The sequence below is a fragment of the Oryctolagus cuniculus genome, chromosome 17, assembly GCF_051225735.1.
Source record: "Oryctolagus cuniculus isolate XC-2025 breed Fujian yellow rabbit chromosome 17, ASM5122573v1, whole genome shotgun sequence".
Lineage (NCBI taxonomy): Eukaryota > Metazoa > Chordata > Mammalia > Lagomorpha > Leporidae > Oryctolagus > Oryctolagus cuniculus.
This window is the reverse complement of record NC_142883.1, coordinates 24,052,382-24,118,345: the sequence shown is the minus strand read 5'-3', so window position 1 is coordinate 24,118,345 and position 65,964 is coordinate 24,052,382. Positions and strand designations below refer to the sequence as shown.

Here is a 65,964-nt window from a genome sequence, read left to right as displayed (position 1 = left end):
CCTCTCCCGGCCCTGCCCTCTGCTCACCTCCTCCCTGTCTCCCTCCCAGCCACTTGTCAGTGGGGCAGTTGTTCTCGGTCTTGCTCCTGTCCTGCTCTTTGCCAAGCCTCCAGTGGGCACCTAAGGAACCCTGGATGGACATAAGGATGAATTTGGGGGGGGCTGTTGAAAACTAGGGAATGGAGCAGACGGCATGTCCTGGCTCCCAGACTGCCGGCGGAGGGGCTGGGAGGACCAGGAAGGTTGTGCGTGGTGCTGGGGTCTCCCAACTCCTTCCCAGGTGTCCCCGCCCCCTCCCCACCTGGGCCCATCTTTCATCTTTGCCTCCAAGATTTCGGTGCCAAACACATCGCATGTCCTCCTTTGCCTCCCTTCTCCAGGAAGCCCCCTGAGATCCCTCGCCCACCCTCACCCCTCTTCTCCTCCCCTGCCCCATCTCTTCCCTGGGAACGTCCACTTCTCTCCAGCCAGAGCCCGCCATGGTCCCTCCTGGGTGTGTCTGGTCTTGCTCAGGGAGGTCAGGACTTCTGTGATGACGTGGCCTGTGTCTCTCCCCAAGGAAAAGAAACTTTGCATTTCCATTGCTGGCCAGAAAGGTCTAAGGAGGGCAGGCTGGAAGAAGTGAGGGAAGAGGTGAGGAGAAAGAGGAGTTGAAATATGAAGTGGTGTTTTCCCCTGCGCCCTGGCCCAGGAGGTAGGGTAGGAGAGGAAGAAAAAAGAGAAAGTTCACGACCGTTCCCCTGGTGGGTCTGGAGGGGCTTCCCTGGATGGCTGGAGAGGAAGTCCCTCCTTCGAGGGCAGAGTGGAGGCTGCCACGGAGGCCTGATGGTTGGGGATGGAGGGAGCCTGCTCCCAGCTCCTCTTCCAGGGTTTCTACCTGACCGGCAATAGTCCTGGGCCCCCTAGAGTAGCCAGAGCACTAAGGAAAGCCCCCAGGTGTCCTCTGAGCTCGACCTGGAAGAGAACCCATGGGGTTGCACACCCAGCTCTGCCCCGATGAATGAGTCTGCTGAGTGATCTCTGGCGAGTCCCTCCACTTCTCCAGGTCTCCCGTGCCTCTGCCTGCTCGTCCACACCATGAACAGGTGCCCGGGGGAGGAGGTGGTGCCGCCTCCGGGCCGGCTCTGAGACAGGAGGATGGATGGGATAACTCCCAGGGTCCCTTTCGGTCCTGGGGGTCGGGCCCAGGTAGCTTGGGGTTCCCAGCAGGGGAGGCTGGCGAGGGGAGCCAGCGCTGCTTCGCCCGAGGTGCACAGTCACCCCTCTCCCTGCCCCTCCTGGGGGTGGCTCCCTGTGAACCCCCTCCCAGGCCCCGTTTCCTTCTCCTGATGCTCCCTATCCTGCCGCCCACCGGGCCCCGCGAGGAGCAGGCGCAAACACTCGGGAGAGAGACCAGCCCAGCGCTCCTGATGAGCAATAATTTGTTTTATGACAGAAAAGGAAATTGTCTTCAGTTTCACAAGAGCGAAACGAATTCGTTTGAAGTAGTTTGCCCTGCGGCAGGCAGGAGGAGAAGGTTTCTCTCCAGAGCCTGCCTTCCGTCTCCTCCTCTCCCCTCTCTCCCTCTCCCCTTCTAATTACCGCAGCTTCCAAGCTGTTGGCATGAGTCGATGCCAGGCTGTCAGATGCCAACTGCCCCAGGATCTCACCTCTTGGGTGTGGATGGGGGGAATGGAGCCGCAGGAACAAGGTGGGGTGGCTTCTGGTTCAGCTTCTGCCGTGCCCGAAGCCTCACCTGGCACCGGCAGCCGGGAAGGAGCAGGGCCAGGGCAGAGGGCAGCACGCCAGGCCCAGGAGGGCAGCCAGCTCCAGGGCCTCCGGAGACCACGAGCCCTTCCAGGTCTTAGGAGGGACTGGTGTGGCCCCGGGGGCTTCCCCGCGTGGACGGCTCACGTGTCCTGGTCATCCCAAGTCCCTGGGGGACATCTGGACAACAGTTAGGACCATGACCACTTACAGGTGTCAAGACTGAAATAACCATTTGGGAGTGGACAGGATGGGAAGGACACTGGTGGATGAGCAGTACCCTGGTGCAGAGTGGGCTGAAACAGCAGGGAACTCCCCATGCCCACCGTAAGGACTCCACTTCCCACTTCTGCCCTCCATCCAGGCTCCCACCCATCCACCCCGCCAGCCTAGAAAGCACCCCGGGAGCGCCAGGAGGCACCACTCCAAGCCTTGGGCATAGAGCAACGAACCAAACCCCTGGTTCCACGAGGCGAAGCTCCTAGAGAGGGCATTGCTACCGCAGGGGTCGGGGTTGTGCCTAGCACGTGCCTGGAACAGAGTAGGCACCTGCAATAGCTGTGGAATGAGTGCCGGATGCCCAGCCTGAGTCTCAGGTGACACCACAGAAGCTCAGCTGGTGGGGAAAGGGGAACCACTGGCCCAGGCCCTCCCCCGACACGCTCCCCCTGCCCCTACCCCCGCCTTCTTCTCCAGGGAGCTCTCCTGCCCTGGTCCTGCCAGAGGGGTGAAGGGGCAGCTGGCTGCACGGTGAGCAGGCAGACGCCAGCTCCAGGGCTGCCAACCTGGCACCGCTTCTTGGCGCTGGGCGCCCACTAAAACAACACGCTTTGTGTCTCTAATTCAGCACTTCCTGTTTGTACTGATGTTATCGCCTGTCCTTGACGCCCAGGGGCCCAGAGGTGGACTAGGCAAAGCGAGGGCGGGGAGGGGGGGGTGAGGTGCCCTCCCCGACAGCTTCCAGGCTGAGCTCAGGGGCAGCGGGCAAAGCTCTGAGGTCTGATGCTCCAGGGCGCCAGCCGAGGGGCGCAGTCCCCTGTGCACCACACTTTGGGGAGTTCCTAGATGTTGGGATCGAGTAGTCCCCAGGTCCGTAGACCAACGCCACTCCTCCCCCTCGATGACTGCTGGTTTTCAGAACGCCGCAGCCCCAGCAGGACTTGGAGTGGGAATCACCAGGCTTCACTGCCCTCTTTCTCCTTGCCCACGTGGCTGGGAAGTTCCTGACATCTGACTGCTGCACCTTTCACCAGCCTCAGAAGGGCGGCTGGTCTTCCAGCATTTTACTACCCAGCCCGTCTCCAGTGCCATAGATACTCCTTCTGGACCATGACGTCCCCCTGGGACCGACTGTCTCCCACCAAGATGGCTGCCCTGTGGGTGGCTGGATCAGTGCAGATTCCAGACAGGCCCCCACCCCGGCCAGAGGGGCAGCCTCTGCCACCCCCAGAGCTCCAGGTAATAACCTAGGGGCCACGCCAGGCTCGCCAGCACCTGAGCCACCGGCAGCAGATAATGACGGGGGAGCTGGGCAGGCAGAGCCAACCCCTCAATCAGGAAGCAAATTAAAAAGGGGAGGAATCTCCCAGACAGACCACAACAATGAGACCGGCCCCCTTTCCAGGGCACTGCCCGCCCTCCCTTCCCTGGCCGATTCTGCCTGCCAGGTCCTGATGCCCAAGCCTCCTCTCTGATTCCCCCCCGCTCATGGGGTCCAGTTGGAGGGTCTCTGGATGACCCTGGCTGCAGGGTGGTGGCCGTGCCTGGGTTGGCCAGGTCACAAGGCCTCGTTGTGCCAGCCCTGACATTGGATTCTAACAGCGCACTGGGCACAGGGAGCATTAGGGGCACAATACCTTGAAGCCCAGAAGGCAAACTGCAGAGGTGGCAACAAAGAGATTGTGCAGAACCTCTGTCCAGGCAGCCCCGTCCCCGCCAAGGGTGCAGTCCAGTCTGCGTCCCTGCACGGAGTGCTGGGGTGGGGGTTACAAGCAGAGAACGTTCCGGTCCCTCCAGAAGCTCAGAGTCCGACACACACGCAGCTCATCGTACCGCCCATGGGACAGCATTGATCCCGCTGTAGTTTCAGGCTCTGAGAGCACAGGAAGGTGTGACTCAGAGAGGCAGAGAAGGCTCCCTATAGGAAGGGATGTTTGAACTGGGCGTCAGAAGATCAATGAGGCTCATCAGCCAGAGAAATGAAGAAAAGCATTTCACTGCGAGACCAGATGGGCGCTGAAAGCACCCGGACCTGAGAGGCAGAGTCCAGAGACCCTGTGTTGGAACCTGGGCTGTGCAGCAGACGTGGCTGGCAAAGCAGGCAGAGACGGGACGGGAAATAGGACTGAAACCTCCGGGGCAGAGAGTATGGATTTTCTCTCATAGGTGAGGGGGACCATCAGCTGTTTTTGAACTGAGGCATGACATGGTCAGGGTCGGAAGAATTTTAAGTTCTCACGGAGGGACAACGGTGATGCCGCTTTTTCTGCCTTTGCTTTCTTCACCCAGCCTCCCCCGAGCTCCCACTCGCTGCCCCTGCTCCTTTTGTCCCAAACCTCTAACTCTTTGTTGCAAGCAGTGTCAGGGGCTCCACCCTGCCTCAGCCATCACCCCTCAACCTCACAGGTCCCGACACCCCGCTGCACCCTCCTACCTCCATCACACAGCCAGCGCCTGCTGGGGGCATCGCAGGGCATCACAGGGCATCTGTGCTCGCTGCTCCTCATGGATCTCCGAGGTTCAAGGGCCCTGCAGTGTCCTCCTGTGAGACCCAGCCTTCTGCCTTCACGAAGGCCGTCTCCAACCTAGTAACCCCTGGAAGCATGGATGCCAGGGAAACATTTCTCTAATTCGCTCAGCCATGGCTTAGCCATCCCTTTCCCAAAGAAAGCCATCAGGCTGAGGACTGCGCAGTATGAAAAGGACCCAGCCTTGCCCTCAAGGAGCCTATCACTAGGAAGGGGGGATAAGATACCAACCTCTGGGGCTGGCGTTGTGTTGCAGGGGCTACACCGGCATCCCATATGAGCAACACCGGTTCCAGTCCGGGCTGCTCCGCTTCTGATTCAGCTCCCTGCTAATGCGCCTGGGAAGGCAGTAGACGATGACCCAAGTGCTTGAGCCCCTGCCACTCATGTGGGAGACTGGGATGAAGCTCCTGGCTCTTGGCTCCAACCTGGCCCAGACGTGGCTGTTGGCAGGCATTCGGGCTGAGAACCCATAGATGGAAATCTTTCTCTCTCTCTCTCTCTCTCCCTCCCTCCCTCTCTCTCTCTCTGAGTGTGTGTGTGTGTGTGTGTGTGTGTGTGTGTGTATCTCCCTCTCTGTCACCTTACCTTTCAAATAAATAAATACATCTTTACAAAAGAAAACCACCCCATGGAAGCAGGCGTGAGGCAATAAGTGCTAAGGAAATTCTGAGGACAACCCGTGACCAGCTGATAAGAGGAGACTTCCTAGGGAAAGCACCTTGCAGGGCTGGGAGCTTGGAGGACGCTGCTGTGCTTTCCCGGGGCAGGGATGGGGCGGCAGGGGTGGAAAGAGTTGCAGCAAAAGTAGGAAGGTCAGGTGCGTCTGACAAGCATCAAGTCTCCCGGGCTGGGCGGGGCTGGGCTGCAGGGTTTGGAAGCGAAGTCTGCTAAAGCGGTGGAGAGTCGGAGGCTCTCGGCTGTCACGGTCAGCACTGAGGGGCACTCAGTGTGTTGGAGATGGGCAGAGCCAAGACAGGGGGCATTTAGGTTAGCTAATCATCACTGCTCTGCAGGACAGCTCGGGTGGGTGGGCACAGATACCGCAGAGAGCCCACGGGAAACCTCAAAACTAATCCAGACAAGAAGTGATTCCTGGGGCTGGCATTGTGCTGAGTGGGTTAAGTTGCTGCTTGGGATATCTGGGACCAGTTCCTGTCCCCATTCCTCTGATTCTGGCAGAGACTCAAGTGTTTGGGCCCCTGCCACCCATGTGGGAGACCAGATGGAGCTCCTGGCTCCTGGCTTTGGCCTGACCCAGCCCTGGTTGTTGCAGGGATTTGAGGAGTGAACCAGCAGATGGAAGATGTCTCCCTCCCTCCCTCCCTCCCTCTGTGTGTGTGTGTATGTGTGTGTGATTCTTTCAAGTAGATAAATCAACTTTTTAAAAAGAGATTTATTTGATTTATTTGAAAGATAGAGTTACAGAGAGAGGTAGAGACAGAGAGAGAGCGGTCTTCCATCTGCTGGTTCATTCCCCAGATGGCCGCAATGGCTGGAGCTGCGCTGATCCGAAGCCAGGAGCCAGGAGCTTCCTCTAGGTCTCCCACGTGGGTGCAGGGACCCAAGGACTTGGGTCATCTTCTACTGCTTTCCTAGGCCATAGCAGAGAGCTGAATCGGAAGAGGTGCAGCCAGGACTAGAATCAGAACCCATATGGGATGCCAGCGCTTCAGGCCAGGGTTTTAACCCACTGCGCCACAGTGCTGGCCCTGATAAATCAACTTTAAAAAAAAAGATTTATTTATTTATTTGACAGGTAGAGTTACAGACACAGAGAGGGAGAGACAGAGAGAGAGGTCTTCCATCCGCTGGTTCTCTCCCCAAATGGCTGCAGTGGCCAGAACTGGGCCGATCTGAAGCCAGGAGCCAGGAGCTTCTTCTGGGTCTCCCACATGGGTGCAGGGGCCCAAGGAATGGGGAGCACAAACCGGCACCCACATGGGATGCTGGCACCACAGGCAGAGGCCTAACCTGCTATGTCACTGCGCCAACCCCATAAATCAACTTTTTAAAAACGAAGTGATTCCTGGGGCAGAATTTGGTGCAGCAACCAAGGTGCCAATTGGGACACCTGCGTCCCATGCGAAGAATCCCGTTCCCAATTCTTGCTAATGACACTCTGGGAAGCCGATGGTGGCCCAAATACTTGGGTCTCTGTCATCCACATGGAAGACCCAAATTGACCTGGCTTTGGCCTGGCCTACCCCTGGCTGTTTTAGGCATTTGAGAAGTAAGTGAACCAATGGATGGAGGATCTCCCTCTCTCTGTCATTCATTAAAAAAAAAAAAAAAAAAAAAAAAAAAAGGAGCCCAGCATGTAGCATAGCAGGTAAAGCTGTGCCTGCAACACCCGCATCCCACATGGGCCCCAGTTTCTGTCCGGGCTGCTCCACTTCTGATCCAGCTCCCTGCTAATGGCCTGGGAAAAGCAGCAGCAAATGGCCCAAGTTTCTGGGTCCCTGCCCCCTATGTGGGAAACTCAGATGAAGCTCCTGGCTCCTGGCTTCTGCCTATAACTCTGACTTTCAAACAAATAAATAAATTTTTCTTGAAAAAGGGAAAATGGGGGACTAAAATATTTTTAAGGTTTATTTTATTCATTTGAAATCATAGTGACAAAGACGGGGAGAAACAGAGAGAAGTAGATCTTCCATCTGCAGTTTCACTCCCTAAATGGCCCCAAGGCCAGGGCTAGTTAGGCAAAAACTAAGAGCCAGGAATTCCATCTGAGTCTCTCATGTGGGTGGCAGGGACCCAAGGACTTGGGCCATCTTCTGCTGCTTTCCCAGGTGCATTAGCAGGGAGCTGGATCAGAAGCAGAGCAGCTGGGACTTGAACTGGTGCTCTGATATGAGATGCCGCCATTATGGGCAACAGCTTAACCCACTGTGCCATGATGCTGGCCCCAAAATACTTTAATAAAAAGTATTATAAAAAGTAATTCCTGACAAGCTGGCACTTGCCTAGGATTTTCTTAAAAAAAATAAAAAAAGATTTATTTGTTTGAAAGGCAGAGTTACAGAGAGAGAGGGAGAGAGGGAGAGAGACTGAGAGAGAGAGATCTTACATCAACTGGTTCACTCCCCAGATGGCTGCAATAGCCAGGACTGGGCCTATCTGAGCCAGGAGCCAGAAGCTTCCTCCCGGTCTCCCATGTAGATGCAGGGGCCCAAGGACTAGGGCCATCTTCTGCTGATTTCCCAGGTGCATTAGCAGGGAGCTGGGTGGGATGGGGAGCAGCCGGGATTCCAACTGGCGCCCTTATGGGATGACAGTGTTACAGGCAGCGGCCTTACCTGCTGTGCCACAGCACCAGCCCCTTCCCTAGAATTTTCACAGATCAATGTCCATTTCCATTCATTCATTAAACAAGCATTTATAAAATTCTAAGTAGCAGGCACTGTTTTAGGCTCTTTCCTCATCCCCCACCCCTCTGGATTCTAGGATGAGAAGACAGACAGAGGTGAACTCTTACCCATTCACACCTGGGGGACCATGCCCCAGCCCTGCCTCCCTACCCAAGCTGATCCAGGGGCTCCTGCCTTTGGAGCAGGGTTATGGAGAAGATGAGGGAACTATATATACTCCGTGAGGATTTGGGGCTGGAAGACGGTCAGAAAGTAAAAACGGGCAGCTGAGTGTGGGGGAGACCTGGGATCTTGGGGGAGCAGGGGGAGGAAGGGGAAGGGGAGGAGGAGGGGGAGGGAGAAGACTGGGAGGACGCAGGCCTCTGGGGCTGAGGATGGGGCAGGAGGGAGGGAGGGACAAATTAGAGAGCTGGAGAAGGAAGCAGAGTCTTAGCAGCCAGCGTGGGGGAGGAGGCGGGGGCCTGGGAGGCGAGGGCAGAGGAAATGGGCCCAGGCACTGGAGACAAGAGTCTGGGAGTCTGAGCCGCCCCGGAGCCACCTGGAAGGTGCAGGCAGCGGCAACATCAAACCCGGGATCCCAGGGCTGGCTCCGGGAGTGAGCCCAGGTGGGGGGCGGCGGCTCCGGGGGAGCAGGGAGCCAGCGAGTGGGACCGAGTCCACCCTGAAGCTCAAGGGGTCCCTGGCTTGTGCCAGCCCCCTCCCCCGTCCTGCTGGAAGCCGAGAAGCTGGGATGCTGCTACCTCATCCCTTCCCGCCCAGCCTCAGAGGTGGGAAAGCACAATGCAGGGAGGTGCGAATAGAAGAGGAAAGGGGGTCTCCTGGTGCTCACCCTCCACGTGAGCCTGGCGGGGTCTGCAGGACCCTCTGCTGATCCCAAGGAAAGAAAGGGATGCGGGCCTGCGGCTAGGGGCCCAGAGCCCAGGCGTTTTCCTCTCCCAAGCTGCCCCCCACCCCAAGATTCGCCCATCTTTTGGACTGGACCTGCTACCTAAGCATATGGAACCGATTGAAAGAATTTGTATGCTCACCTTATAATTTATGCAAATCAACTCTGTAATTAACTATAATTTGGAGGCATCCTTTGGTATTTGAGACATTTATCCATGAGGAAATGCCCTGGTGATAATGCTCCCGTATTAACATTATTTACTCCACCTGTGTGGTCTCCGGGGCTGCTTCCCCCTCACTCTGCTTTTCTGGGCTGGAAGGTGGGGTGGGACAGGGCAGCCCCTCCCTGGAGCCTACCTCATCCCTGACGCCTGGGTCCCCCCGGGGGGAGCGGAGCTGGCCCTGTCCTCGCGAGCGAAGGAAGGGGCGCAGCTCTGCCTCCAAGCCCCCACTACCAAGTTCTCTCCTGCTTGATGGGTGGCTTTCTGCTAAGCTTTTACCTCTTATGGGCCTCAATGTTCTCATCTCTGAAATGGGAAGAAAGACCTGTCGGGGCCTTTACAAGATAATTACTGAAAAGCTAATGAAGAAACTGGGAATCCCCAGTCTAGAGATTGCTGAGGGTGTAGGGGGAGGAGCAAGAAAAGAGTTTGGGGTGAAGATTCCCTGGCTCATCCTGTGGGAGGGAGGTGTCGTTCAAGCTGGGCACCAGGTTCAGTGTGTGTGTGTGCAGGGGCTTGCATAGCAAGGCCCAGCCTCAGTGCCAGGTGTTGAGTGGTAGCCAAGGCTATGGTGCCCCCTGTGAACAGTCCCCAGGCCACTCTCCTATGGGGGTCAGAATTCCCAGTGGCAGAGGGCTTTGGGAAACCAATCCTATTCTGTTCCATCTCCTTTCTCCTTCCTGGCCTTTGTCCCTCTTTGCCCCAAGACATGCATCTGTTAGCCAGCCTGCCTAAACTGAGAGCCACCCCCAAGGTAGGGTCCTGTACACAGTGGGGGATGTGGCAGGACCACCTAAATCCACCTCCAGGGCCCTTCTCCCTTTCCCAGGCCATCTTTCTGGCCTCTTCAAGTTCCTGTAGTCCCAGGCACCCTGAAGTAGCTCCAAGTTCTTGGCTGGGCTCTGCCTCCGCTTTTAGATGAACTCTTGTCCATTTCAAGCTCTGCACCCCAGCCAAAGTCAGGGAGAGGGACCTCCCTCCTCATGTGGCAGATTACACTGGATCCTCCTGGGGGATCCAAGTTGGAAGTGGGTGTGTGAGAAAGGGAGGAAGTGGAGCAGGAGATGCTGAGCCATCCTCAGCTCTGGGGGGGGGGGGCAGGGTTCTGCAGGGGAGGACTGACTTGACCCTGCTGTGTGTGTGCACGTGTATGCGTGCGTGTGGGTTCTTAAAAGTGGACCTTCTTTTCTCTCCCACCAAGTCCATGGTGAAGCCATGGTGAGGAAGGAGGATGGAGGGTGGCGAGTTCTCCCACCCTGGCTCTCTTCCCTAGCAAGGCTCTCATTTCTTCTGTCCAGTCTCCCAGAGCCACTTAGTCCTGCTGCTGCCCACCCGACTCGGGAGGAGTCGGGTCCTGCCCGCCACCCCACCCCCACCCCAGATGCCTCCTGCAGTTGAAATCCTCTTTTCCTGGCAGACCTCAGAGGCTCCGCTCTCACCCCCTACCACTCCCCCAGGAGAGCCGGGGGCCACTGTTTCCTGGATTATCCTAAAAGCTTCCGAGGCCGTGAGGACTTGGCAGCATCCCTGCTCCCGGCTCTCGCCTCCCCCTCTGGCTCTGACTGTCGCCTCCTTTATAAAGCCTGGTTCTCCATCACCCCCACTTGCCCCTCACTGCTGCTGCCAGCTCTGGGCTCCATGGACGGGTAAGAGAGACTGTTCCCTGTCCAGGACAGGGGACCTCCACACAGCATTAGGACCCTATTCTCGGGGTGGGGGGGCACAGAGATCTGGACGGCTTGGATCTCTCTTAACTAGGGAGGGAGGGATAAGAGGGACATCTTGGTGGGGTCTTTGGGGAGGACCAAACAGAGCTCCTGGAGGTGTTTGGACTGAGCTGGGCTGAGATCTGGGGGAGGGCGGGGGAGGGACTCGAGCCTGGGACTTCTTTCTGAGACAAAGGCTGGGCGAATATTAGCAGATGTAGAGGGTGTCCTGGATGGCAGGACACCCACAGAGGTAGCAAGGGGGCTCCCTGTATGATGGAAGAGAGATGACAGGTGCCACAGTCCACAGGCGCACGCGTGCACACACACACACACATGTGACATGCACACACGTTTGTAGACAGCCACATGCACACATATGTACAATCCACAGCTGGGTTCATCTTCTAGACTGAAAGGCAATGGCAGACACTCATGATAGGGGGGTTATAACAGAATTAGTGCCCAGCACAGGGCTTGGCCCTAGACAGACCCTCTGTGTTTGCTGAATGAAGACAGGATGAATGAAAGAAAACACTATGACCCCGGCTCTGGACTCTGCCTTTTTCTCCAGGAAGCAGGAGAATGAGGCGGGGAGAAGAGGGGACAGAGGAACGTGTTTGTCCAGGGCCACCAGCTTGAGTCTGTCTAAGTGCCTCCTGGAGGTGGAGGAGAAGGGCTAGCAACCAAGAAGCCGGGAATTAGGAGATGGGGCTTCTGGTCGTCGCTCTGCTGCTGACTTGCTCTGTGCCTGTCCTGGGATTCAGTCCCCACCAGGAAAATGAGGGCCTGGGCTTAGACTGTTTTTCCTGGCAGACCAGCTCTGATGTTCCCATGGTGCCAACGCTAAGCACAGCTGAGGCTTAGAAGCCACAGCCGAGTGCTGTGCGACCAGTCCCGGCAGTGCACGATGCCACCAGAGGGTCCTGTTAGGTGCAGGATGATGGGTGGCTCTGATCAGAGGTGACTCTAGGAATGCTGTCCCTTCACCTGAGGATCTAGGGGCGCTTGGACTCCCAGGGCCATCACCTCTGCAGTAGTGAAACAGGACAGAATAGCAGGCAGAACCTGGGCTTCGGAGACCGACAGTTCCCTCCTGCAATCTTGGGAGACTCATTTAACTTCTTTCATCTGTGGCTTCCTCTTCTGTACCATGGGAACAATAACAGTTACTCTGTCACGTGCTCGAGAGTGCTCGTGAGTGGCGCTATCTGTGTGTGGGACCCGGGACATAGTAGGTGCTTTAGAAATCAACGATGGTTAGGATTAACACAACCTAGTGAGGCTGCTCCAGGCACAGAACAGGTCCTGACCAAAGGACAGTTGGGAAGAGGAGGGGTGGCAGGGATGGGAGGTGGACACTTGTGGGCAAAATCTTCCCATTCATGCCTTTGAGGGAATGAGGGAGAGCAGCAGAGATGGCCCAAGGGCTGGGCAGATCCTGGTGTGGGGGGCAGCCTTGTTCAATTCTGAGTCGAGACATGAATTTGGGCAACGGGCTATGGTGACCTCAGCAGTCACATCAACATCCGGCCATAGCCATCACTCGGCTGGAAAACATCTAGCAAGTGGGAAACCCACGGACTGGAAGCAAAGGACCACAAGCTGAGAGGGATCTGAAAGAACCACAGTGACACTATGCTAAGTCAGAGGCAGAAACCTGGGCAGGGCAGGAAGTCAGCAGGGTTGAGTTCCCAGAGATGACTTCCTTTTGGTTGAATTTCACGCTGATGAGCCCTGCACTAACGGAAGGTCTTTGTTTCTGGGGACCCCAGGTGGCATTAGGTCAGGATGGGGCAGGGTAGGGTTAAAGGGGACCGAGGGTGAAAATGGGGCGGGTATCCACTCACCTGGGGCTGGATTCCCTTTCACTGTTGCTTTCCAGGGATGGAAGGCGATGGGGAGATAAGGCAGTCTGGTGCCTAGAAACAGGAGCGAGGTATCTAGAGAACGGCAGACGTGGCCACAGCAGGCAGATGGGAGGAGGAGGCAGGAATGCCAAGGAGTCGCAACCAGGAGCCAGAGTCACCTGAGTCAGGTCTGGGGGCTCTGTCCCTGCTCTGACAAGCCCCTAACTATTCCAGAGGCAGCCGTGAATGGGGATGCGAACCCAGCTAGCCTGGATCTGCAAGCTGAGTGCCAGAGAAAAAAACCGTGTTGATGGGGGGAGGGGGGCGGCGGCGCAATTTAGCTTTGGCAACAAGAGCCAAAGCAGTTCTTGTGAATCTCCGTCTCAGGACCCCAAGTGCCTGGAAGAAGGAAAATCCAGGTCATCAGAAATCCCAACCCCAGCGATGTCCCAGGTCCAGGAGGCGCCACCCAGCTTCCGAAGGCTGGTCCTTAACCCAGCAGGGCGGCTTCACCCACCAGGAAACCGAGGCTTAGAGCAAGCCGACTGCCCCAGGGTCAGTTAAGCGATGCAGAATTGGGGCTGGAATTCAGGTCTGCAAACGTTAGTTCGCCCTCAGTCTTTTGAATATATACAATAGACATTTGCTGGGAACTGATTCATTGACACAAAAATATCTTCTGTTGCCTGCATACTTCCCAGGAGCCCCACCAGCTAGGAATTTTTAGGTACCATTCCTTTAAATCCTGGGAAACCCTCCAGTCGGGGTCATCCGGCTCAGGGAACTGAGCCTTAGAAAAGGGAGACATCGCAGGGTGAACCCGACACTGATTCCGGAGAGGAGGGTGCCCGTGTTGTGCGTGCACTTGGAGGGAACCACAACACTCTGATTTCTGCTCCCAGACTCTGTTCAACCCTTTTATAGCCATACTCCCAGCGTGTCCCAAACGGGAATGCAGGATAGATAAAGCAATGGGAGTGGAACACGGGCTGGAGAGGACAGATTAAATCAGCCCAAATTCCAGTCGGGCTGAATGAAATCGGCTGTTAAAAACAAAAACGAAATTTTAAAGACCCCACGGCAAAGCGCACGAGAGAAGCCAACCCGCACAGGGAAAGAAATATGGAAATTGATCAGAAATCCCGTGCCAAAACAGGAAAAAAAGAAAAAAGAAAGAAAGAAAGAAAGAAAGAAAGAAAGAAAGAAAGAAAGAAAGAAAGAAAGAAAGAAAGAAAGAAAGTCCTCTGCGAGGTCCCATGAGGCCAGCCTGGGAGGCTTCGATTCAGAAAGGAGCAGGGGCTCACCAGGGTGCAGACGCCAGCCCGGCGGGAGGGGGACTCTTACACCCCCACCCCAGGCAATCGTTTCGTCCCGGGTTCTCTACCCATCCGACCCCGGAGTGTTTAGGCAAGCGCCACCAACGCCCTGAAATTTTGCCAGAGTGTCGCATGGTGTACAGAGCATTTGTTTTCTTCAAAAGAATCCGGACCCTTCGTTAAAAATATTAGGTTTAGACATTCAGGTGAGAATCGGGGAGTGGTGGCAAAGGGTCGCTCAATCCACCCAGGCGCCTGACCAGTCTACTGGATCCGTGCGGGAGCCAGGGTGCCGGCGTCGGCTGAGCACGCCCGGGACGGAGAGGAGGGGGTGGTGTCTTGGAGAGGACACCAAGGCGGGCGCCGGGGCTGCCCCCTAAGGGGCGGTGGACTGTGAGAGCTGGGCTGGGGGACCAGAAGAGCATGGGGCAGCCAGCGACCTGCAGCGGGGAAGTGGCTTGCGGCGGAGAGCGGCTGCGAGGGCAATGGCGAAGCAGGGCAGCCAGGACGTCCCAGGCTTCTCACGGCCTGGCCTGGGCCGAGCGCTCAGTCCAGTGTCCTCTCCTTTCCGCGGGGCAGCAGCGCTGGCCGGCCGGGGTGGGTGGGCCACGGGGCACACCAGGGCAACCCGCGCCCGAAGAGCGGCGCAGGGTCACCCCTCCCCCAGGACCTGCCCCTCCTCCACTCCCCCAGGGCCTGAGTCCCGCGTCCCCATCCAGATCCGAGCAGCTCGAGGGCAGTTTTCCACCCGATGGGGCGGGTCTCAGAACCTGGGAAACACCGCGCCCGGGCCCCTGGCCCAGGGGGTGGAGAGGACGAGGAGGAGCGAAGGAGCGGCGGGGACCGGCCTAGTTAACCAGCCCTCCCCCGCGGCCGCCCGCCCCCTCCTCCAGCGCCGGGCTGGGCGTCCCGTCCGGCCGAGCCCGCAAGGGTTAAAGGCTGCGGCAGGTGAGGTGGGCGGGGCCGCGAGTTCTGGGGAAAAAGGAGCGCAGGGGAGAGGATGAAGGCAGAGAGCGCGGGTGAGTCACGGGCGGAGCTGGCCTCGCTCGCTCACTCGCTCGCTCGCTGGCTCGCGCCCGCCCTCCGGCCTCCGCCCTCCCGCCGGCTCTCACCGCCTCCTCCGCCGCCGCCCGGTCTGGTCGCAGCCCCGCGCCCTCGGCTGCTGCCCCTCACTGCAGGAGAACCGGCTGGCGCGCAGGGCCCATGAGCGCGCGTCTGTAGCGCACCAGCCCGCCGCGCCCGGAGCCCGAGCGCAGCCTCCAGGTAGGAGCCCGGCCCGAGGCAGGGTGGCCCGGAGCGTGTGTGTGTGTGTGTGTGTGTGCGCGCGCGAGGTGGTCGCTGCCGAAATTCTCTTGGGAAAAAGTGTTCCCGACGCGCGGCAGCCTCCTCTGGCCTTGGGAGCGGGGTGGTCCTCCAGGATCCGAGGGGCTTAGGGCTTCGAAGGAGGGAAAACTGGGCGGACAAGAGAGACTGGAGCGACCGAGGAGACTGGAAACTGGGGAAACTGGAGCGACGGGGACAACTGGAGGACTGGAACTTTGAGAACCAGGAACGGGTCAGGCCCGACTGCCTGAGCACCGGCGGAATGGGGCACAGGGGCGTCCCTTGCCCGCCTTCCCGCGACCGCCCTGGCGCCCTGCGCCCTCCTCGCCCGAAGCCTCGGTGCAAGCCGCTGCGGCATCCCAGGCTGGGTTCTCCGCTCGCGGTTGTGAGAGGCCACTCTGGAGCCGGGATCGTCCCAGCCTCCCCACCTCTCAGCCCCTGGGGCAGTTCCCAGGCGCCAAGAGCTATTAGGGTCCCGGGCCTGGCTGCTCCCGCCCCGCCCCGGCCTGGGGCTCCGCTCCTGCGGCTTCACCCCGTTCCTTTCTTGTGGTAAGGCAGCCGGAGCCTGAGTAGGCGCCCAGCCCTCCTCTCGCGGCCTCTCCCAGAGTACTAGTGCCACCACCCTGGTTCCAGGGCCAGAAGGTGGTAGGGGTCAGCTGAGCCCTGCTGTGGGAAGGAAAAGACCCCAGAGAAGCCCCAGCCAGGCACGTGGTGGCCCCAGGGCTCCCAGGCCTTAGGGAGAGGTGGAGGGAAGCCGATGGCGGCTTTGGGTCCAGAGGCTCGAGGCAGTCCAGAGGAACGCCGTACTGTGGACTGAATGAGCAGACAGAGGAGCAGCATCATGGTCCGAGTCAGTACTGCAAGGTGTGCTCAGTGTTCTATAAAAGAAGATTGGCCAGGCTGCGTGGTCTCCACACTCGGCTGATGGCAGTCTTGGGGGAGTGCCCAGCTGCACCCCTGATAGAATCTCTCCCGGCCGTTCTGCCTCTCCAGTTCTGGGGTCATCAAGGCCTCCCTAGTTGCCCTCGGCTTCTGCACTCTGACCCTGCAGCCCTTAAAGGGGTGGCACGAGGAGCTTTGAGCTTGCCGCCAAGGTGTTCTTCGGCTGGCTCCCTTCTGGGGGGAAACCAACTGCCCCCAGCTTCATGTCTGATTCCCCACCACCACCCCTGGCTTGGAGAAGGGCATGGGTGGTAGCCAGAGTGGGCTGGCACCGGCTTCTCGGGTTTCTCTGGATGGGGGGAGGGCTGCCAAGGAAAACAAACTGGTACCACGGCAGCTCCCCAGGAAGGTGAAGTCCCTGCCCGAGGGAAAGGGGCGCTGCCAGGCAGGGGAGTGGGTTTGATGGGGCCCTGGCAAGCAGGCCGGGAGGAGAGCTGCGCGTCACGGGGGCTGCTGCAGTGAAGGGGAAGGTCGGCTTCCGTGGACATGCCTTGGTGGTGGCAGGAGTGCCTTTTTAAAAAGCTCAGGACCTGCTTTGGACTTTCTGCAGAGCAGAGACCCCCAAGCTTTGGTTTCACCAGCAGACCACCTCCGCGCCCCCCCCCCCCCATCTGTGTGCTGAGGTCAACCAGGGAAGCTGAGATGGGTCTGTACGCTCCATTAGGGCCCGGCAGCAGGTGTGCTGTGCTTGCGCTGCTGGCCTGGGCAGCCGGGGTGGGCATGGACCTAGCAGAGTCCGACAGGTGTAACTCAGCAGGGATGCCCTGTGTCCTATGGGAGCGATCTCTTAGGAAGGCAGATCTCCACCCTGCTCTGCCCTTGCCTGAGCCCCGCACATCCGCAACCCTCCCTAGCACTCCCAAATTCCCCAGTCCCCACCCAAAGGCACCAACGTGTTTTCCCTGGGGGCTAGAGAGGAGCACTTTGGGAGGAGGGGATCTGGGTCAGGAGCGAAAGCCGGGGACTTTCCTCACCTATTTTCCGCTTTGCTTTCTCTAGGTCCCATCTGAGGTGCCCCTGACCGTCCCTGTCCCCCACCCACCCCGGGCCCCGGCAATGCTAACCGCTGTCTGCGGCTCTCTGGGCAGCCAGCACACGGACGCGCCTCACGCCTCGCCGCCGCGCCTCGACCTGCAGCCTCTCCAAACATACCAGGGTCACACGAGCCCGGAGGCCGGGGACTACCCATCCCCGCTGCAGCCTGCCGAGCTGCAGAGCCTCCCGCTGGGCCCGGAGGTGGACTTCTCACAGGGCTATGAGCTGCCGGGGGCCTCCTCGCGGGTGACCTGCGAGGACCTGGAAAGCGACAGTCCCTTGGCCCCGGGACCCTTTTCCAAGCTCCTGCAGCCGGACATGTCCCACCATTACGAATCGTGGTTCCGGCCGACTCACCCAGGCACGGAGGATGGCTCCTGGTGGGACCTTCATCCGGGCACCAGCTGGATGGACCTCCCCCACACTCAGGGCGCGCTAACTTCACCTGGCCACCCGGGGGCGCTGCAGGCCGGCTTGGGGGGCTACGTCGGCGACCACCAGCTCTGCGCCCCGCCGCCTCACCCGCACCCGCACCACCTCCTCCCAGCCGCCGGAGGGCAGCACCTCCTGGGGCCACCCGACGGGGCTAAGGCCTTGGAAGCGGCTGCCCCGGAGTCCCAAGGGCTGGATTCCAGTCTGGACGGGGCGACCCGGCCTAAAGGTTCCCGGCGGTCGGTGCCACGCAGCTCAGGCCAGACCGTGTGTCGCTGCCCCAACTGTCTGGAGGCGGAGCGACTGGGGGCACCGTGCGGGCCCGACGGGGGCAAGAAGAAGCATTTGCACAATTGCCACATCCCGGGCTGCGGGAAGGCCTATGCCAAGACGTCGCACCTGAAGGCGCACCTGCGCTGGCACAGTGGCGACCGCCCCTTCGTGTGCAACTGGCTCTTCTGCGGCAAGCGGTTCACGCGCTCCGACGAGCTGCAGCGCCACCTCCAGACCCACACGGGCACCAAGAAGTTCCCCTGCGCGGTCTGCAGCCGCGTCTTCATGCGCAGCGACCACCTGGCCAAGCACATGAAGACCCACGAGGGCGCCAAGGAGGAGGCGGCCGGCGCGGCGCAGGGCGAAGGCAAGGCCGGCGGCGCGGTGGAGCCCCCCGGGGGCAAAGGCAAGCGGGAGGCCGAGGGCAGCGCGCCTCCCTCCAACTGAGCTGCGCGGGTGCCGCCCGTGGCCGGGCTCCCGGGGGCGTCGCAAGAGTCCCCAGGCCGACGTCCTCGGGGCCGGCTGCAGTCAGTAACAGGGAAGGCGGTTATTTATTGTGCGGGAGGGAGAGCGGGGCGGGGACGGGGAGTCGGGCGCTTGCTCGGGCGCTTGCGGGAGCAATGTGGGCGCTGGGGCTGGACGGAAGGTGTTTGCCCGACGGGGCCGGGAGGAGCCCTGCGCACAGCTCAGGGCCCCGGGCGGGGGTGGGGGTGGGCACCCCTGCGGCGGCTGGAGGGGAAAGCGGCCCGGAGCTGAGCGGAGCGGGCCCGCCGGGGGCGCGGGGAGAGGGGTGGCTGTCGAGACTCGTCCTTGCAGGCCTGGGAACCTGGACACGGAAGCGCCCCCGGAGCCGCCCGAAGGGGCCGGGTCGCCTTCCTCAGCCTCCTGGTGCCTGAGTCCTGGGGCTTCCGGAGGGCCCCCCTCCCCGAGATGGGGGGGACCCCCTAGGTTGGGGGCGTGTCTGTAGCTGTTATAGAAATTTTGACGCGCCTCCGTATTAACCCTTCCAGACCCAGTCTAGTGGAGCCAGGATTGAAGAGGGTAGCAATCCCACACAGTTCTCAGGCCAGAGCTATGGGGCGGAGAACAGAGGCGGGGGGCAGGTTGGGGGAAGCAGGGAAATCCCCCTCTAAAAGGAAAGAGAGGGACTCGTCGAGGGGATGCGCGCAACCACCCGCTTCCGCCTCTGCTCCCGTGCAGTCCTTGACTCTTGGTCTTTTTTTTAAAAAGCAAGCTCAGTAGTGCAGCTTCCGGGTCTGTGCCCCTAGGTAGGTTTCCAAGGCTCCCAGTAGCAGCCGCAGCTCTAGAATTGATGTAGTTCTCTCCCGGAGGTTCCCCTCAGTTGCCTTCCCCTTGGGGGCGTCCAGCAGAGACCCCTCTAGCTGTTCCCACTTGGAGTGCAGGACGCTGGGGCTGCCTGGCCAGCCCCTGCCCCGCCCTGCCCTGCCCTGCCCCATCCCCCTGTAGAGTGCATTCAGGAAGCTGCTTCCTCCCCAGCTCACCGCAGGGGAAAGTCCTCTCCCCGTGCAGGCGCTGTCTTCCCTCTGATGGCCTTCTCTGCCGTCAGAGGTGACGTCCAAGAAGCTGTCCCCACTTGGCCCCTTTTCCTTTAGATGCTAGAAATACAGGTGGATTGGGATCTTGGGGGTGGGGGTGGGGAGGGGCCCAGCAGAGGCTGGGCCAGGCACCTGGGAGAGGAGCTGGTCCCGGGAGGGGAGGGTCTGGCAGGCCACGGGACCCTGGGGCTGGGGGCTTCCCTGGGCCTAAAGTCCCTCTGACCTCCCCCTTCGCTTCGCTCTCCATTCTCCACCCAGAGCCCTCTGCAGGGATTAGCTGTGTATTGATTTTTAAGTTATAAGCAAAGGGTATTTTATTTAATATTAGGGCATGTGTGTGCGTGCATGTCTTGTGCACCTGTGCGTGTGTGCGTGTGTGCATGTGTGTGTGTGTTTCTCTACTGAGCCTGGGGTCTCCTGAGACCCCATCTTGTTCACCCCGTCCAAGGTCTAGGGCCTAGGCCCGCAGCGTCTCTTCCTGCCTTGGGGATGCTGGGGCCCAGTCTGAGGACTGGGAGCTGTATGGGACATGGGGGCTGGGATTTGGGTGGGAATACATGTTTGTGTAGAAAGGGGCCTTCCTTAACAGGGACAGAGGGGCTTCCCTGAGGGCCCCCGGGGCCTGGGGTAGTTTAAGAAGTAATGATCTTTCTCGATTCTCCCTCTCCTTTTCCCCTGCCTTCGGCTAACCCAGCCCGCTGTCCCCTTCCTCCCTGAGAGGGCTGGGGGCAGAAGGGGAGCGGGCCAAGGCCGCAGGTTGCCTGGCCAGGTGGGGGTGGGGGAGGAAGGAGGGCGCTGTGGGTGTGGGATGCCTTTCTTCTCCACCCATCGAAACCAGCCACCCCCTCCCTGTGCTACCAAGACAGCCTTGTCCAGTGGCCATTCTAAGGGGAACTCCCACTTGGGTGTTGGGGGGCACACAGCTGCTGCCCCCGTAGAGGCCCTTAGCTCTAAGGTATGCAGGTCGGGGCTCTGGAGAGGGGTCTTCTGCTCCCTACTTTGGTAGATCTCGGTGGCTCGGCTGCCTGCCCTTCCAGGCAGCCTCCCTAGAGGAAAATGTAGGATTTTTTTTTTTTCTTGAACTGCTGTGAACCCACTTTGGGGGGGTAGGAGGAGGAAGAAACAGCCTGTGTTTTTTATGCAACAATAAAGTCATCAACGACATCTCTGTTGCTTCATTTGTCTTCCAGCTCCGTCCTCAGCAGCGAGGACGGGCTCCGGGCTGCAGGGCGGGGTGGACCCTTCCCTTTGATCCCGCAGCCCCGGGGGCAGCTTCATCTCCATTTGATTGGGGTTGGGGAGGCGGGGTTGACCCTGCCCGGGGGAGGGTTGGGGCTGCAGGAGGGAGAGCCCTCCCTGGTCTGCACCTAGAGGAAGCAGACTGTTCTAGACAGTTCCCGCCTCCTCCACACACAAGTCCCCTCTTCCCCTCCCCTGCTACGAACCCCAGTTCTCTCCCTTCCCAAGCCGAGCCAGGCTCTCGGCCCCCGCCCCGTGGGGGTGTGTATGCCGGCCGGCCCTCTGGCTCTGAGCGAGGTGGGGGTGACTGACAGCGATTTCGTCACCCAGGGTGATCCCTATCGGGGACAAGGCGATGAAAGGCAGCCAGATATCTGATGGGCGCCTGCCCAGCTGGAAGGCACCCGGGAAAGGCTCCGGCCGCCACTCCTGGCTGCCGCAGTTACACAACCGCCGTGCACACAAAAATCCCTCGCTGGACCCAGCGCGCGCGCCGCCCCCGGGGAGCCAGCAGAAATTCCCACCTGTACACACTTTCCCAGGCCGCCCAGTGCCAGCACACGTGGGTGCCTAATTCGTGTCAAGCGATTGAGTTAAAGACCTTGTGAAAATGAGCCTGGCTCTCGGGAGGCAGGTAGAGGGGCCTGCAGAGGCACGGGCTGGGTGACCACGTTCTCCCACCTCCCATCTCACTCTTTTTGGCCAAAATTCTCGTTTTCCCCCAGGGAGATTCCCGTTGCCCACCCCGCCCCCACTCTGACCCCAAGCCGGCTTCTCGAGCCAGCTCCGGCCGTTCCATCCCTTGATCCGGGGAGTGTGGGGCATGAGATTTCAGGGCACTTTGGGATGGGGGAATCAGAAACATTAGGGTGAGGAGGCAGGCATTGTGGCGTAATGGGTTAAGCCACCTCCTACAATGCCAATATCCCATATGGGTGCCGGTTCCGTCCCGCCTGCTCCACTTCCAATCCAGCTCCCTGCTAATGCTCCTGGGAAACCAGCTGAGGCTGGCCCAGGTGCTTGGGCCTCTGCTACTGATGTGGGAGACCCAGATGAAGCTCCTGGCTCCTGGCTTCAGTCTGGTCCAGCCCCAGTCTTTGTAGAGTGAACCATTTTGGGGAGTGAACCAGCAAGATGGAAAATCTCTCTTTCTTGCTCCCTCTCTCTGTAACTCTGACTTTCAAATAAATAAATAAATAAATAAAATAAATCTTTAAAAACATACATTTTGGGTTTTTAAGGGAACCTGGGGCGGCGCGATTGCTTGCTCCCTTCTGCTCCTGGACTTAGCAGCTTGGGAGGAGAGGCAGACGAGTTGCCTGCGGCCCCGTACCTGCCCCACTCCTACGGGTGCCTCTTTTGTCTTCTGGTTCTGGGGGAGTTAGACCCTGGAACCTGATGACCCTCCTGTGTCCCCCCCATGGTTGCCCCCAGGGCCAGGAGGGCAGCCGCAGGGCCGGCTGGGCCTGTCTGGGCAGGGCCGAGCTGCCCCTCCTCCCGGGCAGCTCCTCCCGCTGACCTGCATTCTTAGCGGGGGCCTTTGGCGAGGCTCTGACGCTCCCTTGCTCCCTTGCAATGCTGCTTGGCTGGCCTGCCCCACTCCCCAGCAGAGCCCAAGGCCACCTCTGACCCCCCAGATGTGGTGCTCTGGCGGACAGTCCTGGAGGGGCCAGGGAAGTCACAACATCTGAGCTGACCCTGGACGCGACCTCTCTGGGCCATCCCCAATCCTGGGAAGTGGGGGTAGAGTCCCTTTGGGGTGGGTGAATGAAATCAGGAATGGGAAATCAGGAATAGGCTAGCCTGGGAACTGAGGTCGCCTGGGGCTGTGCTGTGGCGTCTCCAGGCCTCCCTGCTGCCTGCTGGGGCCCCACTGCGGGGAGCTGGGGAAATGCAGGGGGTGAGCCCCCAGGCCTGCAGACAGATGCTGGCGCCCCGCGCTCATCAGCTCGCGGCTTCAGCGTCTGCTTGGGGAGCATCTGATAGCAACCTCCCAGCCCCCTCCCAGTACTGCACCCAACACCGCCTTCGCCTCCCCGTAACCCTGCTGTGCCTGACTGCTCAGCCCCCTGGCAGTGCAGGCTAGGAAAGAACCTCAGGAACCAAACTCCACCAAAAACTGGTCAGGACTAGGCAAACACCCACACGGAAGACAGAAGATACAAAGTTCAGTGCACAAAAACCAGCAGCATTTCTATACACCAAACCAACGATTCAGAAAGCAATTTCATTGACAATAGCTACCCAAAATAGCAGACCAAGGAGTTAATGCAACCAAGGAGGTGAAAGACCTTCACCCTGAGAACAGCAAGACCCTGACCAGGGTGGGCGCTGTGGCGGGGTGGGTTGAGTGGCAGAATGCCAGCACCGCATACCCAGGGCCTGGTTCCACTCCAGGCTGCTGCACGCTTCTGATCCAGCTTCCTCCTGATGCATTATCAAATGCTGGCCCAAGTACTCGGCTCCTGCCTTCCACGTGGGAGCCAGGGATGGGGTTCCTGGCTCCTTTGGGGGCACTTGGGGAGTGAATCGGAGGATTTGAGCTCTGTCTCTGTCTCTCTGGTTTTGAAATAAATATAGAAATAAAGATAAATAAACAGTGCATTAACTTAAGTTATTCCTCCACCTCCCGGCTTCTGAGGGCTCAGAAGATCTTATTACGGAGGCGCCACCGGCCTAGGATTGCCCCTTGGGAATTCAAGCCAGGATTTAAGTGGCTGAGGCTCTTCCTTAATCTCCAGATGCCCCACAAGTCCCCGCTCTGACAAATCCTCCCTGTTCACGAGGGCTCCTTTCCACTCCCGGCTTCAGCTCCCCCACGACGACCCACCCCGCCGCGGCATCCCGGCCCTTGGGCCCGCAGCCAGCTAGGAGCTCCGAGAAGTAGTGCCGGCGCGCGCCCTGCTGGGCAATGCCGGGACTGCAGGTTCCGGTCCGCCCCCGGGGCGCAAGGCCTTCCAGGTCACCAGGGAGCGCCCGCCCAAAGGGACGCACCTGACCCGACGCCGAGGAGGCGGTGCCGGGCGGCAGGCTGGGGGTCTCGGAGGGACAGAGGGGCATTCCAGTCCTGGGGACGCCGAGAAGCGGTGAGCGGGAGCGGGAGCGGGGCGGCCTCTGGGCGTGCGCGGGAGAACTCCGGGCGAGGGGAAGGGTTGGAGATGTTCCCACGACTGCCCCTAGGGGCCAGGGCTCCCGGCAGGGACAGGACCCTCGGAGCCTGGGGAGGGGCGGGTGTGCCGGTTGTGCACACCGTGCACGGTGCTGAGCCCGCGGCAGCGTCTTGCGCTGCGCGTGTGGCCGCGGCCAGGGTTGTGGAGAGGTGGCCTGGGAGGGACACACTCACACCCGCCTCTCCCCAGATGGCGTCGCCCAGCCCTGACACCCCGTGTTCCTGCGACTGTTTTGTCTCCGTGCCCCCTGCCTCCGCCATCCCGGCCGTGATCTTTGCCAAGAACTCAGACCGACCCCGGGACGAGGTGCAGGAGGTGGTGTTTGTACCAGCAGGCACTCACGTCCCCGGGAGCCGGCTCCAGGTGGGATAGGCCCCACGGGGTGCTGGGAGGGGCAGGTGGGGGCACCCTTCTGCGTGTTCCCCTGCTCCCCATGCCTGGGAGGCTGCCAGGTCTGGAGCTTGAGAGGGTTACTCGAGCCTGCCGGCCTCAGTCGGCTCACCTGTAAAATGGGTATGAGGCCTTCCTCCCTGCGATTCACCTGAGCGGATTCTTCCCCTCTCCCTTCCCGTCAGTGCACCTACATCGAGGTGGAACAGGTGTCGAAGACGCACGCTGTGGTTCTCAGCCGCCCCGCTTGGCTGTGGGGTGCCGAGATGGGCGCCAACGAGCACGGCGTCTGTATAGGCAACGAGGCTGTGTGGACCAAGGAGCCGGTGGGCGAGGGGGAAGCCCTGCTGGGCATGGACCTGCTCAGGTGTGGCCCCTGCCCAGCACACCAGAAATCTGAGGGCAGAGTTCAGGCGCTGGGCTCCCCACCCCCACCCCGGCTCCCAGGGTCCTCTCTGCTGACCTTGCCCTTGGGCCTTCTCGCGGGAGGCCGCCCTGCCCCTGCCGTCTGCTACCTCCCTTTGCCTAGGCCGAGTGCCTCTCCTGGTGCACACATAGGGCAGCGGTTTTACAGCTGCTCGTGCAGAGGCTGGATTCATGGAACCCATCCACGGCGGGGGGAGGGGGCTGCGTCTGCGGGCAGGTTGGGGACCAAGTTTCAGGCCCGTGCACAGGGCCCTCAGGGCACAGCTTGGAAAGCACTGGCATCGCTGTGTTTTAATACGGTGCAGGCCAGCAGATGGGTTGTGTGACCTCTCTGGGCCGCGGCTGCCCCTGGATCTCTCTCTCTCTCTGCCAGGCTGGCCTTAGAGCGGAGCAGCTCTGCCCGGGAGGCCTGGCAGGTGATCACGGGCTTGCTGGAACGCTATGGGCAGGGGGGCAGCTGTCGGGAGGACCCCACGCCCTTCTGCTACCACAACACCTTCCTGCTGGCCGACCGCACGGAGGCGTGGGTGCTGGAGACGGCCGGGAGGCTGTGGGCCGCACAGAGGATCCAGGGTGAGGCGCCCCCTCCCATGCTGGCCTGATGCAGGGGCGGAGCTCTGGGCAGTGAGCCTTTGTGGTTCAGCCTTCTGCTTCCTCTGGGAAGCCTTCCTGGACTTCTCTGGGTGGTCAGGCTTCCACGTCCTTCACTGGCCCCAGCACACACCTCCGTGTATCTGGGCGCTCGCTTTGTTCGTCTCCCCCTCGCCCCCATAGGTTCCAGGCGGGTAGCTTGTTCTCATCACCCTGTGTCCTCAGTGCCTTGCCTGGTGCCAGCAGAGAGCAGGTGCATCAAGACATGTGGATGACCCCCCCATCTCCTCCGCAGAGGGGGCCCGTAACCTGTCCAACCAGCTGAGCATCGGCACGGACATCTCGGCCGAACACCCGGAGCTTCGGACCCACGCCCGGGCCCAGGGCTGGTGGGATGGGCAGGGCGCCTTCGACTTCGCTCAGGTCTTCTCCCTGACCCAGCAGCCTGTGCGCATGGAGGCCGCCAAGGCCCGCTTCCGGGCCGGGCAGGAGCTGCTGCGGCACCAGCAAGGTCTGCAGGGGCGGGCAGGGCAGACCTGGGGGCCAGCGCCCCACCCTGCGCCCAGCCGCCCCCGCTCACCCTCCGCTCCCCGGCAGGGGCCCTCACGGCCCAGGCGATGATGGACATCCTCAGGAACAAGGAGAGCGGTATCTGCATGGACTCGGGTGGCTTCCGCACCACGGCCAGCATGGTGTCCGTCCTGCCCCAGGATCCCACGCAGCCCTGCGTGCACTTCCTCACCGCCACGCCTGACCCATCCAGGTGAGCAGGACGGGGCTGGGGAAGGCCGGAGACAGGCAGAGGAGGGGAGAGGAGGCCGCCCACCTCAGTCCTACCACCCGTGGCCCACCAGGTCCGTGTTCAAGCCTTTTGTCTTCGGAGTGGGGGCGGCCCCGGCCCCCCAGGTCGTGTCCCCCACTTTCGGAGCACAGGACCCTGTCCGGACCCTGCCCCGATTCCAGACGCAGGTGGATCGCAGGCATGCCCTCTACCGGGGACACCAGGCGGCCCTGGGGCTGATGGAGAGTGAGCAGGTAACCCCCAGGGTCGAGGGGCTCGCCCCACTCCCGCTTGTGTGAGGTGGAGGTGGCCGGTCCTGGACGGAGCCCCCTGCCTGGCCCCTTCCCTGCAGGGTCCGGGGCAGCAGCTGCAGCAGAAGCAGCGGGATCTGGAGCAGGAAGGCCTGGAGGCTGTGCGGGGGCTGCTGGCTGGCGAGTGGCACCCATCACCCCAGGAGCTGGCTGGCCTCTTCCAGGCCTTCGTGGAGAGAGAGAGCCAGGCCTATGGCTGAGCGTGCGCTCCTGCTGGCCTGGCGTGGGCACCCAACGACCCCCTGGGCCAACTGCCCTGAGCAGGTGGAGTTGGGCAGATCCCTGGCTGCGCTCTGAGCGGCCTGCTGGCCTGGGCCTTAATAAACGTTTTATTTCTCGGTCAGTGAACTGGATTTCAAGTCCGGTGCGGGTAGGAAACCCAAGTAAGGGCCAAGGGCAGGCCTGAGCTGATTCTTGTGAAGTGGGTGATAGGGCCCAGCCATGAAGGTTGTGAAGGGGCCACAGGGACAGGAAGTGAGCCCCCCCCCCGCCCAGGGTCCCCCAGGGCACGGCCACTGCCTACTATTTGGGGACAGTTAGGACCACGGGATTTTGGTCCTTGCCTTGGACTGGGGAATGGCCTTCCCTAGGGGTGCCAGTAAGCTGTGCCCGCCTGGGATGGCAGCTGTAGGAGTGGCGCCCACTGCCCGTCCCCCCAGGCGGGGCCCAGAGGTGTGCCCGCCCCTGGCAGCCCCTGGGGGCCGAGAAGCTGCTCCTGGAGCCAGGCTGCTCCCTGGGCTGTGTGCCTTCTGCCTCCTGGTGGTCTTACTGGTGCCTCCCCCAGGGCCCCTGGTGACCACAAGAAGCGTGGTCGCTTTACTGGGCAGGGCTGCCGCCGCAGGGGCTTTATTTCTTAGCTCTTTTGGTCACAGTTCTGGTGGCCCCAACCCCAGAGGTCTTGGGGGCTGCGGCCACGTGGGGGCCCTTCCTTGCCTGGGAGCTTTGCTGGGCCCTGGGAGCCAGAGCGCAGGGTTTCTTGGTGGGAGAGGAGGCCATGGAAGAGGAGGGGGCTTCAGGGGGCATCTCTCTCCCTTGCCTGGGAGTGGCAGAGGGGCTGCTGTCCCCAGCCGTGGGCTGCTCCTCCAGCGGCGGCCGCGGGGGCAGGCTGGCGAGGGCGGGCTTTGTCTCCATCCTCAGCAGGTGCTCCGTCAGGGCTGCCTGCTGCCTGCGCTCCTTGCGGCCGCTCAGCTCCTGCTCCAGCTCCTTGAGGAAGCCTGTGAGGGCCAGGGAGGCTCTGACCCCCTGCCATCCCTAGCGGGGAGGAGGTGACCGCCCGCCCTGGACTGACACCCGGCCCTGGCTGCACTGCCCACCACCTCTGGCCCAGCTGGTGATCTGGGCCGGAGCTACCCTACCCAGACCCCGCTGAAATCTCAGCTTCCCCCACAGCCCGCAGGACAGGGCCTGTGGGGCCCCGGGGAGGCTGCACGCTGGGGAAGACAGCGTCACCTCGCTCGGAGCAGAATGGGCCACTGAGCTCCGGGAACTCCTCGTCCTCATCGCCCGAGGCTCTCTCCTCGTCCGAGGTCCAGCGCTCCAACACAGGCTGCCCGTCCAGGTCCAGGAGCAGTGGCAGGGCCTCCGTCACCCGCTCCCTACAGGGCGGAGAACACCCGTGGGGTGGGCTGGGGTGGCGCCGGGGAGGGGGGCGATGCAGTGGAGCAGCCACAGCCCCCTCACCTGGGAGGGGCAGCTCCCGGGCAGGAGATGGGCCCTTAGGGCTCAGGGGCTGGGAATGGAAGGGGCGCGAGGGAGCGATCCAGGGAGAAGGGTGCCATGGATGAGGCCCCCTCGTCTGAGGCTGAGAGGGAGCCCCGGGGAGTTCGAGGAGGCCAGCACCTTGCTCTCTCCCTCAGCACCACCTCACCTGTAGCCATCTTGGGTGGTGCAGCTGTTGCCGGTCAGGTTGAGGATGAGAAGGCCGTGTGGGAACTCATCTGCACAGTGCAGCGAGGGCCTGAGTATCTCACCCACCTTCCTGCCCACCCCCAGCCCCCAAGGATGCATCGCGCACACGCCGGGGTGGAGCACAGGGAGATGTGGGCATGGCCGTGGCCCATGAGCCAGGGCCAGGCAGCTCCTACCCAGCTTCAGCGTTTCTATCAGGTTAGCGGAAAGGTCCAGGAATTGGAGGTACGGGAGGCCAAGGAGGTTTTCCACCTGCCTGATTCGGTTCCCTGCCAGAGACAGGAAGCTGGAGGGGAAGAGTGGGATACAGAGCCAGAGCTGAATCAGGACAACTGGGGGGGAGAGGAGGAAGGCGCCAGCCACCTGGGCCCCCTGGCTGGCAGCTGGTGGCACGCGGGGCACATGACTTCCTGGGCTTGCTGTGTTTCCCGCTGACGAGGAGCCAGGCTCAGAGAGATCTGAACCAGTTCTTCAGGGTGTTGCCAAGTTCTGCCCGCGCCTCCCCTGCCTGAGCCCTGGTCCCACATACCGCAAGGAGGGCACGCAAGCCAGGTTCTCAATCCGCTGGATCTTGTTCTGCAGGAAGAGGAAACACAGCTGCGGACGGTCAGCTGGGTGGGGGTCCCTCTAAGGGATCAAGGCCCCAGGACCACCGCCACTCTGGCAGCTGGAGGCAGTGCACTTTGGCCGTGGTCACCCTACTCCTTGACTGGTTGTCACTGCCCTGGGAAAGCTAAATTGTGTTCTCCAGGTAGACAGTTACAGGTGTAAAACTAGGGCTGGCCTAATAGACCCAAGGATGTTCCTCCAACCCCACAACCAGAGCATGACCAGGGAATCTGAGAAGGAAACCGAGGGCCACCCTGGGCATGGAAAAGGCCTTGGTGGTGGCTGGTACACAGGGAGAGCACAGTGGGCGGGTACAGATTTGATTTGTAAAGTCTCTGGGGGAAGGGCAAAGGAGCTGGGTGTGTGTAACCCAGGAAAGCCTGAAGAGCAACCAAAAGGGGCTGGCATTGTGGAGCAGCAGGTAAAGCCAGCATCGCATCCCACACGGGTGCCGGTTCGAATCCCAGCTGCTCCACTTCTGATCCAGCTCTGTTTTAATGCACCTGGGAAAACAGCAGAGGATGGCCCAAGGATTTGGGCCCCTGCACCCACATGGGAGATACAGAAGAAGCTCCTGGCTCCTAGCTTCAGCCTGGCCCAGGGCTGGCCATTGTGGCCATCTGGGGACTGAACGAGCAGATGGAAGATCTCTTTGTCTAACTCTCAAAATAAATAAATAAATCTTAACAACAACAACAACAAAAAGCAAATATCACCACCACCAAGGACCTGCAGGGTGTAGGGGAGTCTGCGTGGTTTCATCTTCAAAACAGGAAGTGGGCTTGAGCTACCTCACCGGAGAGATGGGACGCGTCGGGAGCCCAGGGAGTGGTCCAGGAGCATGCTCAGGACCTGTTTGTGTAGGGGGAGCAGCCCCGACTCATGGGAATGGTTTGAGTGCATGCCAGGGACTGACAGGAGGACCTGCCTGGCTCTGACATCAGCCAGACGTGGCGCACGGCGGGCGAGGGCGGAGCAGGGGCAGGGGACAGGATGTTACCGCTTGCAGATAGAGGCTGTGGAGGTTCTGCAGGCCTTCGAGGTTCTTGATGGTGGTAATGCCCTCCCGGTCCAGGCGGACGGTCTGCAGCTCAGCAAGAGTGTGAAACCTGGAAGCACGTGGGCGGGGTGCTTGACGGGGCGCCGACTCTGTGCCCGCTCGCAGGGGAGGGGACAAGAGGTGGCTGGCTCAGTGACTGATCAGATACCAGGAGCAGTTTCCTGGCTCCGGAGGTGGTGTGCAGGTCCTGAAACTGGCTAGACTGGGAGGCCTGGCTCTCTGCTGGGAGCACTGGGAAGGATCGGAGGGACGGAAGAGTAAGGGTCACCTAGGAGACGGGGCCCGGAGGAAGGCTTCCTGGGGCCAGCTTGGAAGGTCAGAGATGGCGACCACTTCTGCAGGAAGCTCCTTCCTTACCTCCCTTTTGAGTGGCCATAGAAGGAAACAAATCACTTGTTCCACCCATCCATTCATTAATTCCACAGCAGTTACTGAGTGCCTACTAGTGAAAATGGCAGAATCCCTGCCCGTCACTGTCAGGGAGGCAGACTACACATGTCAGACAAGTGGGTGACAGGGGCAAGTCCATGGGAGTACCTGGGCTGAGCACCAAGTCCAGAGTAGGGGCGTGAGGGAGTGCTTCCTGGAGGAAGTGACGGGAGAGTAGGAGGTAGGTAGGAAGGGGGTGGGGGTGGGGAAACAGCATTTCCAGCTGAGTGGCTAGTGCACGCTAATCCAGCCCTTCTTGGTTTTCAAGTGCCCATGAATCCTTTGGGGCCATTAAATTGCAGGTTCTGATTCAGCAGGCCTGGGGTGGACCTGAGATTCTTCATTTGTAACAAGCTCCCCGTGGTACCCCCCCACCCCCCCACTCAGTAGTAAGGTGCTACGGTATGAGAAGCTGCAGATAAGACTGGACCGGTAGCAGAGGTCCGCTCCTGCGAGGGCAATTGGATTTCCTTCGGAGGTAACGGAGAGGCTAGGGAGCCTCCAGGAGGGCCAGCTCCATCAGACTTGCCATTTCAAAGGATCGCTTTGGCAACGCTGTGGGGGCCAGGCTGGGGACAGGAGGCGAGTTGGGGTGTGTTGAGAAGTGATGACTGCCTGACGAGTGAGGGCGGTTAACAGGAAGCAGTGACTTAAGAGGGGATATCAGCTGGACATTAGCACGGCCTGGACGCGTGGTGTCAGCCGAGAGAGACAGAGAGAAGCGGGCAGAGCTCCCCTGCGCTCCCCTCCTCCTCTCCCCCTGCACTCACATCTTCTCCGACAGCTCATCGTCCTCAGGGAAGGTCAAGTTTCGCTTAGTGATGAGGGCTTCAGTAATGCACACGCCTCCTTCCTCGGGGCTCTGGACAAGCTTCGCTGTCACGGAAGAGTCCCATTATTACCCTACCTCGTTCTTGAAGCCCTGACCCCCTGGTCCGCCCGCCTCTCACCTCCTGGCATCATCGAACCTAAGCGGCCGCTGACCCGAGGCGGGAGAGAGTTGCGGGGCAGCCAAGGAGGGCCGCTGCTAGGCGTGGCGGAACCCAGCAAGCGAGAGAAGCTCGGAGCAAATTTTTCAGGGTACGGCTGAAGACGCGAGTAAAGCGAGGTGTCGTTGCTAGGAGACCGGACGCCCGGTTGGGCGGAGTTTGGTCCGGCTCCAGCGCCCTGGATCGGCGCATGCGGACTAGGCCCCACCCGGCGGGTCAGCCCACGGCTTCCTGTCCCGCGCTCGCCGCCCCACAATCCTTAGCTCCTTCCGCCTCCGCTCAGCGCCTGTTGGTTCTTCCGGTGGATATGGCTGCGGCCGCGGTGGCGGTCGTGCGAGGGGGCCTCCTGCCCCAGGCGGGTAAGGAGCGGCTCAGGACCTCCCTGCGCGTCGTCCTTGTCTCCCCTCCTCTACTTCCTCCCTTCCCGTGATCTCAGCCTAGACTGCTCCCTGCGCCCTGGCCACAGCTGGGTCGCTGGCCTCCCTAACCCCCCCAGTTTGCTGGGACTTGTCTCCTCACAGCCGCAACGTCAGTAGTAACAGTGTTTAGCCCCAGCCCCAGGCTGGGTGTCTCTGCCCCACCGCCCCGCTGTCGCCCGCAGCGGTGTCCTTCCCTCGGATCCCTCAGCGCCTGCCCCTTTGCGTTCTGCCTCTTTCTGAAGGTCTCAGCCTAGATGTCACCTTCTCGGTCACCACCCCCTGCCGGGCAGGTTTCCCCAGTGCCGTCTGCAACTTGCACCTTGCTTCTTGGTCGACTTCTTAGCCCCATCACAGTCTAACTTCGCACTGGTTTGCTCGTCTGTCTTCTGTTAGTAAACTTTTAAACTCCTTTAGGGCAGAAGCGCATTCGTTGAGCATAGCCGGCAGGTGGCATGGTGTCTGATGTCAACAGGCATGCAGTAGATACTTGTTGAGGAATGCGTCTGAGAACTTAATAGAGAGGGTTGATGTTTCACGTGCGTGATCTCATTTAAATCTTCCAGTACCCTCTGAGGAAGGTATTATCATCCCCTCTTTGCAGGTGAGGGAGCAAGTTCAGACCAGTTCAGTGAGTGACTGGTCAAGGCCACAGCTAGTTGGAGGGATTGAAATCCAGCTCTATCTGACTCCACATCTGTGCTGGAAACAGGTAGATTTGTGGCCGCAGGTAGTAAAAGCTCTTTACCTTAGCAAAGCTCCCTGCTCTTGGGCTGTTAGAAACATCTTCCCTCTGAAGCTTCCCTGGGGCCCCGTCCCAGCCTCGGGAGGGGGTGGCAGTGGGAAGCCCTAGTTTTGGCCCTCGTGTGGAGGTTAGAGGGGTCGCTTTGGCTGAGTGCTTTGGAGTGCCTGCCCCCTTGGTTTTCTTTCTTTCTTTCTTTCTTTCTTTCTTTCTTTCTTTCTTTCTTTCTTTCTTTCTTTCTTTCTTTCTTTTTTTTTTTTAATTTTTTTGACAGAGTGGACAGTGAGAGAGAGAGACAGAGAGAAAGGTCTTCCTTTGCCGTTGGTTCACCCTCCGATGGCCGCTGCGGCCTGCGCACTGCGGCCGGCACACCGCGCTGATCCGAGGCCAGGAGCCAGGTGCTTCTCCTGGTCTCCCATGCGGGTGCAGGGCCCAAGCACTTTGGCCATCCTCCACTGCACTCCCGGGTCACAGCAGAGAGCTGGCCTGGAAGAGGGGCAACCGGGACAGAATCCGGCGCCCCGACCGGGACTAGAACCCGGTGTGCCGGCGCCGCAAGGCGGAGGATTAGCCTAGTGAGCCGCAGCGCCGGCCCCCTTGGTTTTCTGAGGGTGTTCTCCAGTGCTGGTGCAGACGGGTTTGCCAGGGCTGTGTGGGCAGACTAACTTGTCTCCTTCCTGCTTCGTTGTAGGAGAAGGCCTCAGAGCAGCGGGTAGAGCAGTGGTTTTCAAACTTCAGCGGGTGTCGGCATCACCTGGGGGCTTATACTCTATCTGCAGGGTTTCTGATTCAGCAGGTCTAGGGCAGAGCTTGAGAATTTGTGAGCCGAAGAAGTTCCCAGATACTGCTCTTGCTGGCTAGGGGAGGGTAGGCTCGGGGTAGGGCACTCTGAGAACCACTCTCTCAGGTTGGCATGTTACAGTAGGGCTGGTCACTGTTTTATTGGAACCTGGCCGCTTTGTGTATTGTCTGTGGCTGCTTTCGGTGGTGTGGAGTGTTAGCAACACACTCTGGCCTCCAAACTTAAAATATTTACCGTTTGGCCATTTAAGACTGTTTGCTCAACCCTCTTCCACTTTTTCTTTATGTGTTCAAGATATTTTCTCCTTTGTCCTCCTTCTTCTCTTCGTCCCTGCACATAAGTAGAACTGGGAAAATGGGAGCCCCAAGGGATCAAGCAGCTGACCTAAGTTCACCTGGTAAAGAGGTTTTAGAATTCAGGATTCTGGCAGGCATCTCCTTGACCTGAGTCTGGCTGTGGGAGCCATGGTTGTCTCTGCCCAGAGGGTGTGGAGGCTGTGTGTTTTCTCCACTGGGGACACGCGAGGGAGGCCTCCAAGGGGCTGCATCTCACCATGTCGCCGTCTCTGCTCCCAGGCCGGCTGCCCACTCTCCAGACTGTCCGCCATGGCTCCAAGGCCGTCACCCGCCACCGACGCGTGATGCACTTTGAGCGGCAGAAGCTGATGGCGGTAACCGAGTACATCCCCCCCAAACCTGCCATCAACCCAAGATGCCTGCCGCCTCCCCACAGCGCCCCCAAGGAGGTAAGGCGGAGACGAGGTGCACACTGCCTGGCGGCGGGATGGTGGGCTGAAGCCACCTTTTCTCTGGCCACCGTGAAGTGGGAGCCCGAGCCACAGCCCCTCACGTCATTACTTCATTTCCCCTCTTTGGTCTGTGGTCCAGGTACTGTATATGTTTTTTAAAAAGAATGATGAAAAAAGAGAGAGAAAGAGAGCTCTTTCATCCACTGGTTCTCTTCCCAAATGGCCAGGACTGGACCACCTGGAAGCCAGGAATACAAAACTGCATCCATATCTGCCACGTGGTTGGCGGGAGCCCAAGCACTGGGGCCATCTTCCACTGCTTTCCCAGGCCAGAGCAGAGACCTGGATCAGAAGTGGAGCAGCCGGGACTAGAACCGGTGCCCATATGGGATGCTGGCGCTTCAGGCCAGGACTTTAACCTGCTGCGCCACAGCACCGGCCCCAGTCCAGATGCTTTAAAATGGAATCTGCAGCTGACCCTGGGCTTTATGGGTTGGACAGACCTCTTGAGTTTCCTTCATTCGTTGTCTCCAATTTCCTTCATTCTTTGATTTTTGTGTGAAAGCTGCCAAAGCAGATGGAACTGGGGGGAATATCTGCTGTCGTAAAGGAGTCACAGCTTCCACTTTCCTAGAGGAATGATAGAAGGGTTCTCTCCTTTAAAAAGAACAGGAAGGGCTGGGCATTTGGCTTAGCAATGAAGACACCCGTGTTCCCACCGTGAACCCAGAGTACCTGGGTTCGATTCCTGGCTTCAGCTCCCGACTTGAGCTTCCTGCTTGTGAAGACACCGGGAGATAGCAGGTGATGGCTCAAGTATCAGGGTCCCTGCCACCCATGTGGGAGACCTGGATTGAGTTTCCGGCCCCCACCCTGGCCATTGTAGGCATTTGAGGAGTGAGCCGGCAGAAGGGAACTCTGTGTCTGTCTGTCTCCCTGTCCCTGGCACTCTGCCTCATGGGGAAAATAGAAAAAAGAACAGAAAGGCTGGTGAGGAATACATGACTCTGTAGTGGCTCCTGTGATGATAGTGCCTAATAAATTTTAGTTCTCTGGTTTGCTGCTGCTGCCTAAGCACCGGTGAGCCGGCCCCTCCGGCCAGAGGCTGGAACGTGGGGAGCGGATGCCCAGCTGCAGGCCGAGGGCCTGAGGTCAGGCGGCAGGCACTGAGGGGGAGACGACTTGAGTGACTCGGCAGCAAGTCCTCCAGGACACGTGGGAAAACACCCATCCGTCGGGGTTCCTCCCATGGGAACAGAGACAGGGTCATTCTGCCGAGCGGTGTCTGATGGACCATGTTTCAGTGGCCGGGCCTCGTTCCCGGCACTTAGCTTTCGCCCAGAAAAAATTGCATATCCCCTTCCTGGCTCAGATTACGGAGTGTCATTGAATGGGATTTTCCTACTTGAGTTTTCCTTTCATAATTTCTTTCTAACCCATTAGTACATAACTCCTCATAACTGGAAGAGAATCCAGGGTAGCACACGCAATGGAGCTCTCTGGGCTGATGGAAGCATTTCTGCCCACCCTGTCTAGTAGGGCAGCCACTCACCATACTCACCATACTTCACTTGCAGTGAGACGAAGAGACTGAATTCGTGATCGTATATGATTGTAATTTAAGTATAAAAAACCATTCGTGTCCAGTGGCTACCCTACTGGACAGGCAGGTCTCGAGCCTAGATGGAGCCCAGCAGTGCGGCCCGTTACCGTAACTGGCAAGTACGGATCCGTGCATAGAGTTCTGCAGACAGCACCAGGGCTCTAGGTCGCGCACTGTTGAAATAGAACTTCAGAATCCGTGTATTCTCCAGTCCTGCGCTTCTCAGCTGTGAGCAACACTGCCTTAAGGAGAGGGAATCTTGTTCTGTGAAAATGCGACCGTCTTAGCCACGAAAGAGTCATCTTGCATTTATAATTGGTAAATAAAGCACAGGAGCAGGAGTACGGCGCCAGACTGAAGTGCGTGGGCGATGTTGTGGGGCGGTGGGTGGGGAGGAGGGCACCGGCTGTCCTCACGTTTGACGAACACTGCCCTCCGGAGCGGTCACCTGATGTGCACAGGTGAGGGTGGGGGCAGTCACATGGGTCTGTGTGCCAGGGCCCAGCTGTCCTGCCCATCCCTGGTCTGTCCCACCGGTGAGCATCACAGGGGGCTCCAGCCCCCCTCTCAGAGGCAACGAAAAGGGCCAGGACAGCAGACAGCTCACGTCCCCGGCTTGTCCCTCCCTGGCTTCAGGAGACAGGCCTCATCCGGCTCCTCCGGCGGGAGATCGCGGCGGTGTTCCGAGACAACCGGATGATCGCCGTGTGCCAGAACGTGCCCCTGAGTGCCGAGGACAAGCTTCTCCTGCGGCACCAGCTGCGCAGGCACGAGATCCTGACAAAGGTCTTCCCCAACCAGGTAGGGGCAGGCCCCTGGCGGGGGCACCCTCTGGCCTCATGCCCGCTCGGGCTGCACCTGCCGTGTGCTGCTCCCCACTCCTCTGTGAGCCAGCCCCTCAGCGGGTGCCTAAACTGCACTTAGGGGCTGAGGGGACCCTGGGGTTCCCGCCCGAGCCTGGTGCAGCCTGTGACCGAGGTGAGAGGCTCCTCCTCCTCATCCCCCACCTCATCCCCCAAAAGCCATTCTCTCCTGCTGTCCCAGGTCCTGAAGCCCTTCCTGGAACAGTCCAAGTACCAAAGCCTGCTGCCCCTTTTTGTGGGGCATAACATGCTGCTGGTCAGTCAGGAGCCCAAGGTCAAGGAGATGGTGCGGATCTTGAAGAGTGTGCCTTTCCTGCCACTGCTCGGTGAGCCTGCACCCCTGCAGCCGGGGGCGGGGTGAAGGGGGCGGGCGCTCCAGCAGCGTGCTGCCATCTGCTAGGTGTGTCTAGGTGGAACCGTGAGATTCTTGCAGGGGCTGTTTCATGGGTGGAGCCTGATGTTGAGGGCCCGTGGTGTCACTGCGAGACCTGTGTTACCCCACTGCCCCAGGTCACTGGCTAGAGGACTGCGGAAGGCAGGGAGAGAGAAAAATGAGACACCTGAAGCTGGACAGCGGGCAGTGGGTGCTGAAACCCACGTGGAGGGAGATACTTAGAGCACCCCGCGTGAAGGGTACTGAGCAACCATGACCCGTGCTTCCCAGACACCGCTGGTGCTGAGACTCGGCACATACCGCACGTGTCTGGAAATGCAGAGCCGTAGATCTGTGATTGTATTAGCTCCCCTCCCCCAAGGGCCTTTTTCTTTTTCTTTTTCTTTTTTTTGATTTTTGTGTTGTAACACACGTAACATCTCCATCGTGCCCAGTTTTAAGTGTGCAGTTCCGTGTGTTAGGGAAAGTTGGGAGCCATGGCCGCCGCCCATCCCTGAGGCTGGAGCTCTGTCTCCAGGAGCTGCAGGAAGCACTGACTTGTGGGCGCCGGGGCCAAGTAGATCCAGCAGGCACGCGTAATGGGAGAGGGGAGGGGAGGGGGCGATCCTGAACAGAATGAGTGTGGGGTGGGGCACGAGTAGGAACCAGACTCCGGGGCAGGCTGGGAGGCCAGAGGGGCAGTGGAGGCAAATCCCTCGGGTCGCAGTGCTGTCTTCAGAGAGGAGGCATTTGCAGGAGCCTGGCTGACCCCGTGTCCTCGCAGGTGGCTGTGTGGATGACACCATCCTCAGCAGGCAGGGCTTCGTCAACTACTCCAAGCTGCCCAGCCTGGCCCTGCTGCAGGGGCAGCTGGTCGGCGGGCTTGCCCTCCTCACGGCCCAGACCCACCACCTGCTGCAGCAGCAGCCTGTGCAGGCGACGGCCCTTCTGGCTCAGTACGTCAGACAGCAACGAGATGGAGACTCCGCCGCGTCTGCCAGTGGGAAGCCGGACCCTCCTGGCCCTGTTCCCGACTCCTAGCCGGCCCGGTGTACCCAGCCCTGCCCACACAAACGCTCTGCCCCACTTGGTTGTGCAGAGGCCTGGAGGAACTTGGGGTGGGGAGTGGCATTTGTGACTCGGCTGCCGCCGACAGCAGCGTCCTCTGGCGCGGACCTTGCTGGAGGCAGAGGGCTCCCGAGCGGAGGCTGTGGGATGCTGTCACTGGCCGTCCTTTTCCGGGCTTGGGACTTGGCAGGAGCAAAGGCTCTTTTTCAGCTGTCCAGGCCAAGGAGGCGAAGCTGAAGAGACGAGTGCACCGACCCTGCCTCCTCGATCACGGTCCCCAGTCTGTCCCCTCACACGTTCACGAGCTCAGGGAGTGTCCTGGGAGTGGCACCCTTGAGAGCTTGCTGAGTACCAGGTCCCATGCTCAGCCGTGTCTGTCTTTCAGTTCCTTCGTTCCCTACCACGCCGCCCTCTTTGACAGAGAAGAAAATGAGGGGGCAGAGAAGTTGAACAGCCTGCACAAGGCCACACAGCTGGCAGGTGACGGAATGGGCACTTGAACAGGCCCACTCTGCTTGCAAGACCTGCCCTGAATTTTGACATCGGAGCTTTCTCCTTAGATTACCCAGAAGTGGGTGCCAGGTGTGCTCAGATGTGACTTCTCCACCCTCAGGGTGTGCCGGGTTGTGGCTTTATGATAAAATAAAATGTGTTTTCCTTGCATTCCTGCTGCCCTATTCTCTGTAGACCTCCTCTCAGGGCCATCTCTGCCTTCCTTCCCTTTCCTTCCAGAAGAGCGTTCTCTTCCCTCATGCCTGTTCCCACAAACGGCACCGCCGAAGCTGTGCGTGGTAGCCCGTGTGTTTCAGCTGGTTCTGAGCAAAATGGCTCTGGGGAAACCAGGAGCGTCTGGGGGCTGTAAGTGGAGGCTTCCTCTGAGTGGGGAGCCGGAAGTGTAAGGAGAAGACTACCCACTGATGTCCTTGGCCGGCGCTCTGGGTGTGTGTGGGGTGTCGGGCTGGGGTGGCTGCTCAGCACTCCCTCCTGGACTGGGCGCAGTGCTGCACCTCCTTAGTCCTGGGCAGGCAGAGGCTGGCAGCGATGGCCTGCAGCAGCTTTTCTACGGCTTGGCCCCGGACCAGCTTCCCGCGGTGCCCAGTTCTGTGCCGTGTGCCCAGGGACGTTCAATCACTGGCAAGTGACCTGAGAGGCCCCTGAGGCTCCTGGATGCCAGAGCTGTGCTGGCCAGTGCAGCCCTGGCTGCTGGAGTGGCTCTGCCCACGTCCCAGACGCTGCCAGGTGCTAACCATGTCCCTCCCTGGATGACCCACAACAGTGTCGAGGCCCTGAGCAAGCCTGGACAGTAGACATCCCTGAGATGGGTGCGAGACCCCTGAAGCAAAACCAAGGCCTGTGGGCATCAGGTGGAAGGAGCAGTGGCCTGCGGCATTTCTGGGACCAGAGAGAAACCTTGCTGGCTGTGCCTGAGGCCCCACTATTAAAAACCCACATCCCCAGGGCTGGCACTGTGCTGTAGTGAGTTAAGCCACGTGGGATGCCAGTTTGAGTCCCAGCTGCTCCACTGGTGATCCAGCTCCCTGCTATGGCCTGGGAAAGCAGTAGAAGATGGCCCAAGTGCTTGGGCCCCTGCACTCCCACGTGGGTGGGAGACCTGGAAGAAGTTCATAGTTCCTGGCTTCAGCCTGGCCCAGCCCTGGCTGTTGCAGCCATTTGGGGGAGTGAACCAGTGGATGGAAGATCTCTGTCTCTCCCTCTCTGTGTAATGCTGATTTTCAAACAAATCAATTATTTTAAAAATAACCCACATCCCAGAAACCCATTCCATTGTGCTTAAAGCTGTCGGGCTGTCAGATTGATTTGAATGAATTTTAGATCTTTCTCAAGAGCCAACTTTTAATTAGCATGGAGTGAGCACAGCACACCCGCAGAAGAGTGGAGGTGCTCCGAGAGGGACACTGGCTCAGCCTGGCCCTTCTTGATGGCCAGCTAGCTGGTGATGCCCAGGCTGGCTCCTCTGGGGTTTTATCCTGCCCGCGTGGGGGCCTGGCCTGGTGGGAGGGGGCATTGTCCCCAGTGAGCAGCCTCAGCGTGGCTGTCTTTGGGGCTCAGCTGCCTCTGCTGACTATGCTACTGGACTGTCTTGTGTCCCATAGGGCCGATGTGTCCCTTCCCCGTCAACCTGATACCTTCGCTGGCTCCAAATTTTGCAGTCTATTTTCAGATGTGAAATGAGAGGCGAGGGTTAATAAGGAAATGGCCTTGGGTACTCACTGGGGTCAAGGCCATGCCCATCTGAACAAGTCCTCTACCACCACTGGCTTGAGGCCAGCACTTCCCCGTCCTCTGATCCATCTGGAACCGTGCCCAGTGGGGACTAAGCTCCTGCTCCCTGCTCCTTTCTCCGCTCGGCCCTGAGTCCTCCGGGGAGCAGGGGGGCAGAGCTGAGCGGCCGCCGCCCGGAGCGTGGCAGGAGGAGGGGACAGGGAGGGGAAGGTGGGGAGATCCGGCGAGAGGGGAGGCTCCAACGTCTCCTTCCTTCCTGGTTCCTGCAGCAGCTGCTGCCACTGCTCAGCTCCGTGAGGAGGGAGCCAGTGACTCAGAGGCAGAGCGCTGTGCGGGCCAAGGAGCACTGGCGTCCATGGACCTTGGGGTAAGGGGCCGCGGTGGCATCGGCTGACATCCCCCGGGGAGGGCCTCCTCCCACCTGGAGCTCAGGATCTGCTGCTCCGGAGACCAGGGCGGGAGGGGAGGTGGAAAGGGGACACCCGCCTGGCTCCCCGGGACCTCCCACCTTCCCGCGGATGGAGCCTCCCCCTCCACCGGCAAGCAGCGAGGGGCTGGGGATCCCACGGGGCCAGGGCAAGGGCACACATGGGCGGAGTTTGGGAACTTTCAATGGCTGAATACAGGAGTTGCCCCCCCCCCACCGCTCAGGCTCTTGCAGTGTGGGGCCCCCGTGCCTAATCTCCCCTCCACCTTACCCTGCCATGTCCCTGTCCCCTCCCAGCCTCAGCTCCTCAGGTGCTCGCTGGCTCCATGAGATCCGGGCTGCTTCCTCAGCCTCGGGCCAACCTCGCCCCTCCAGTCCCCTCCCCCGGCTTACACACGCACAGCTGCATGCATTATTGATCTCCCAGTGGAGCCAGAATGGCCAGGGCCAGTGCCAAGGGCGCCTGTAGGCACTGCTGCGGGACCTGGGCAGCCCTCCTCCCGCCCTGTGTCCCCAGGTGCTGCTCTCTGGGTGGGCAGTGCTTCTCGGAGGCCCTGGAGCAGCGAGGCTCTGGGGGCATGGGGGGCACCGGAGGTGGGAATCCTAGGGGCATGTTTGGGAAGAGGAGGCAGGGAGGTGGGGCGATGGAGCTTGTTCCAGGCCCTTAGTTTCCCCATACAGAGAGTGGGGAGGCCAGTTGGTAGGGGCTTGGGGTGGAGGGTGCTGAAGGCAGAGGCAGCTGGCTTGTGAGATGTCTCCTGTCCAGCTCTGAGTCCCTGTCTTTCCTCAGAGCCGTGTCCTTCACTCCCCTGCCTCACCTCTGATCACCCCAGGGAATCCGCCCAAGAAAGCCTTGTGTGTTCCCAGCACCCTGGTGTGCCCATGGTGGGGCTGGGCACTCTTCTGTCGGCTTTCTCTGGGCACCGGTCAGCTGCCGCTGCCGCCGCCATAGTGGCAGGGTGTGGGCAGGGGGACCCGCCCAGGGTGGTGTCGGGACCAACGGGAGAGGCAGGATTGGTGAGCAGAGGTGGTTGGTGAGTTGGAATCTGAGAGGCAGTGGAAGTGGGGAAGACAAGAGCAGGATCTGTGCTAATGGGGGCTCTCTCTCGCTCCAAGGTCCCCCTCGGGAGCAGGTGACGCCTTTCCCCTTCCAGCTGCTCTGTTTGCTAGCCAGGAGTGGCCTCTCCCTCCTCCATGGACGTCCAAGAGAGGGACCCCCCGTCCCTGGCCCAGAACTCTCAGTCCTCAAAGCCCAGCAGCGCCCAGCAGGTCCGAAGGGGATGCAGGGGTGACGGGTGGCAGGGCTTGGGCTGGGGGAGGTGGGGGTGGGGCATGGCGCCTCACCAGCCGGCCCTTCTCTCCAAGGCCTCGGAGCTGTGGGAGGTGCTGGAGGAGCCCCGCAGCAGGCTGGGGGCAGAGGGTGTCCGGCCTGAGAGGCAGGAAGGCCACCTGCTCAAGAAGAGGAAGTGGCCTCTGAAGGGCTGGCACAAGGTAGGGTGGGTGGGGCCGGGGGAGGGCCCTGTGTGGGGAGACTGCAGGTGCAGGGAAGGAGGCAAGCCTGTGGGCGCTGCTCTCTCCTCCATCCCCTCTCCTCTCCGGCTCCTGTTCCTCTCAGAGATACTTTGTGCTTGAGGACGGCATCCTTCACTATGCGACCACCCGCCAAGACGTGAGTGTGGGGCCTGGGCTGGCGGTTGTGGGAGGAGATGGGCTCTGGGGGCCTTGGGTCTACTGGGGAGAGGTTGAACTCAGGGGGCCACTGTTTGCTGAGTGTGGGATCCAGGGCGAGTCACAGCCGGCCTTCAGCATCCGCAGGTTCCACGTTCTTGGGTGCAATCAACCATGGATGGAAAATAATTGGAAAAAATTGTGTTTGTTACTGAACATGCGTATACTTGTTTCTTGTCAATGTTCCCTAAGCAACACAGCATCACAGCTGTGTACATGGCGCTTCCATTGTGTTAGGTAGTGTCGGTAACGTAGAGTAAAGCGGGCAGAGGATCCGGGGAGGTCACGCTCAGATTCTGCATGAGCTTACACAGGGGACTGTGTCCGTGGATTTGGGTAGCCACAGGGGATCCTGGAACCAACCCCCAGGATACTGGGGCGGTGACTCTACCTCCATCGGCCTTGGTTCCTCATCTGTAAGATGGGGAGAGAAGGACCACCCAGGTGCAGGCTGTTGTGGTGCACGGGAGGCGATGTGCATGATGGTACCCGGTGCGAAAGAAGCACCTCGGACCTGAGGCCTTACTGTCACCTGTCCCTGTCCCATGCTCATGCTGGGAAGGAGCCGAAGGCCTGGACACCCTCAGATTCCTGAAGGTGAGAGCACTGGGCCTGGCTGTATGACTCCCCGGAGTTCAGAACGAGCCTGGACACAGTGGAGTGCTCTGTCCAAAGGAGGTAACTGACAAGTCAGAACTGACAGTGTGATTGGACATGACAGGGGGCCTGTTGCCCAGCCCTGGAGCCTGGAGTGGTTGCAGGGAGATGGTGTCTCTGTGGCCCTGGGAGCCTAAAACCAGTCCCTTATTCCCCACCTCCACCCCAGATCACCAAGGGGAAGCTCCATGGCTCCATCGATGTCCGGCTGTCGGTCATGTCCATCAACAAGAAGGCCCAGCGCATTGACCTTGACACTGAAGACAACATCTACCACCTCAAGGTGACCTCCCTGGCAGCCAAGGAGCGTTTCAGTCTCCAGTTGGGCAGAGGTTCTGGGGCACACAGGGACAGGGGCTGAGGCAGTGTGGAGCTCAGGATCTGTCCTTGCGGTTGACAAGGACAAAGTTCCTCTCGTGTGACACAGCCAAGGCCAAACCCATCCCTGTTGGTTGTTTCGTGAACAAGCACAGTGCTAAGGGCTCAGACACACCCACAAGATGGCTTTGCCCCAACCAGGCACTCTCCAGGGAGACCTTGCTTGTCTGTGGACCCAGCTCTGACTTCCTGCTCCTGGAAGCCAGACTCTCCTTTCAGATAGCCCCTTCCTACATGGCTTCTGCAGATCAAATCCCAGGACCTGTTCCAGAGCTGGGTGACCCAGCTGCGTGCCCACCGCCTGGCCCAGCGCCTGGACACGCCCCGAGGCCTGCCCAGCACTGCTCACCGGAAGGTAAGGTGGGCCCTGGGGTAGGGGCAGGGGATGGGACCCCTGTGACAGCTGTGTAAGTGCCCACCTTCCTGCCGCTTGGACTCCCCCTGCAGGTTCCCGGCACTCAGCTTCCAACAGCAGGCAGTGCCGCCGCCCTGCCTGGGGTTGGGCCTCGGGAGAAGGTGTCTTCCTGGCTGAGGGACAGTGATGGGCTGGATCGCTGCTCTCATGGTGAGGGGCCCTGAGCACAGATTCTCTGTCGGGAGGGTCCCACTGTTGGGTCTAGGTGGCAGCAGCAGCAGCAGCAGCAGAGAGAATCTGGGGTGACAGTCTCTGCCTCCAAGGTGATCGGGTCCACTTGGGCCTTGCCCTGGAAAGCCTGGTCCTATGGAGGATGGTGGGGCTCATGTCCTAGGCACGTAGACACGGACGGAGATGACGCTGGTGGCCAAAGCCGAGGAGCAGTGCCAGGGAAGGATGCACTGTAGGGCTGGCTTCCTGCAGAGGGGCTGAGAAGGGAGGTGCAAGCCAGGGGAGTGGGAGGGGAAGGGCAGCCCCAGCCTGGGAGCAGGCAGCACAGGTGAGCTGTATCTGGAGACAGAGTGGAGACTGGGTTGCAGGCCTGGCAGAGGGAAGCCACACTGGGGGTGTGGGGGGGTGGGGGCTGGAAGTGCTTTGGGCCCCTGAGCAGGGAAAGGGGAGCAGAGTCAGGGTGGCCACGGCTGTCAGTGATGTCTGTGGAAGGAAGACAAGGGACAGACCTTGGGGGGACCCTGGCCAGCATTGGGGGAGCGACATCCCTGTTCTCTTCCCTCTGCCCCTCAGAGCTCTCTGAGTGTCAGGGGAAGCTGCAGGAGCTGCACAGACTCCTCCAGAGCCTGGAGTCCCTGCACCGCATCCCCTCAGCCCCTGTGATCCCCACACACCAGGTAAGGGCTGGGGAAGGAGGTGGCGGCCTGCCAGGGCCCTACACCCCTGTTGCTTCGCGGGGACAGCTTCCCCCCACCCCGTTCCTCTCTGTGTCCCTGTAGTTTCCAGAGAGCCCAGCATCTGTCGCTGTCTCGTCCCCCACCCCCCTGTCCCAATCCAAGGCTATGTCTCCATGACTCCCCCATGCCCATGGCTCTGCGCCCTCTCCCCGGGGCTGCCCGCCTCTCCTGCCCCTTCCCTCACCCTGCCAGTGAGCTCCTCCTACCCCCACCTGCCAGGCTTCAGTGACCACTGAGAGACCCAAGAAGGGGAAGCGGAGCAGCCGCATGTGGTGCACACAGAGCTTCGCCAAGGACGACAGCATCGGGCGGGTGAGGTGGGGCGTGGACGCCCAGGTGCGGGACCTGGTGCTCTGCATGTGGGTGACCTTCTAACCCTCCGCTGCCCCCCCTCCCCCAGGTTGGTCGTCTGCACGGTTCCGTCCCCAACCTGTCTCGCTACCTGGAGTCTCGGGACTCCTCAGGCCCCCGGGGGCTGCCCCCCCAAGACTACGCCCACCTGCAGCGCAGTTTCTGGGCCCTGGCACAGAAGGGTGAGTGTGAGCTGGCGGGGGTGGGGGCACAAGGAGTAGGCGCGAGGGCCGAGGGGGCTGATGGCCTGCCCCGCCCCCGCAGTGCACAACTCCCTCAGCAGTGTCCTGGCCGCCCTCACTGCTGAACGTGACCGACTCAGGGACCTGCACCCGGGCTCAGAGCTGTCCAGGACAGGGGTGAGGCTTGGGGGACAGGGCAGCTGGGGGGGGCGGGGCTGGCTCTGTGGAGATGAGGGCGGCAGGGTGGCAGTGACTCCCCCCTCCCCGTCTGCCCAGATCTCCGAGGCCCCTGCCGGCCAGAGGCGCCTCCACTCACTATCCATCTCCTCGGACACCACGGCCGACTCCTTCAGTTCCCTCAACCCCGAGGAGGTGAGGAGCCGGGCACCCGAGGGCCTCCTTCCTGCGCCTTCTTTCCCAGCAGGGCCAGGGTAGGGGGCAGAGGTGGATTCTGGGTAGGAACAGAGCCCAGGATCCTGGCTCCACCGTCTTTCTCCCCACATCAGTGGCAGCTTCTGCTTGACTGTCCTGGTGCTTGGATGTCTAATTCAGAGTGCAAAGAGCAGCGACAAAACTGAACCGTGATTGGTGGGCTCAGGTCCTCCGCCGTTATGGTCTGGCTGACCTGGACCTTAGGGGTGGCAGCACCCACTGGGGGTGAATCTGACTCCAGGACAGGTCAACTCTCGAGTCCCAGTCTGCTCTGGCCTCCCAGGGGGCGTGTCAGGATGGGGTGGGTTAACACAGGGAGAGGGCCCTGAGGGGGGCCAGTCTGTGCCCCGGAAGTATAAGCAGTTATGGCAGGGCCCTGCCACTTCCTCCCAGGCTGCAGGTCCTCCCATGCCCCTTCCCGCCTCCCCGGCTCCCCTCCGCCCCTCCCTGACTCAGGCAGCCTCCAGTTAAGGGAGCTTTCAGGTGGGGGGCGTTCCGCATCCCTGACCCCCATCCTGGTCCCGCAGCAAGAGGCTCTGTACATGAAGGGGCGAGAGCTGACGCCCCAGCTGTCGCAGAGCAGCGTCCTGTCCCTGGCCGATTCCCACACGGAGTTCTTTGATGCCTGCGAGGTCCTGCTGTCCGCCAGCTCTTCCGAGAATGAGGTGAGGGAGAGGGAATCTGACAGCAAGGGCGGAGTGACCTGGGAAGGCAGGGGTGGGGGCTGGAGAGACCCAAACCTGCAGTCCCCAGCTCCCTTTCCCACCCCCGGGCCACTCTCTCTGGGAATGTGCCGAGTCTATGCGGCCGCTCTCCCCGTTGTCGCTGTTAGCGTCTCCTGGAACCGCTGCCCCCGTCCCAGCTCCCATCACCTGCCCAGGAACCTTGCCTCCGACTCCAGTTCTTAGCAGCCCCCACGCCCCTCCCGGGCATCCCCTCCCCTGCAAGTGCCTGTCTCTCTCGGGCAGATTCTTGCCAGGCCCTGGGTACTGCCCAGCTCCCCAGGGAGGCCCAGACTGCCCAGCCTGTCCTCTGTCCCGTCCCAGGGCTCAGAAGAGGAGGAGTCGTGCACCAGCGAAGTCACCACTAGCCTGTCCGAGGAGGTGCTGGATCTCAGGGGAGCTGAGCACTGTCAGCAAGGTGCCAGCCAGGCGTGTGGGCCGGGGGGGCGGGTGTGTGTGTGTGTGTGTGTGTGCGCGCGTGTGGCAGACACAGGCCTTGCCCCTGGCCCAGGCCCCATGCAGAGGCAGCCCCTTGTGGAAACTGGTGTGAACAGCTTTGGGCCATGAGCTTGGGAATGTTCCAGGAGCAGCCCTGGGGCCTGGGCCGGGCTCAGACCTGGCTCTGGCTTCTGTCCACAGGCTGGGAAGGCTCAGATAGGGCTGACCGAGAAATGAAAGGTTCTCCCTTGTTTTTAGTACTGTGGCTTTGCACCTGTCATTTCTTCTTGGAGCCACTTCCCTATCTATAAAACGGGCTGAATGATTTGCATCCTGACACCTGTTTCTATGTTTCTAAAGGGGATAGAAGGCCAAAGTGGGGCCTTGGGAAGGCTCCCAGGGCACAGGCTGTCCAGCAGTGGCACCTGTCCCCCCCTGGGTGGTTCTTAGCCCTGTGGCCACCAAAATCCCCAGAGAGCTGGTCCAGAGTTAGATCCCCCCCCACCCCCCCCACCCCCCCGTCAGGCAGCATTTCTACAAGTGAGTGCCCTGTGGACCAGCCTGTGGCCTGCCGTGGCCGGGACGCCAGTGTCCTCGGGGAGAGTGATGTGGCTGGGACTGGCCCAGGGGGCTGTGTTCCAGGGAGACCTGCCGGGCCCCCACGCCGCCGCTGCCTGCCCGCGGCCAGCGGCCCAGGTGCCGACGTCAGCTTGTGGAACATTCTTCGCAACAACATCGGCAAAGACCTGTCCAAGGTGTCCATGCCGGTGCAGCTCAACGAGCCGCTCAACACTCTGCAGCGGCTCTGCGAGGAACTCGAGTACAGCAGCCTCCTGGACCAGGCCAGCCGCATCGCGGACCCCTGCGAGCGCATGGTACTGGCCCCTGCCCGCCCCAGGGCCCCTGCTCGCTGAAGCTCCGCCCCCAGGGCCGGGACTTGGCGCCCCGCCCCCCCTCAGCCCAGCGCTTCCCCCCGACCCCGCCCCGCAGGTGTACATCGCCGCATTTGCGGTCTCGGCCTATTCCTCCACGTACCACCGCGCGGGCTGCAAGCCCTTCAACCCGGTCCTCGGGGAGACCTACGAGTGTGAGCGGCCCGACCGTGGCTTCCGCTTCATTAGTGAGCAGGTGTGGGTGCCGGGAGACGAGAACTGGCCTCGGGTTGCTGGGCACAGACAGAGGCTGGGGTCAGAGGAGCCAGGGGTCAGAGGAGCAGGGACAGTCATCTTCGGGCCAGGCCCCGGGGCACATGCTGGGGGTGTCAGCGGCTGTGCTGGAGGGAGCTCCCAGCTCCCCCGGGGGAGGTCACGGGGAGTTCCTGTCCAGGGCTCTGAGGTCAGAGGAGAGAAGCTCCATCTGGGGGTGGACTCTAGGGGGCGACCTTGAGCCAGGTCCTGCGCTGAGAGGGTGGGGTGTCCAGTGTCAAGGAGCCGAGCAGGTTAGGGGTAGGCAAAGAGGAGGCTGGAAGCACGGGCAAGAAAGAGGTCAAGATAGGAGGTTCGGGGTTTCTGATTAGTTTTAAATCCTGAAGGCAAGGGGCGGTGAGGAGGACTGAAGAAGGCAGTGATGGGCTGGGAACTGCCCTTTGTGGGAGCATTGGGGCTGCCGCTGCAGGGGGTCAGTGGGTGCCCTGCTGAGACCTCTCTGGGTGGGGCCTGCACCTGGGCTGGGCCCCGCATGCTGCCGGTGTCAGGCCCCAGTTGTTGGCAGGCTTTTCCCTCGAGTAGAGGACAGGGGAGTGGGCGCAGAGGGAGAGTCAGGTGCAGGGACCCTCTTTCTGGGGGGGATTCGGCAGGCTGGTGTGTGTCGGGGGTGCACGCAGGAGACCAGTGCTGGCGTTTCTGGCAGGCGGTGGAGGAGGTCACTGAGGGTATGAGGTGTGATGGTGGAGGTGATAGGCAGGAAGGAAGGGAAACCAGGGTGGGGCGGACAGACCAGGAGAAAGTAGGGCAGTCGGGGGCCTGGAGGGCTGGGCTGCAGCCAGGAAGGCAGGCTGTGGGGCATCATGGTTTCAGGTTCCAGAGGTGGAGCTGTTCTCAGGACAAGGCCAGGCATCTCCCAGGGGCTGGTGTGGACACTGCGGTGTGTGTGTGTGTGTGTGTGTGTGTGTGTGTGTGTGATCGGCTTTGCAGGGAGGAAATGGTTAGGGGAGAGGGTCCCCTGGGGGAGCTGGGTTTCAGGCAGGGCATGGCATGGAGGCCCCGCCCACCACTGTTTGCAGAAACCAGCAGGGTCGGCCAGGGCGGCTCCAGAGGGGAGAATAGAGGGACCCTCTGGGGAGAAGAGGGGTTGGTGGCTTTGTGTGGTGGCCAGGGATGACAGGGATGAGACCTGGAACTAACTGATCTGATGGTTTGCAGGGGAACGGGGTGGGGGTGGGTAAAGGACTTTGGGACAGCCCCAAGAGGATGTCTTTGCTCATCAAGGTCTCCCACCATCCCCCGATCTCGGCGTGCCATGCGGAGTCCGAGAACTTCATCTTCTGGCAAGGTGGGGAGCGGCGGCGCAAGGCAGGCTGGGTCCAGGGTAAAAGGCAGCTGGGGAGGGGCTGGGACATTCTCTGGCCTTATCTCCGGGATGCCTCTCCCTCCTCAACCCAACTGCAGACATGAAGTGGAAGAACAAGTTCTGGGGCAAATCCCTGGAGATCGTGCCAGTGGGGATGGTCAATGTCAGCTTGCCCAGGTGAGCACCCTGAGCCCCCGGCAGACAGGCCTAGCCCCGCCGTCAGGGGACAAGTGCTGGGGATGGGTGAGAGAGGCCTGGCCTGGAACTGCTCGCAGCAGGGGAGGGGAGTGATGACTACGCTTTCCATCTGTATTTACGGCAGTCGGCAACACAAAAAGGTGAAAAGTCTAGAACAGTAAAGCAGGAAGGGCCCATCAAGGTCATCTGACTCAGCGGCTTTGACACTTTTTTGGCTCTGACTCACGCTAGGAGTGCCTTTGAAGCTTTGAGGTGGTGCACACATGTGTACATACATGTGCATGCAATGCAACACACACACATGCACGGGCAGAGAAACCTAAACTGATTTCAGGATGCCTGGGTCACAACCCACATTAGAAAAACCCTCCCTAAGGTCAGTTTACAGGTGGAGGCTGAAGCCAGAGGGGAAAGGCCTTGTTCTGATTGGTCCAGGAGTCTGCCACGGGTCTCGGAGCCGGAAGTCCTGGGTGGGAGTCTGGGTTCTGCCAGTAGCAGAAGGCTGGGTTGCCTCAGAGCCTGGCCTGCCCACGAATCAAATGAGAGGAACAGGTCCCCCTGGGGGTGGCAGTGCTACCGCCCCTGCTGTGCCCCTGTAGCCCAGGGCAGGTGCCCTGTCTGTGTTTTTCCAAGGCTCAGGGGCTTGAACGTGAAAGCGCGTTCACTGCCTGCCTCCATGCAAGTGGCTCTGCTTGCTAAGTGCAAGTCCTCCTGCACTGCAGAGCAGAACCCAGGACCCCGGCGCCTTCCCCCAGGCGCCCCCTACTCACCTGTTCCCCGGGGCCGGCCGCTTCCCTCCCGTGCCCTCTCCTGCAGGTTTGGGGACCACTTCGAGTGGAACAAGGTGACATCCTGCATCCACAACATCCTGAGTGGCCAGCGCTGGATCGAGCACTACGGGGAGGTGCTCATCCGGAACACAAAGGACAGCTCCTGCCACTGCAAGATCACCTTCTGCAAGGTGGCAGCCCCGGCCCGCCCCGCCCCCAGCAGCCTCTGCCCCAGCGGGCCTCCCTGGGTAAGGGCCAGGGGCCCCTCCCTGAGCCCCCGCCTTGCCCACTGCAGGCCAAGTACTGGAGCTCCAACGTGCACGAAGTGCAGGGCGCCGTGTTCAGCCGGAGCGGCCGTGTGCTCCACCGGCTCTTCGGGAAGTGGCACGAGGGGCTGTACCGGGGACCCCCGCCAGGCGGTCAGTGCATCTGGAAACCCAGTAAGTGGGGCGGTCGGGAGGGCTGGGCGGGGCTGAGGGCAGCCGTGGACAGTCCACCTGCCCCAGCCCCTTGCCTCCCCCCAGACTCAATGCCCCCAAACCATGAGCGAAACTTCGGCTTCACTCAGTTTGCCTTGGAGCTGAATGAGCTGACTGCGGAGCTGAAGCGGACGCTGCCTTCCACCGACACGCGGCTGCGGCCCGACCAGAGGTCAGTGCCTGGCCGTGCGCCCCGCCCCCGCGCCGCGCAAATCTGGGGCCCGGAGGCCTGGGATTTGGGAGCGCCTGCGGGCCAGTCCCGCTGACCGCATCCACACCCCAGGTACCTGGAGGAGGGGAACGTGCAGGCCGCCGAGGCCCAGAAGAGAAGGATTGAGCAGCTGCAGCGGGACCGGCGCAGAGTGATGGAGGAGAACCACATCGCCCACCAGGCTCGCTTCTTCAGGTGCCGGCCGCGCCCCCGCCCCACCTTGGCGGAGTGGGCCCAGGCTTCAATCTGATGCCCCTTCCTGCTGCCCCCCCCCCCACACAGGCGGCAGACGGACAGCAGCGGCAAGGAGTGGTGGGTGACCAACAACACCTACTGGAGGCTGCGGGCCGAGCCCGGCTATGGGAACCTGGATGGGGCCGTGCTCTGGTAGCCCTGGCCCTGGGGGCAGGGGGACCCGGGGGCCTCACTCCTCCTGCCCCCAGCCCTGCCACAGACACATGGGTGGGGCTGGGCTCCTCCCTCACTGCCCTTCAATTAAAGGGGCATTGCTGGCGGCGGCCCCCCTCTGCTGGCTAGAGGGTCGGCCGGCATCTCAGCTCCTCGCCACCCAGTGGTTGGGTGAGAAGCAGCATCCAGGCTTCCCCAGTCTCGTTGCCCCAACAGCCGGCATGTAAGCTCCATCATCCCCTCCCTGTCCCCCGTGGGTGCTCGGGGGAGACCCCAGGCTCCCAGGGGCTGCTCCCCACTTCAGTGCCTTCTTAGGACACAGGGGACCCCCTGATGCTCCCCAGGCATTCTATGCCCAGGGTTCTGAGAGGTTCAAGTGAGCGAGGGAGCAGGCATGGCCTCTTCTCCTGCTCCGCCCAGCCCCGCTGCTCTCCAGCACCGGTTCCCCTCGCCCTGGCCCAGCAGGACTTTCTCCCGCTCCCTATGGCTGCTCCCTGGCCAGTCCTCTGTCCCCCTGCATCCCCTTGCCCCAAACTGCACAGCGCCTGCAGCTGCCCGCCCCTGCGCCCTGACCCGCAAGCGATTCCCTTCCGTCTCAGTCAGCAGATCCCCCATGCACGATGCCCCTCCGAGAGGCAGGGAGCAGACGAGGCGCCTGGCCTCAGACCCACCGGGAGCGAGTGAACAGGTGTGAGTGTGGACGTCCGTGTAGGAGAGCGTGTGCGCATGCGTGTGTGCCTGCATCCTGCTTGCCGGCGAGCAGGATCCCTTAACCGAGCCAGGACAGCCCTGCGCTGGGCGCCGGCCACAGCTGCTGCTCCTCTCCTGGAGGCTGCCCTCTGGCGCAGGGGAACTGCTATGACATTCCAAGCCCCAATAAAGACTCCCAGACTTTGGCCTGTGACCATTCACTGGAAAAGGCGTGTGCTCGTCGGGGAAGGCCCTTGGCCACCGTCCTGGGTTGAATGCTGTCCCGCGAGGAGACGTGTTCCTGGCTCCTGTCAATGTGACTTTGCTCAGAAATGGGGTCTTTGCGAATTGAGTCAAGTTCAAGTGAGGTCATGGTGCGTGGTGACTGATGTCCTTGTAAGAAGAGCAAAATGTGGGCGCCCAGACATGCACAGAGGGAAGGTGACCGTGTGCAAGAGACACGGGGCAGCAGGCCACGTGCAGGGGGAGGCAGAGACTCAAGTGATGCATCCACAAGCCAGGAGCGCCGAGGGTTTTGTTGGAAACCGTCAGAAGCCAGGAAGAGGCATGGACGAGGCTGACAGAGACAGACAGACTCCCTTCTGGGCCTCCCAGCAGGAACCAACTCTGCCGATATCTTCATTCTCTTCATTCAGCCCTCTGGCCTCAGCTGTGAGAGAATCAATGTCTGATTTTAAACCACCCAGCCCGAGGCTGCTGCAATAAGTTTGTGGAAAATAGAATCAAAAGATAATTTTTACAAAGTTATATATTTGAAAGTTACAGAGAGAGAAGGAGAGATACAGAGATCCTGCACGTGCTGGTTCACTCCCCAAGTGCCCGCAATGGCTGGGGCTGAGCCAGGCCAAAGCCAGGGCCCAGGAGCTGCTTCTGGGTCTCCCACATGGGTGGCAGGGGCCCAGGGACTTGGGCCAGCTTCTGCTTTCCCAGGTGCATTGGCAGGGAGCTGGATTGGAAGTAGAGCAGCTGGGACTTGAGCAAGCACCCATATAGGATGCAGACAGCGCTGCAGGCAGCAGTGTAACCCACAGCGCCAAAGGTAAGGTTATTTTGGAGCAAAACATTTTAAAATTCATGCATATGAGGAAAATGCCTGCTATACAAAACTGCATGGGTTTCAAATTTTTGCACCAAAATGAACTTATCTTTGAATCCCATTTTCCTTTTTTTAAAGATTTATTTATTTATTTGAAAGTCAGAGTTACATAGAGAGGAAGAAGCGACAGAGAGAGAGAGAGAGAAAAAGGTCCTCCATCTACTGGTTCACTTCCCAGTTGGCCGCAACAGCCGGAGCTGCACTGATCCAAAGCCAAGTGCCAGGAGCTTCTTCCCAGTCTCCCACACGGGGGGCAGGGCCCAAGCACTTGGGCCATCTTCTACTGCTTTCCCAGGCCACAGCAGAGAGCTGGAACGGAAGTGGAGCAGCTGGGACTTGCCCCGGCGCCCATATGGGATGACGGCACTACAGGTGGTGGCTTTACCCGCTGCACCACAGTGCTGGCCCCCCATTTTCTACAAACTTAAAAGACATTTATTTTATCTGAAAGGCAGAATGACAGAGGGAGAGACAGAGATCTTCCATCTGCTGTTTCACTCCCCAAATGCCTTCAACAGCTGGGGTGGAGTCAGGCTGAAGCCAGGGGCCAGGAACTCCATTAGGATCTCCCACTGGGTTGTAGGGGCCCAAGTACTCTGGCCATCACCTGCTGCTTCCCAGGCCCATTAGCAGGGAGCTAGATAAAAATGCAGAGTCTAAACCTCTGGCATTATGTCCTGTGATGCCAGGGCCCTGGGCAGTCTGGGCCTTGTTGAGAGGGCTTCAAAATGGAGGCTCTGCCCTAGGTTGGCAGGGGGTGGGTTGGGCTCCAGGAGAGGTGTGGGTGGAGAAAAAGACTGGAAGGGGCAGCGAGCAGGTGCGACCATGGAGGTCAGCCGGGCTGTTGGCCTCAGGGACAAGGTGCTGAGATTCTCCAAGCATCCTCAAGAGGGCGCCTGGGCTCTAGAAAGCACTGTTGAGCCCTAACCTGAGCCCCACCTGGGAGGTGGCGGCAGCACCGTGGGCTCCCAGTGCCAGTCTCCCAAGCACGTGGCGGTGGCGGGTCCTGCTCAGCTGGGAGGAGCGGCAGGGGAAGGCGCCGTTTACCGCCCACAGCCCTGCAGGTGGCCGGGCGCTGCACCACTGTCAGAGGATGCTCATGAGTCAGGGAGAACCAGGTGTCCCTAGCAGTCCAGGAAGCCGCCCAGACGGTTTGCAGGAGGGTGTCCCCTCACAGCCATGGAGCAGGCCCCCAAGACGGCTGATGCAGGATCCCCACCCCCCGCAAGTCTCCTCACGGGAGGGCTTTGCCCATTTCCTTGAACACCCCATCTGCTGCTGTAGCCCCTGAGCCCATCACATACCCTGCTGGAATCCCTGCGTGTAGGCCTGTCCCCCAGCTCGGGGCTTCCAAAGAGAAAGGCAGGGAGAGTGGGCGATGGGAAGACTGCCGCCCTCAGAGCCAGACAAGAGGTGCCCGCCTGGGGCCCTGTGCCTTATGGTCCTGTTCTGCCTTCCTCTCTGGGTGAGGACGCTGAGGGTTGTGGCAGTGTGTCCATCCGACCCCCTCATAGACCACGCCCTGGTCCTGGGCCCCTAACGCCATGTGCAGGCATCTTTCCCAGGCATACCTCCTCCAGGGCAGCTGCACCTGCTTACGCTGCACGGCAGGGCAGTGGCAAATCCAGGGCAGCACTGGCCTGGGGCCCTGTCCACCCGCACTGCCCAGGAACGCTGAGGAGTCTGGGAACTGGAAACTTAAACCAAGCCTTTCAGGTCATAACACAGTTCTATTTGTCAGTACTGCAGCACAGAATAGATTTGAAGTTTGCTTTTTATAACTTTAAAAGTCTCGCTCCCCTCCTTCCTGCTTTTTCTATTTTATAGTTTACTTATTTATTTCTGTCTCTGAAAGGCATAGTGACGGAGAGACACAGAGGAATCTATCTGCTGGTTCACTCCTTATCCACCTGAGACTCAGGAAATTTCTGGAAGTCCAGGAAGCCCCAGGCTGGCAAAGATGGAGGCTGAGGGGCAGGAAAGGGCATCTGCCCCAAGTAAGACTTCAGCGAGCACTCTGGGACCGACACGGGGTGGCAGGGGCGGACACGGCGTGGGGGCACCCACACCCGGCCAGCGGGCGCGGAGGGCAGCTTCCGGAGTACTGGAGCAGAGCCCCAGGCACCAGCCTGGAGCGCTCGGGTGCAGCCGGCCCTGCGGCCACGGGGTGGAGCTCGAGAACCAGAGAAGCCTGAGCCCTGGCAACTGAGCTGGGGACCAGGAGGAAGGGTGCTGCCTCCCACTCGCAGGTCCCCTCCCCAACAGGACCGTTCGCCCCAACGCCCCGTAGACAGCAGGCCTCGGGCACCCCAATCCTTGACGGCCTACTTCACTCCCCCACCCAACAGGAGTAGGGTATGTCCCGGATGACCGCTTAAACAGGACTTGGAGCAGGTCTCTTGGCTCCGTCGGCTGCGTGGAATGCCACATCTCACACTGGAATCCCACCTTCTCAGCTGATCCGGCTCGCTGCTAATACTCACCCTGGGAAGCAGAGAGGATGGCTCGAGTACTCGGGTTCCTGACGCTCGGGTGAGATATCCAGAGGGATCTCCAGGCTCCTGGCTGGGGCCTGGCTCAGCCCTGGCTGTTTGTGGGTATTGGGGGGGGGGGTGAACCAGGGATGGGAGAGCTCTCTGTGTCTCTGTCGTTCTCTCTCTGTCACTCTGCCTTCCAAATAATTAGTGCCCAATCCAAGTCCTGGTTATTCTGCTCCTGACCCAGCTTGCTGCTAATGCGCGCCCTGGAAGGCAACAACAGGTGATGGCTCAAGTGCTTGGGAACCTGCAACACAGGTGGGAGGCCAGGATGGAGTTCTGACTCCTTGCTTCTGCCTGGCCCAGCATTTAGGGAGTGAAACAGTAGCTGGAAGATCTTTCATCTCCGTTTCTTTGCCCTACAAATAAAGTGAAAAAAAATTAACTTCAAAAAAGTTTTTGTTTTTACATTTAACATACATATGTGTGTGGACCTTAAAATGTATATAGTGCTTATAGCAACAAAAAATGGTTCTTTGCTCTATTCTTCCCCAACCTGTCCCTCATCCCAAACTCTTCCATCTGTTTTTCTTTTTTTCTGGTGTTTACATTCCTATATAGTAAACACAAGGCTTCTGCTGCTATGGACATAGCTTGTTTATCAGGGTTTTTTTTAGAGTTTTTTTTTTAAATTTATTTTTATTTATTTATTTATTTGACAGGCAGAGTGGACAGTGAGAGAGAGAGAGACAGAGAGAAAGGTCTTCCTTTGCCATTGGTCCACCCTCCAATGGCCGCCGCGGCACCGGCCTGTTTATCAGTTTTACACGCCGTGACGAAAGCTGGGTTCGTGCTCTGACCACCATGTACATTCACTTCCTCTGCACTTCCTTCTCATATAATTATGTTACGGTTTCTAGTTCAATTCACACTCATTGTTTACCTTATAATGACTATGTATGAAATCCACTTCTTTTTTTCTTTTATTTCTGTCGGTTCATTCCCCAAATGCTTACAAGAGCTGGGACTGGGCCAGGCAGAAACCAGAGCTGGGAAATCAAACCAGGTGTCCCGTGCGAGCGGCAGGAACCCAGCTCCTTGCGCCCTCACTGGCTACCCGCTAGGGTCCGCATTAGCAGGAAGCTGGCGGCAGGAGGCGGGCTGGGACATGGCGGTCTCTGAACGCTGGCCCCTGAAATTCACCTCTGAGTCCAGTGCACAGTTGTCTCCACGATGCAGTAAGCAGCACTTGTGCATAGGGAGATGGGGACGGCGTCAAACCTGGAAAAGAGGGAAAAGAGGCCAGGCAATGGGTCAGGCCAGCCTCGGTGAGCGCCGCCGCTTAAGCCAGGCGGGAGCTGGTTCCGCGCCCTCCATGGGGGGATGATCTTTGATGGAGTGAGCTGAGGGGGATAAGGGCAGCCCAGTGTCACCACACTTCTGCCTGAGCTCAGCCTGACTGGTTTCTGCAGCCCAGAAATCACTGGGAGAATTTGAGGCAACCGCAGGACCCTCGCTAGGAGAGACCCAGGCCCGCAGCACGTTCTGTTCATGCCCCTGATTCTGGCTCTTTACCGGACGAGGCCAGGTGAGGCCATACCCCTCCGTGCATGTTGTTGGAAATTCTCTCCGTCCACTGCTTCCTCTCTGTCATTTGTGGTAAAGGGGCAGCGAGGAGGACCGGGGGCTGTCTCCTCGCCCTCTGAACTCTACACCTGCACCTAGTACAGAGCCTTCCGCCCCTCCCTCGGGATCACTCCGCAACCGGAAGAACCAGCAGGTGCCCAATGTAGACCTGAGAACACTAAGGGCTTTTGGTGTTTCCACATCCTCACATCCTCGGAGCAAGGGAGGAGGAGTGATTTGCATCTCAGGGGGAGGGACATTAGCGGAACACTTGACACGCCCTTGACCTGTCCGGGACGTGGGTAACCCACACACCGTCCCTCCAACAGGTTGGAGAGAATCAATGCCAATTACGAAATTAGCCCCGTGGCCTCATGGCTTCCAGTCGCGAGGAGAACTGAGGGTCTGACCTCTTCTCCCTCCAAGGGAATTAACTCAGACACAGCTGTTCTGAGTTCCGTGGGCCAAGTGTCTTAAGAAGCCTTGAAAAAGACTTCCAATATTGAAAAGGAAGCACAATTGGCTGGCACCATGGCTCACTAGGCTAATCCTCCGCCTTGCGGCGCCGGCACCCCGGGTTCTAGTCCCGGTCGGGGCGCCGGATTCTGTCCCGGTTGCCCCTCTTCCAGGCCAGCTCTCTGCTGTGGCCAGGGAGTGCAGTGGAGGATGGCCCAAGTGCTTGGGCCCTGCACCTCATGGGAGACCAGGATAAGTACCTGGCTCCTGGCTCCTGCCATCGGATCAGCGTGGTGCGCCGGCCGCAGCGCGCGGCCGTGGCGGCCATTGGAGGGCGAACCAACCACAAAAAGGAAGACCTTTCTCTCTGTCTCTCTCTCAACTGTTCACTCTGCCTGTCAAAATAAAAAATAAAAAAAAAAAGGAAGCACAACTAAATAACATCTTGTGTAAGGGTGTGTGAATACTGGGCTGTAATTTTTTAAACTGATGGAACAAGCATTTAGCCTAGGGCACGACGCCTGTATCCCATATCACAGTGCCTGGGCTTGGTATCTCCGACTCCTGGCCCCAGCTTCCTGCTCACACACACCCTGGGAGGCAGCGGTGAGGCTCAGGCGCTTGGGTCCCAGCCACCAACATGGGAGACCTGGATGGTGTTCCCAGCCACAGGTTGCAGCTTAGGGAGAGTGAACCAGACGTAGGATCTTTCTCTCTGTCTCTCTCTGCCCCCAAAATAAACTTCAGAAAACTTTTTGAACTTAAACAGGGAAATAGCATGTACATAGCTCAGGAGAATGGTGAACCCTGGAGGGGATCCAGGCACCCAGCTAGGGCAGGAGCCCAGAGATGCAGTTGCTGGCATTGTTCTGGTTGTCAGAGTGCTTCATTCACAGGCATTTAAAAACATATCTATTTATTTATGAAAAGTAGAGTTTCAGAGAGCAATACAGAGAAAAAGGTCTTCCATCCGCTGGTTCACTCTCCAAATGGCTGCAACCAAGAGCTTCATCTGGATCTCCCACGTGGGTACCGGGCCTAATCATTTGGGTCATCTTCCGATGCTTTCCCAGGCACATTAGCAGGGAGCTGGATCAGAAGTGGAGCAGCTGGGACTCGAACCTATGCCCATATGGGATGCTGGTGCCGCAGGCTGGGGCTTTAACCTGTTGTGCCACAACACCAGCCCCCATGGGCATTTTTTTTTAACATTATAGTTTATAGGGGTGGACAAGCTGCTGTGTGAGACTCGCATCCCGTATCACAGCACCTGATTCAATCCCATACTCTCCACTTCCAATCCAGCCTCCTGCCACTGCGCATCCTGGGAGGCAGCAGAAGATGGCTCAAGAGCTTGTGTCCCTGCCACCCAGTGCTGGGGCCATTCGGAGAGTGAACCAGCGGATGCAGGATCGATCTCTCTCTCTCTCTCTCTCTTTTCCCACCTTTCAAATAAAAATAAGTAAATAAAATTTATAAAGTATCCTGATCCTCTTAATGCATAAAAAGCACAGAAATAAAAAGCATAAAGAAGAAAGAATCGCTCTCATCCCTGCCCTCAAAGACGGTGATAACCGCTGCCTCCGGTCACCTCCTCCCGCCAAGGCCGTTGGTCCTTTCCCCTGCTGTGGTCACACTGATGTAAACTTTTTCTTTTTTGCCACATAAGTGCTCCCAGGCCCTATTAATGCCTTACAAACGTCAGCTAAATTGCAGCAAAGCACTGCCCGTCAGCCATTACTAGAACTGAGTCTGGGCCGGCGCTGTGGCTCACCAGGCTAATCCTCTGCCTTGTGGCGCCGGCACACCGGGTTCTAGTCCCGGTCCAGACACCGGATTCTGTCCGGTTGCCCCTCTTCCAGGCCAGCTCTCTGCTGTGGCCAGGGAGTGCAGTGGAGGATGGCCCAAGTGCTTGGGCCCTGCACCCCATGGGAGACCAGGAAAAGCACCTGGCTCCTGCCATCGGATCAGTGCGGTGCACCGGCCACAGCGCGCCGGCCGGGGCGGCCATTGGAGGGTGAACCAACGGCAAAGGAAGACCTTTCTCTCTGTCTCTCTCTCTCACTGTCCACTCTGCCTGTCAAAAACAAAACAACAACAACAACAAAAAAAACAAACAACAGAGTCTGTGGGGTGGCCAGAGATGAGCAAAGAGGCGTGGTTTCCGCCCAGGGTGCCGAGGGGGTGGGGGGAGGGCAGCAACGCCCAGTCCCGTGGGGCCCTGGAATTTGAGGCTGCACCCCCTGCTCTTGCTCACTCATGGAGAATGGAGAACGGGGGCCTTTACACTGTAGAACTGTATCCCAGTGTGGAGCACGTGTTTACTGCAGCCCTGGTGTGTCTGTTTGTTTTCCTCTTTAAGCATTTTATTTGAAAGGCAGATGGTGCTGGCGCTGTGGAGTCCAGGGTAAAACTGCCTGCGGCAGCGCCCACATCCCATATGGGCACCGGGTCTAGTCCTGGCTGCTCTGCTTCTGATCCAGCTCCTTGCTAATGTGCCTGGGAAAGCAGCAGCAGATGGCCTACGTGCTTGAGCCCCTGAACCCATGAGGTAGACCAAGGTGGAATTCAGGCTCCTGGCTTCGGTTTGATCCAGTCCTGGCCATTGTGGCTGTTTGGGGAGTGACTAGCAGGTGGATGATCCCCCCACTCTGTGTCCCTCTCTCTGTGTAACTGTGCCTTTCAAATAAATAAGCCTTTAAAATAATTGAAAATTAAAACATGGAGGAGGGGCCGGCACTGTGGTGTAGCGGGAAAGGCCGCTGTCTGCAGCACCGGCATCACATATGGGCGCCAGATTAAGTCCCAGCTGCTCTGCTTCCCATCCAGCTCTTTGCTATGGCCTGGGAAAGCAGTGGAAAATGGCCCAGGTCCTTGGGCCCCTGCACCTGCGTAGGGATCCAGGAAAAAGATCCTGGCTCCTGGTTTCAGATTGGCTCAGCTCCGGCTATTGAGGCCATTTGGAAGGTGAACCAACGGATTGAGGATATCTCTCTCTCTGCCTCTGCCTCTCTGTAACTCCACCTTTCAAATAAATAAATAAATCTAAAAAAAAAAAAAACATGGAGGATATTTGCATTTGATTAGGAATATTTTTATGATTTATCTTTCAATTTAAGAAGCAAATTTTAGAGTAATGTAAATAATAGAATCTAAAATTCACTTTTTATCAGGAAAAGAAAAAAACCACAAATGTTTGCATATATTGTAAGCACAAAGAATGCTATGGGGGGGCTGGCACTGTGGTGTAGCAGGTAAAGCTGCAGCCTGCAGTGTTGGCATTCCATATGGGTGCCGGTTCAAGCCCTAGCTGCTCCACTTCTTACCCAGCTCTCTGCTATGTCCTGGGAAAGCAGTGGAGGATGGCCCAAGTCCTTGGGCCCCTGCACCTGCATGGGAGACCTGGAGGAACTCCTAGCTCCTGGCTTCGGATCGGTGCAGCTCCAGCTGTTGTGCCATTTGGGAGTGAACCAATGGATGAAAGACCTCTTTCTCTCTCTCTCTCTTTCTCTCTCCCTCTGCCTCTCTGTAACTCTGCCTTTAAAATAAATCTTTTTTTCTTTCATTTTTTAAAAGATTTATTTTATTTATTTGAAAGACAGGGTTACACAGAGAGCAAAGGAGAGGCAGAGAGAGAGAGAGAGAGAGGTCTTCCATCCACTGGCTCACTCCCCAGATGACCACAATGGCCGGAGCTGTGCTGATCCAAAGCCAGGAGCAAGGAGCTTCTTCCAGAGCTTCCACATGGGTGCAGGGGCCCAAGGACTTGGGCCATCTTCTACTGCATTCCCAGGCCATAGCAGAGAGCTGGATTGGGAGAGGAGCATCCAGGATTAGAACCAGCGCCCTATGGGATGCCGGTGCCTCAGGCCAGGGCTTTAACCCGTTGTGCCACAGCGCCGGCCCCCCTCAAATAAATCTTTTTTTTTTTTAAAGAATGCTATAGAAGGATGCACACTAAACCCTACACATTGTGTGAAAAGGATAGAATAGGGTGGGGGTGAAATTATAATGTCTTTATGTCTTTTGCATTGTTTCACTGTCATGGATATGTATTATTCTTATAATAAAAAAATTCTTAACATTTTCTTTTTTTAAATTTTTTTTATTTTTATTTTTTGACAGGCAGAGTTAGACAGTGAGAGAGAGAGAGAGAGAGACAGAGAGAAAGGTCTTCCTTTTTCCATTGGTTTACCCCCCAAGTGGCCACTAAGGCTGGTGCGTTGTGGCCAGCATGCTGCGCCGATCCGAAGCCAAGAGCCAGGTGCTTCTCCTGGTCTCTCATGTAGGTGCAGGGCCTAAGGACCTGGGCCATCCTCCACTGTACTCCCGGGCCACAGCAGAGAGCTGGCCTGGAAGAGGAGCAACCAGGACAGAATCCAGTGCCCCAACCGGGACTGGAACCTGGTGTGCTGGCGCTGCAGGTGGAGGATTAGCCTAGTGAGCCGCGGCACCGGCCATTCTTATAATAAAAAAATTCTAAATGCGATCATCACAAATTGACAGTGTGATTCTAAATGCTATTGGTGTTCTAGATCCATGGGAAAATTTTAAAAATATTCAGATTAAGTACTTTCCCACCAGATATTAAAATGTTTTCTAAATGCATTAGGTTAAATGTCACTGACCTAATCATCAAATGGATTCTGAAAAACAACAGTGGGTGTGGGAGACTACAGCACACGCAAGAATTTTGTCTGTGCCACAGAGAATTATAAACCCACAAGAAAGAAAGGATAGGTTGGCTGTTGGTGACTGCAACTGCTGATAAACTATTTGATCCAAAGTAAAGCCAGATTTTTACCGAATGTTGCTGGTTAAAATAATGTAGGCCTTCTAAACACGTTCTTCCTCCATCTCCCCCTTTCCTCTGCCATCGTGGGGCCTGTACCTGACGCTTCCTCGCCATGTCCCACAAGACCCTCAGAATCAAGAGATTCCTGGCCAAAAACAAAAACAAAACTGCCTCATTCCCCAGTGGACTCGGATAAAAACTGGTAATAAAATCAGGTATAACTCCAAGAGTAGACACTGGAGAAGAACCAAGCTGAGTCTCTAAGGAATTGCACTTGGATGGCTGGCACACATATTTCTGCTGTCTCAGTGTCACTATCTTTCTCACCACATCAAGGTGAAGATGCCACCACCATCTGGACAGCTGGACATGTTTGATTAGGGCTGTGACCAGTGGGTTGCTTCAGTAGTAAATATGTGAAAAAAAAAAGAATGTAAATATAGTAGTCTTAATATATTAATAAGAAACAAAATTAATGTTTATGCTTATATATTTGTTCTTGAAACAATTTAGACAAAAATTTGCTTATTTTTGTCAGAAAGTAATAAATTCTTTCTAAAGTTATTTATTTTAAAAAGAGAGAGAGACTGGGGGTGGGCTCCTAATCGCTAGCTCGCTCCTCAGCCGCTCCACTCGCTCAGGATTGAGCCAGGGCCAAGCCAGGGTTGGGGATAGAGAGGGAGCAAAGCCCGGAGCTGGGAACTCCGTCCAGGTCTCCTGCGTGCGTGACAGGAACCCGCCGACACCACTGCCTCCCAGAGTCTGAACCGGCAGGAAGCTGCAGTCAGCAAGGGGGTTTGGGAATGGAATGAACTCAGGAGCTCCCCGGGAGAAGCAAGTGGGGCCCCAGGAGACAGCGGACTAAAGGCTGCCCTCTCGTCAGCGATCCCATTCCCTGTGGCGTGCAGGCAGGGGCCCAGAGCCTTGACATTGCACCTATGCCTGATCCCCTTGCCCCACCCACCTCAGATCTGCAAGAAAACCAGGCTAAAGGGACAAGAAAGTCCTGGAAGGGTAGTGAGCCCAAGGCTGGCAAAGATGGAGGCCCGGACCCCTGGGCAGCTGCTCCCTCCCTCTGTGAGCAGACGCTCTCTCGCTCTCGCCCTCTCAGACTCACCCTTGCTTCCAGGCAAGTTGGCCCCTGAAGGGAGGGCGCAGCTGCGTGCACAAGCGGGTTCCCTTCACAGCTCCAGCAGGGGGCGCTGCTGGGCCTGGGCCCCGGCCCCCAGCCTGCACCCAACTTGCAGAAAGCAGGCCAAGGGCGCCCCACACCCTGGGTGCCTCCTCCACCCGACCCCAGCACCTCCAGGTTTCCTCCGTGGCTTCCCGAGAGAGAGGGGCAGGCGAAGCATCAGGATGACACTGGTCGCTGGCAGGGCGGGAGCTGGCGCGAGGGGCGCAGCGTTCGAAGCGGGTAGAGAGATGGGGAGGACTGGCAACGAAAAGCTCCTGGCTCCGTGGACTTTCATTTTTGTCACCACCATATTTGGGTCACCATCTCTCAGCGCACTCTGAAGTGTGGTTCTCTTGTCGGAGGCTCCGAAGGCCTGCTGAGCGGTCTTGCTGAGGTCAAAGTGGAAGAACCCTCGTGGGGTGACGTCCCCCGATCTTGATAGAGAACCCCCTCCAGTGTCTGACCCCTGGGCTAGATGTCCTTGGTAGCCCCCCACGGGTTTCCTCGGCTGTCACAGCCTGCAGCCAGCAGCACCATGGACAGCGGAAGACTCCTCCCGGAGTCTACAGGCCTTGGGATTCCAGCTCATGCACTCACTGGGTCTCTGTCCTAGAACCTTAGTGACTTGAAACTTCCAGGCAACGTTTGAGAAAAGACTTCTGTAGTCACCGGGGCCCCCTTTCCTCTCCCGGTGCTGTTTTCCAAGAGGTCCTGACCCTCCTGTGATTCTCCCATAGCAGCATCAGTTCTCCTGGGGCCATGGGCTCTCTCTGATGCATGAGAAGGGAGCAGTACTGTTGGGTGTTTGGAGCAGGTGTTGGTGCTTCCCCTCTTTGTGCTGAGTCTGCTCTTCTGTGGGGGCTCATGGGGGTGGTGGGGGTGGTGCAGCAGTTAGGACCCTGTTGAAGGTGCACACCTCTCATATCGTAGTGCCCTGGTTCAAGTCCTCACTCAGCTCCTGGTTCTAGTTTCCTGCTAATATGCACCCTGAGAGGCAGCAGGTGATGGCTCAAGTGTTAGGTCCCTGCCCCCCTATTTGAGAGACCCAGATTAAGTTCCGTATTCCCGGCCTCAGCCTGGCCCAGGCCTGGCCATTGTGGACATTTGGGAAGTGAATCAGCAAATGAAAGCTCTCTCACTCGCTCTGTGTGTGTGTGTGTCTGTCTGTCTGTTTTTTTCTCTGCTTTTCAAGTTTAAAAATGTGGTCTGGGGCCGGCTCACTAGGCTAATCCTCTGCCTTGCAGCGCCGGCACAGGTGGTTCTAGTCCCAGTCAGGGTGCTGGATTCTGTCCCGGTTGCCCCTCTTCCAGGCCAGCTCTCTGCTGTGGACAGGGAGGGCAGTGGAGGATGGCCCAAGGGCTTGGGCCCTGCACCCCATGGGAGACCAGGAGGAAGCACCTGGCTCCTGACTTCGGATCGACGCAGCACACCGGCCGTGGTGGCCATTTGGGGGGTGAACCAACGGAAAAGGAAGACCTTTCTCTCTGACTCTCTCTCTGTCTAACTCTGACTGTCAAAAAAAAAAAAAATGTAGTCTTGGGTTCAGTGTCTTTCCGACAGTTGCAGGGCTGAGATTGGTGACTGCATGAGCTGACAGTGATCTGCCTCTGGAAAGCTGGGGCAGGAGAAGGGGCAGGGGACTGGGAGAAGCCTTTAGACAGTGCAAGAACGGGGGTCTGCTGGCTTGCTGGAGAGGAAGTGGGGGAGACAGGTTGAGCAGGAATGAGAACACTCCCTACCACACCTGTGTGGACTGTGATGGCCCCGTGACAAGTCCCCTTCCTGGGAGAAACCAAGCCCTCCCAGGTGTGGTAGAAGATAGTCTCCCATATGGTCAGATAAAGGAATCCCTCTCCCCCAAAGAAGTCCTCCATGCTGACATCTGAGGGGTCTTTTCTTGGCGAGTTTTTCTAAAAAATATATTTATTTTTATTTGACAGGTAGAGTTATAGACAGTGAGAGAGAGAGAAAGGTCTTCCTTCCATTGGTTGACTCCCCAGATGGCTGCTACAGCCAGCATGCTGTGGCAATCCGAAGTCAGGAGCCAGGTGCTTCCTCCTGGTCTCCCATGCGGGTGCAGGGCCCAAGCCCTTGGGCCATCCTCCACTGCCCTCCTGGGCCACAGCAGAGAGCTGGACTGGAAGAGGAGCAACCGGGACTAGAACCCGGCGCCCATATGGGATGCCAGCACTGCAGGTGGAGGATTACCCAAGTGAGCCACGGCGCTGGCCCCTTCTTGGTGACTTTTG

General features: G+C 59.3%; 4 protein-coding genes and 1 long non-coding RNA gene across 14 annotated transcripts; 4 read left to right on the top strand and 1 right to left on the bottom strand.

The window, feature by feature from the left end:
- Window positions 1-14,970: 14,970 nt before the first annotated feature.
- Window positions 14,971-26,662, top strand: LOC100352867 (transcription factor Sp6). 8 transcript variants are annotated; one of them, XM_089317695.1, is made up of 8 exons: window positions 18,079-18,217; window positions 24,005-24,178; window positions 24,391-24,572; window positions 25,005-25,204; window positions 25,518-25,733; window positions 25,820-25,985; window positions 26,077-26,257; window positions 26,356-26,662. In XM_089317695.1, the coding sequence occupies exons 2-8, from the start codon at window positions 24,005-24,007 to the stop codon at window positions 26,512-26,514; spliced, it is 1,278 nt and encodes a 425-aa protein (XP_089173821.1). In that variant the 5' UTR covers window positions 18,079-18,217; the 3' UTR covers window positions 26,515-26,662. The 8 variants fall into 8 exon arrangements, with proteins under 8 accessions (XP_089173822.1, XP_008269592.1, XP_089173821.1 ...); XM_002719123.6 differs by lacking the exon at window positions 18,079-18,217 and adding an exon at window positions 23,598-23,731; XM_089317697.1 differs by lacking the exon at window positions 18,079-18,217 and adding an exon at window positions 23,670-23,731 and having other exon boundaries at window positions 25,448-25,733.
- A 463-nt stretch (window positions 26,663-27,125) lies between these two features.
- Window positions 27,126-31,566, bottom strand: LRRC46 (leucine rich repeat containing 46). Of its 2 annotated transcripts, XM_002719124.6 has the most exons (8): window positions 31,271-31,565; window positions 31,091-31,196; window positions 29,832-29,940; window positions 28,752-28,798; window positions 28,399-28,508; window positions 28,182-28,251; window positions 27,764-27,909; window positions 27,126-27,528 (listed from the first exon to the last, which is right to left on the bottom strand). In XM_002719124.6, exons 1-8 carry the CDS (start codon window positions 31,281-31,283, stop codon window positions 27,161-27,163), a joined length of 969 nt encoding a protein of 322 aa, XP_002719170.4. In that variant the 5' UTR covers window positions 31,284-31,565; the 3' UTR covers window positions 27,126-27,160. The 2 variants fall into 2 exon arrangements, with proteins under 2 accessions (XP_002719170.4, XP_089173827.1); XM_089317701.1 differs by lacking the exon at window positions 28,399-28,508 and having other exon boundaries at window positions 31,271-31,566.
- Window positions 31,567-31,586: 20 nt separating this feature from the next.
- On the top strand, window positions 31,587-38,587 carry MRPL10 (mitochondrial ribosomal protein L10). Its single transcript, XM_002719326.6, has 5 exons — window positions 31,587-31,668; window positions 33,845-34,014; window positions 36,257-36,421; window positions 36,665-36,809; window positions 37,641-38,587. Exons 1-5 carry the CDS (start codon window positions 31,617-31,619, stop codon window positions 37,895-37,897), a joined length of 789 nt encoding a protein of 262 aa, XP_002719372.5. The 5' UTR covers window positions 31,587-31,616; the 3' UTR covers window positions 37,898-38,587.
- Window positions 38,588-39,619: 1,032 nt separating this feature from the next.
- OSBPL7 (oxysterol binding protein like 7) lies at window positions 39,620-52,276 on the top strand. 2 transcript variants are annotated; one of them, XM_002719327.6, is made up of 23 exons: window positions 39,620-40,535; window positions 41,712-41,864; window positions 41,961-42,086; window positions 42,211-42,264; window positions 43,150-43,263; window positions 43,606-43,713; window positions 43,806-43,923; window positions 44,518-44,621; window positions 44,901-44,993; window positions 45,082-45,214; window positions 45,297-45,391; window positions 45,491-45,586; window positions 46,174-46,311; window positions 46,693-46,786; window positions 47,434-47,681; window positions 47,797-47,934; window positions 49,233-49,296; window positions 49,413-49,491; window positions 50,329-50,473; window positions 50,578-50,722; window positions 50,807-50,933; window positions 51,045-51,167; window positions 51,255-52,276. In XM_002719327.6, the coding sequence occupies exons 2-23, from the start codon at window positions 41,790-41,792 to the stop codon at window positions 51,361-51,363; spliced, it is 2,526 nt and encodes an 841-aa protein (XP_002719373.1). In that variant the 5' UTR covers window positions 39,620-40,535; window positions 41,712-41,789; the 3' UTR covers window positions 51,364-52,276. The 2 variants fall into 2 exon arrangements, 1 of the variants encoding a protein (XP_002719373.1); XR_519318.5 differs by lacking the exon at window positions 51,255-52,276 and having other exon boundaries at window positions 50,851-50,933.
- A 4,499-nt stretch (window positions 52,277-56,775) lies between these two features.
- On the top strand, window positions 56,776-59,183 carry LOC149121146 (uncharacterized). The gene is made up of 3 exons (XR_016223952.1): window positions 56,776-56,902; window positions 57,137-57,252; window positions 59,052-59,183. It is a non-coding gene; the product is annotated as an uncharacterized LOC149121146 (long non-coding RNA).
- Window positions 59,184-65,964: the final 6,781 nt, after the last annotated feature.

Coding starts and splice junctions, on each gene's coding strand:
- LRRC46 (XM_002719124.6), bottom strand. Junction 29,941..31,090: donor GATGAGCTGTCGGAGAAGAT/GTGAGTGCAGGG, acceptor ACGTGCTTCCAG/GTTTCACACTCTTGCTGAGC. Junction 28,799..29,831: donor ACAGCCTCTATCTGCAAGCG/GTAACATCCTGT, acceptor CTCTTCCTGCAG/AACAAGATCCAGCGGATTGA.
- OSBPL7 (XM_002719327.6), top strand. CDS start 41,790: ATGGACGTCCAAGAGAGGGACCCCCCGTCCCTGGCCCAGAACTCTCAG. Junction 49,297..49,412: donor GAACTTCATCTTCTGGCAAG/GTGGGGAGCGGC, acceptor ACCCAACTGCAG/ACATGAAGTGGAAGAACAAG. Junction 49,492..50,328: donor GTCAATGTCAGCTTGCCCAG/GTGAGCACCCTG, acceptor CCTCTCCTGCAG/GTTTGGGGACCACTTCGAGT.
- LOC100352867 (XM_089317695.1), top strand. CDS start 24,005: ATGGCGTCGCCCAGCCCTGACACCCCGTGTTCCTGCGACTGTTTTGTC. Junction 24,179..24,390: donor TCCCCGGGAGCCGGCTCCAG/GTGGGATAGGCC, acceptor CCTTCCCGTCAG/TGCACCTACATCGAGGTGGA. Junction 26,258..26,355: donor GGCTGATGGAGAGTGAGCAG/GTAACCCCCAGG, acceptor CCTTCCCTGCAG/GGTCCGGGGCAGCAGCTGCA.
- MRPL10 (XM_002719326.6), top strand. CDS start 31,617: ATGGCTGCGGCCGCGGTGGCGGTCGTGCGAGGGGGCCTCCTGCCCCAG. Junction 31,669..33,844: donor GGGCCTCCTGCCCCAGGCGG/GTAAGGAGCGGC, acceptor CTCTGCTCCCAG/GCCGGCTGCCCACTCTCCAG. Junction 34,015..36,256: donor CCCACAGCGCCCCCAAGGAG/GTAAGGCGGAGA, acceptor CCCTGGCTTCAG/GAGACAGGCCTCATCCGGCT.